This window comes from Eucyclogobius newberryi, unplaced genomic scaffold (genome assembly GCF_026437365.1).
Source record: "Eucyclogobius newberryi isolate DKJ021-1_F unplaced genomic scaffold, fEucNew1.0.hap1 SCAF_242, whole genome shotgun sequence".
In the NCBI taxonomy this organism is placed as follows: domain Eukaryota; kingdom Metazoa; phylum Chordata; class Actinopteri; order Gobiiformes; family Gobiidae; genus Eucyclogobius; species Eucyclogobius newberryi.
In genome coordinates, this window is record NW_027315882.1 from 52,564 (window position 1) to 122,363 (window position 69,800).

A 69,800-nucleotide genomic window follows, 5' to 3' on the forward strand; every position below is an offset into this window, starting at 1 on the left:
ATCTTGTGAATTTAGCCCTCAGTACAAATTATACTAAGCAATTAGGTTTTTATTTACAAACTAATAGTGAAACTTTAAGTGTACTGTATCACTTTTCTGGTTGAGGGCCCGCCATAAGCTTTCTGTCATTGATGTGCCAGGAATGTTCCACGGTAAGGCATTAAAGTTATGAATCTCCACGGAGAGGAGCGGGCGCATGATGCCACCAGGCCAAGTAACAAGTCAGATCTGTGGAGAGGTGAGAATACAGAGTGAGAATACATGTTTTTCCACATTTTTGAGCAATAAATGCGTACATAATAAAACATTCAATATCAACAAGTTTTTATTGTGAAACATTCTTGACACATTTTAGGAGACATTTAAACCTTTAACTTTCTACTTTCTATTGTATTTTGTGTTTCCCAGCATTCAAACAAGTCCCGCTACTGCACATATAATCGTTACATATAGTCTTGGCTGCAAACTTACATTCCCACAGTGGTCATTGTAACATAATATACGTCAGGATAATACCATCATTTTTCATCCGTCTTCAGACTTGTGTGGCAAGATGCAAAGTGAAGTACTCTGAGCCTATTGTCACATATGAATTATTGAATAAACTCTATGGTGTCTTTGTCCGTGCGGTTAGGTGACACGAACTCCAGGGTCTAATGGTGAGAACTGACACGGGTCCAGCAGGATTTATGGCTCATAATGAGTCTTTAAAAGCGCCGTTTCCCAGAGTGACAGCTGACAAAGGCAACTCAGGCTACAATGTCTGAAAAATAATACTGTTTTCCATTCAGGGCAGTGTCAAAGCAGGCGTAAAGTAAAAGCATACGAGACATTACTTTGTACAGAAACAGAAAAAGAAGCAACCTAAAACAGGAAAAAGAATGTACTTTACTGTATGTTCAAAATCGTCTCATCATTTAATACTAACGGGACACAGTGTATTCGCTTAGGCAATAACTTTTCAACAAATGCTGTGTCAGTGCACAATTAAACTGAGATGATCAAATATTTTAGTTCTTTCTTATAGCAGACAAGTAAGAGATGGATGTTTTAATGCATTGTCTGAAATAGCAAAAGAAACAAAACTATTCTATTAAAGAAGACAAGATGAATATTCATAATCTACGATCCAGTATTGTTTAGAAATCATTATAAAGGTTTGGTAATGTTTACTGTATCTTTTAAAATAGTATTAAAAGGACATAAAATCAACATTAAATTGTATTGCTCCCATATTGTGATTGACTGCACTATAAGATAACTTCAGACTTGCATTGAGGCAAAACTAATCAGAATCAGAAGAATCAGGAAAAAAATGTTTTGCCATTGTCAGTGAAGGTGCAAGTAACACTGAATAATGATAATAATAGCAAAATATATAAAATAAGGTACTGGTATAGATCAAATTAAGAATTGACTAATAAAATAAAAATAGACTTCTGCGTAAAAACACCCCCAATTTACATTTTGAGCTAAATAGAAATGACAAATATGGAATGACCACACATATTACATCTGTTCCTGTCAGGAGACTCTCTTGGACCAAACTCTCTTGGACCAAAGCCAATGGTTGCAACACACACCAACAAAGAAACTCAATTTGGTGTCATTATGAGATTACATTTACACTGCAGTTGTTTCTTTTTGTGTTCGCTTAATAGGAGCCCCTTTGATTGTCTTGAAACACGACCCCAAACAGTAGTAGTAGACAGTGGGCCGCCCGACCCCACACTAGCTCTGAGGTCAACGTGAAGCTGACAAGGCTGATGACTTCTTAATGCAGCCACTGGGACAGTTTGCCCGCGTGTAACTACGCCGTTACCCGGACAAGAAAAGAGGGAGCAGGAGGGGGTCATTGAGGGGTGCATTCTGGGAGGTACAGTAGAGGTCCTGTAAGTCAATCCGGACAATGTTTTGGGGGATTGGTACGGGGCTATACAGTTGTATTCATGAAGCAAGCCGGAGGAATGCAGGCGAATGCACAGCTGTCTGATTTCGTCATTGCTAAGATCGCCCCCTGCTCTGCCTGTCTGTCTGTCCCGTAACATAAAGCGGGGCAGTGTTGTGCGCTCATGTCCCAGGACCTCCCAAGGATCCGCGAGCTCCAGATGCACAGCCCAGCATGAATGAACCTACATGGGCACCATCTATTACGGTTAAAGACGGCTCTGAAAGTAACACTATCCACAGGCCACGGTCCAGTTTATTTTAGAGTTTGGCCTCCGTGCTGCATTTAAAGTTTAGGGAGATGGATTCAATTTAGGGAAGCAAATTATGATAATTAATACAAGACACACACTGTTTTATGCTTCATTTAGGACTTTTTTAGAATAAAATTTGTCAGCAACCACCATTTGTCAATATGTACCTTCGATGCTTCTGTATATTTCACCGTTACATTTTACCTTCATCACACTTTCTTCCCCAAAATTCAAATCAATTTTAAAACCTCACTTTATTTCCACTTTCTAGCTTCATTGCTGCTTAATTATTTCTTATTTTTTAATTGTATTGCATCTGATTTAGTGCCATAAATGAAAGCTCAGAATTGAAAAGAAAAATCTGATTTGGGCTTATTACACTGTCAGGAAAGGAAATGTATCAGATTTGACCTGCAGTGTAGCCTTCATTGCAACTTATCAATCATTTTAGTTGATGGAGTTTTTTTGTATGTCCTTCAAAGTATGCATCGCAAATTCAGACAGAAAAATGCTAATATATTAGTTGCTACACTGATAATATAGTTTGTAATACTGGGGTCTGTTCGTGTAGTGTCTTCTGCAGCTCAGCCGTGTCTTGCTCATGTTTATGGGGGTTAACAAAGGTTCATAGGCCATGCAGAGAGTGCAGGCTGCCCCATTACTCTCCCTCCATCACACTCCTCCCCTCTTAAACAAGCTCTGGAGAAAGTGACAAGTGCCTGAAGGGTCACAACACCGCAAGTGCCAATGACATTTCAATGAAAAACTTACACTACTGGTAATGTGACAAGAAGCAGACACGTATGAATTGCTATTTTTACTTAGAGTTTCCTTCCATAATGAAGTAGCGGTGCACTTTGTAATTTTTCTGGTAGGGGGTGTGCTACCTGCTTGTATATATGGAAATGTTATTGCTTTACTTGGAATGTTCCATGACATGACATGAAACGTATCTGTGCTGCGTTAAGTCAATCATAGGTGTTTTTGTGTTGTTACTGTGAGCAAAGTCGCCGCTCCATAGATATGACCTGTAACTTGACATGATGGTGAATTTGTTTTTTTCTTGCTTATTACACTGTTCAAAAACATAGATAATCACATTAATTAATGCCTCTTATGGCAGTGGACTTTTAGTCGATTAATTGGTCAAAGGAGTCTTGGTTGACCAACATTTTCCTTATTGTGATTATGAGGGTGGATTATAAGGCATGGAGTGAGTTAGTTTGAGATTTGGAAGTGAATTGTGTTTTAAACTTACAGATAAATACTTGGTCTTATGACGTCTGATCATAGTTTTGAGAGTTTTTGTTGGCGCAAGGCGTCTCGTCCTATTAGTTGATTAATTGATGCACATTGATATCTGCAATTAAGGCCCATAGTTGCAGGGATATGCTCCAACATCTTAAAATATAAAAACACCATCAATTCTCATTTTATGCTAATTGGCAATCAATGATTTCTTGATGGGCCATTTTGAGTGGGGTCTTTATGTTAGATTGACATGCGAGAGGGGTAAATGGTACAGCTGAGGGTCTAGTATTGCCCCTGAATGGCTGCCGGGACGTCTGACGGCACAGAAACTCACCCAGCATTGATTACCAGCTAATTATAGGCGAAAGGAAGTGGCAGCTTGTTTGTTTCTGGGGTTGCAGGGGAATACATTTGCACTTCACCAAAGGGTTCATGAGCTATCGGGTGCGAATGCCGGCAAGCTCTAAGTGCTGCGTTTTGGATCTCTTCATCTCCCCTTTTCCTCATTTAATTCAGCCTCCCTCTGCGTTCACAGCCGCGGTGGGTGGTGCCTCCTCCAGCCCTCTTTCACACGTCGAGCAGAGATTTGAATAAACATATGTTGTGTTAATTATATCTCTGACAAGAAGACTTCTTTGTGAAGAACAGGCTCCAGCTTATTCAGCCTAATCAGAGGTGGGAATAATAAGGAATAATTTACATTTGTACATTTAAAATACTTTGTTGATGGATTTTCTAAATTATACTGCTTACCCAAATACAATTTGCACATATGAGTCATTAACTTTTGACCTTAGTGGCAAACTAATGATAAGTATGGTATATTCTGCTTTTTTTGTAGTTTTAATATTAAGATGCTTTACAAAGCATTATTCATTCATTCTCCACTCTGCCCTGGGACTGACTAGTGTGTTGTGGCTGCCAATCTGAGCCAACAGCATGCTGCCCATGTAAAATCAGCTTTAATATTTTTTTCATTTATTCTGTCCCATCCTGTAAACAATAAATAAAACATTCACTCACATGGACGTACAAATCTCACAGGTTGGTTGTTGATTTAATATTGAAGGATTTATCTCATGGGGACCTGATTTTTGTCACTATAAAATGAATGTCCTCATAAAGTAACATACATATTTCAGTCCCCACAATGTGATGTATACTTTCTCATCATATTCATACTGAAGGAGAGTGGTTGAAGTGTCTTGCCCAAAGACTATTTGAGTGTGGCCCTTGAATTACTAGTTGTAATAGAAGTGGCAATAAGTACAGCAATAAAATAAATCCGGTATTAGCAGTTGAAGCAGTAACTGAAGTTGCTATTTATCAAAGATGTACAGATGGGGTAAAGGTAGTATCCATAAAGAAGTAATTGTAGTATGTTGAACTTGAATGTAAGCATGAACAATAAAAGGTTATTATTGAAATGGCAACCAAATACCTACTCCACGGTCTGTCTCAATTGTATTGAGACATCTTCACCAATTTTTTACCATCCATAACTATCCCTATAAACGTACATTTTCCTTCATTCTTTGCAAAGTGATAAATCTCATATAACTGTCTTGTGTGTTGGTGATAATGTCATCTTTTTAAATGGCCTGCTCATGTTAGGGTTCAGGGGAAATGAAAACTATAGTTCAGTCTGTACTCTGACTTTGATTTGTGAACTCTGTGACAGCCGTGCCATGCCCACCCACATAGGAGCAATGTCCAGACACTGATATTTATGATCTTAAGGGGGGTATGTGGCCTAGGGTCCCAGAAAGCCATAAAACATTAGCGAGTAGCTAAACCAGATAATATACTCTTCAGATTTTTACTGTTTGGACAAATGTTCCTAGGAATTTTTGTGAATAAATTACAAATTTGTGACTTTTTACAACAACCGTATACAACTTTGACATAGTGAACATGGCAGGCATGAATTAGGTTAGAGAAAACTGGTTTGGATTTCACTTGAAGGCTCGTAAACGGCAGAATTAGTGGGACAAGTACACCGTTCTGCAATAATATTTTGAGCACTGACAGGTGAAAGGAATACCAGATTATCTCTTCATCATGTCAAATGAGATACTATATTAGGCAAGTGGAGAATTTGTCATTAAAAGTGTAACTTTTCTGGTGGAGGGCCTGCCATCAGCTTGTCTCCATGGAGAGGGAATTGCGTCGCCTGGAATATCTCACAGTATGGCAAGCAACAACATCAGGTGGAAGACCAAGCTGGATAAACTTATGTTGAAAGAACGTGAAATGGACAAGCGCAAGGATTTGACTTTATTCAGAATGTTCCGTATCAAAAATGGTACAAAAAGAGAGTTAAATGAGGTGATGCTTAAGGAGAGACGGTTGCATTATGATCCCATTTACCGGTATTAGATTACTTACTATTTTTGGTTCTGATAGAAAGACGAAAAGTTGCATTTGTTGCATTTTGGCCTGAAATAATAATTACAGTTTACGGTATGTTTGATTATTGCAAAAGGTTAAAAGCCCATACACGTTGAAATTGGGAGTTAAGTGACACATTCAGCACATTTTTGGAGAAGAGATTGTATCTCTCGAGACTGAGGCCAGCACAAACCCGTAGACGTCCATGTAGTTTACTTCATTATCACGCCGTTACCTGTTATCTGTCAGCTCTGAAATGAAGTTCCAATGACAAGTCTGACTCTGATTAAATTAAGTGGTAGGATGCTGTTAATGAAGACAAGCGAAGACGTCCGCTGATGAACCCGTCTATCACGTCTAAATCCGTGGGCCCACAGGAGCCGGGTCTCAGACAGGCACACTCCCTTTAACTACATTCTTGTCCAACCATTAAGAGTTTACATCAGGGGCTAGTTGCAGTGTAGAGTGTTGCTGCTGTGTCTTTGATAGTGAGGGAGATTACAATCCACTATTTATAACTCTTCATACCCGGATAGGTTTACTTCCAATGCAGGAGGGCAAGGTTTGATTTGCCACCTCTCAAACGCTGTTACTTTGCATACAATTATCTGTCATTTTCAGCATTTGTATTGTTTTTGTGTTGATTGCAGCTTATAGGTCAACTGTGTGTTTGAAGTTACATCAAAGACTTACTAGTTGACTCAAGTATCTGATTTAGTACACATTTAGTCCCGGATCAGTCCTGGTTGTGCACTAGTTTAGACTTGGTTTAGTCCTGAATACGTCCATAAAGTTTAGTCTTTATTTGTCAAGGACCATGTACAAAATTTTACAGAAAATTAGTTGCTACTTTTTTCCATTTGCGGTCCCTGGGCAGGTGCACACTGCAATAAAAAGCACACATTACACATAACATTACAGTTGCAGCTTGTTATTTGAATAAAATACACAATTAAATGCCACAATTTCAAATATATGTGTCGGCTTCCTAGTAAGTAATTATTTCATTTTATTTCAAGTTTTGAGTGAAATTATTATGGTCTGCAATTTCCGACTGGATGGAAATTTAAGTCTAATAAACTAATCTTTCATTTAAACACATTTATACAGTTGGATGTCAAACTGCTCAAATGGCTCTATACTAATTGTATTTTTCAATCCAAGCACAGTTCTGGTGTAAGTATATTTAAATCCTTATTTTTTTATGATAATGTTGGCAAATTGACAATAGAATTACATTTTCAAAAAGAGTCAAACATTTTAAACCACCCACTAGTCTGTTTCTATTCCAGCCTCTTGGCACAGTTGACCCTTTTTTTTCTATCGCTGCCTTGCATGTCCAGCCTTATGTGTGACCTGCTAATGACACTAGTAGCAGTAAATGAGACTTGATTGTCCCTCTGAAGGTGATGTCCCAAAGGCTCGGGGCAGACGGGTGCAAGGGCCAGGTCTGTGGCTACTCTCTCAACTCCAGTGTCAACTCGCATGACTTCAGACTCTGCCCTTGTGAGCTCACCTTGCTACAAGAGAAACAGGAAATGAGATTAGGCCAGTGACAGTGTTGAGGGGTATAATCATGTCATACCTGCGCTGGAGGGATTTAACTTATTATCATATGTGTATGTGGCTATATTTGCAACACATGTATTTATACTAGAGGGCAATCCTTTATATCCCCTTGTCTCAGCCAAAAGTAACAAACCAAACAAGCTAAAAGGCCTTAAAGAGCTGAGATGAACCTTGACACACTCCTCAGTGGTTTCTGTTCGTCCCACAGAGACTGCACTCAACTGTAGCACACATAGACATCATTACAATGAGACACAGGCTTTGTGAAAGTGAACATACACACATTTGACTAAATATGAAACTCAACCTATTTTCTGAGGGTCTTCAGACGCATTTGTCAATTCAACACTTGTCTGGTGCCAATGGAAACCCACTGTCACCTGTCTATATAGTATTTATTTTTCCTTAGGGTTGGGATTTTAGGCCTAATAATTTAAATAATCTGTTTTGTTAGATTTTTTCAGTATCAGAAAAGCTGCACACGCTAGATCACCACGCAAGAGGATTAAAAATATGAAGATCAGAGGACGTTTATTTGGGTTTATAAACACGTGTGAAACTCAAATTATGTTTCTATTTTCCCACAGAGCTGGATCAATGCATTAGAGGAATAAAGAAAGATTTATGCACGAGTGGGTTCTTTGGAATATACCATGGACCATAAAAATCTGATTTTTACAGTGTACGGATTTTAGGCATGCGCACAAGGACCTATTTATTTATTTAGCACTGTATTGCTTGATACTTGTACCTCCTTTTAGTTTAGACTCTATTTATCAATAGTTGTTCATGTTGGGTCGCTGTACAAATGCGCAGGTGCCTTGACTGAGAGCTGCTTTTGAACCAGGGGCTGGCGCTGTCATAAGTGGAGCCTATCGCGGCGCGGCTCAGCCGCAGACACACCTCCAAAATATCACCACCACGCACAAATGTACATATCACTCAGTGGAAAATGTGTCGGACACACCACTGTATCAAAGCTCGGACAGAGTTAATAACAGCCGACATCAGGACACCGCGTGACACGGGGTCCAGTCTGAAGTGAACACTTTGAAGAGCGAGGCTGCCACAGTCGCGAGGTGTTTGTAGTGATACAAAGTGCTTCTCTGACTGTGTTTTGTTGGACGATAAACTTATGCCATTAGTGACAGAGGTAAGGCGAAGCAGCAAATGGGCGGCATAGGCGGGAACCTTTACCTCAGCATGTTGAATGGGACTGAAACACAAACTTTCGGGAAGAGTCCGGCTGAAATTCATCTGCACCGCGGCCGGAAGGACATAAGCGAATTCAAGATGGGCATCCAGGAGCCCCGCTTTTACTACACGGACGGAGTGCAAGGCGGACAGGACGCGTTGACTTTGCCCTTTCACCCAGAACAAACTGTGGGTGGCTACGGGGGGCAGCCCACCCGTTTTTACGCTCAGTCCCTCAGTAGCTGTCCATATGGAGAGGTGCGGAGAAGCGGCATAACGGGACACGCGCAGGGATACATCCCGGCTCCGACCCCGGGAGATGGGTTTTCAGCAGGGGGCAAAGATGTGTACCACCCGTCTTCTCCTGAATACTCCACGAGCTTCCAGCACGGCTTCCAACGGCCGCCGCTGTACCCGCTGCCCGGGCTGCAGGTCTGCGGGAAGACGCAGGCGCTGCTCAATAACTACCCGCTATGGGCCAAGTTCCACAAGTTTCAGACCGAAATGATCATCACCAAACAGGGCAGGTAAGAGACAAGAGCCACGGTCTGAGCTGCTAACTCCACTTTTACAAAGAGCTGTGTGTCATATTGATACTTTCCAAAAGAGCAGGTCACATGCATTATTGATAAGAGTAACGGATTCTTTAAAGTTCCGACGAATGTAAAATTTGCTTAATTAAACTAAAGTAATTAAGTAAACTGTTCTAAAAACTTCTGCAAAGTTTGCATTTGCTAGGCTATCTTCATTAACTTGATCAACAGTGAGACTTGAAATTTAAATAGACAATATTGAAAATATTTAGTTTTGAATTCCTAATTATAGCATATGATTATCACATTAATCCCTTATTTTGCTTTGCCGTGTGAATATCCGCACGAGGAAAAAACTGTTGTTTAGCACTGATGAAGTTTCTTACAATCAAATGTGAATACGGTAAAAAAAAAAAAAAGAAGGAAAAAAAAGACAGGCCTAAACAAGTATGAGTTTCTCAAAACCCTTGCTTCAGACGGAGAAACTGTTTGACGCCTCTGCTTGACCTCCACATTCACCTCTCCCCTCCAACAGCCAGGATTCAGGAACAAGATTCAGACAGATACAAAGACAAAATATGGGACCTTTGCCATTTCACGTGTCGCCAAATAATAAAAAAAATAATAACAACAATAATAATACAATCAATTTAATATTTGGAATTAACCCTGCCAAATCAAGTTGTCCCCAAAAAGTGGAGTCCGTTTTATCTTAACATTTTAAGAAGGAATAAATGGTCTTCTAAACGTTTTCAAATAATCTGGACAAAGAGGAATATCTAAATATAATCTTTGTGGTAAACAAATTGCAGCCAATTTAGTTTAGATTTATATTTATAATATACCCATAGCCCATTTTTCTGTGACAGTCATAATTTCCCCAAACACAACCGCGCTATTTCAAAACGTCACTTAACCTTTTCATCTAAAAATAGATTTTGCTCTTGTGTAAAAGACTTCGGATCTCAATGCCACATGATTAAGTATTGATAAGACCATGGGTCTCGCTGCGCACCTCCAGAGGATGAGGAGTTGAGAGGAAGAGGAAAGAGACGCCGCTGCCGGGCCCTGCGCGCGTGGGTCACTGCGCTTTACGCCCGCGCCACGTCGATGGGGATTAATTCACTAATACGACACACTTGAGTTTGACAGACGGTTTCAGGCGATAGGTTTTCTCATGTTTCGGATCTGTGCACAACATACATGCTGCTGTCACATTATAGGACACTGATATAGCCACTGACACGACTTGACTTTCAACTTGCCTAAAAACGCCAATGTTTGGATAAGAAAAGACAAAAACACTTTTTCGCGCACAGTGCGTAAATTGTTTGTATTGGACAATTGACTTTAAGAATCATATCAGACGAATTATCCGTGAGTGGCTTCAACTTTTTTAGTTTAGTGTGACTCTAGTGAAGGCTATGCTTTTGCACAAACGCGTTTTTATGAACAATAGTGTTTGTAAAAGTGTCACATGCCAAAATGTCTTCCGGTGATGTCAAAAGCGTGCAGAAGTGTCATCCTTCCACCTGCAAAAATAATCAAAACCACAAACTCGAACTTTGTTAGAAAGAGAACAACTATATAAACGGGGAAAATATGTTTCTATTTTCAGTGGTTTTACTTTAAGACTGAGGATCAGGAATCTTAATCAAAAACCTGGTCTGACAGAAATGGAGAAACTCCAGGGTCAAGCAGCAGTGAGTCCTTAGCCAGGCTGAGGTGAAACACCTTTGAAGTAAAGGCTACTCTCTTTTTTTCTTTTCTGAAGCTGCACCGACAGCAGAGGATGGTGCACTGCCTGTCAGATCTCTCAGATGTTTGCGCTTACCACACCTGAGCTTTGAACTCTAGGGCCGAGTAAACCAGACAGAGGAGAAAACCATAGCCCCATCTGCACTTCTCAGACATACACAGTGCCCTCAGACCTGCAGACAGAAAGACATTTTAAGCTAATATAAGTGTCAAGTAACAAGGTTCATGGGTGGGAAGAGTCTAGGCGGAAGTATAAACAGTAATACACATAAGAAATATATATATATATATATATATATATATATATATATATATATATATATATATATATATATATATATATATATATATATATATATATATATATATATATATATATATATATATATATATATATATACATATATATATATATGTTTTTTTTAAATTGTAAAATCAGAAACTTGCTGTTTTTAAGGATTACAATGCTCCATTTGACTGCTTCGTTGACTAATTTCACTGAGAGAAATGTGATGTTTTTTGAAATGGGCGCAATTTACATATGCATTAAGCACAGTATAATTACTACAGGAAAACAGGAACAAAGAAATTGTCTAATAACGAGGTTATTTCCAGAGATGTATCCAAGAGTCATAGAGAGATTAGAGTAGGTGGTCCATAAACCCACTACATAAAACTAAACTTGTGACATTTAGAAAGTGTAATTGAAGAAAAGATTAAATATTTTGTCTTTTGAATTTGTGTATTATGAAAGCAGAACTACGACTATTTTAAATGTTTTGACATATGACTTCCTGCTCAGCTGCTAATGAGTAGTTTTCACAGAAGTATCATCACCTTTGACCACAGTGTTTCCTCTTATCATCTAAATTATATACATTTTTACAGTTTTACCTTTCTTTAAGATTAAGTTGGAACAATGTCGAGCAAAGGTCTATCTAAAGCAAATAAATGACAAATTAGTTGTAAATAATTTTAAAGAAAAAGGCGGGGGGGAACAAGTTTTTGTACCAATGTGATATTTTGTTTACCATTTTGGGATATGAGCGCTTTGTGCTTTAATGGAAAGAGTGTTTACCCTGAAATTAGACCATATCTAGACACTATAATTATTTTATTTTGCGTTTATGTTGATCTCGTGTGGGTGCATGAAATGCCCGGGATGTCATGGAGCAGCTGTGGAGTGGCATGTCTTGTTCAGGATGTTCAGGGAGAAACTGGGGCAAAAACTGGACTTGTACTCCTGTCTGTCCCGATCACTGGTCACTCATGTTGAAGACCCCACTCCTCCCCCACGCCACGCATCTGATTTTGATATTTTAAATGTCACCACCTCTGTCTTTCTCAGAATGACAAAACCCTCCGATAATAAATTATATTTCTTCAGTATTTTGCTTGGAAAAGGTTACAATATTGGTTCACCATAGCCATACATACAAACTGTGCACTAAATATCGATTCATGGTCTTCCATTTTCATGCAAAGATATGTCAGTAAAACAACTTAATGTTAGAATTAACTCACTTCCCCACAATAAGCTGCAAAATATTGGACTAAAACTTGAAGTGTCTCAAATGTATTAAAAATTAATTAAAACAGATAATATTGCTATGAATTACAACATAAATCTAAATAATAAATACATGCTATAGGTTTTATTTTATCAGATCAAATGGGACAAGTACTTACAATTCAAAATTTCAACAATTTCAAGTTCCTTTCAGTCGTTAAATTGAGTTTCTTAATTACATGACTCCGAATACTTTACTACATTTGGCGAACGTTTATTAGTATCAAAGACTGTAGGAGTAAACCTACACTGCAGATCTTAATCTTTTTTTTTTCATATCTTGCAATCCCTGTATATCAACCTTCTTTGTTTGTTCTGTCCTGAGCTCGTTTGTTTGTGGCTGCATTTCTCACATTTATAAAGTGTCAAACAGTTTTTGCGCTACTGTACTTCTGCACTGCTCCACCACTTAAACCACTGCACTGCTTGTATCTGCACGCTATGGCGTGTTGGCTCAGACGAAATGAGCCACCCACACATGCAAATACAACCCTTGTGTTTTGTTTGATTTCAACTCAAATAAGTTATGATTTCTTCTAAAAGCTCCTACTATGATCAGTAGATCTTGGTCTGATAAACAGCGATTGGTTCAACATTTCCATCCATAAGAGTAGGTGTGTCTGCCCAACTTCGCCTGGCCCAGTTTCTGCTTTCACTTGTATTAGTGCTGGAAGAGGAGCCTTTTCACCTGTTCTTTGCGAGCCACTAAAGAGCTGCAGCCATGCTTGTGTTTCACTACGAGAACTATGATTGATTGTAAAACAGGGCTCTCCATGTAGCCAAAAGACCCAACTGGGAACACTCTGTGCGGTTTGTCTTACTGTGGGAATAGAGACGTGGAAACTCAATATAAAGCTGGATTCAAACACAAGCTGCCAACAGGACATTTGTGCGGATAAACTCATGTGTGATCATAATGTAGTACTGTATCCAAAACAAGTGTTCGCTTTTCAGTTTTTTTTGTCGTATGGCATCACCATTGCATCTGCCTCAGAGTCTTTCTCATTTTGATTTGGCATGTTATATAGGTTTGTAAGTATGTCAAGTTTATTTGGTTAATGGATAATTGTGATTATTCAGGTCACAATATAATTGTAAGAACTAAAAATAAATAATTGTGACCATTTTAGAAGCAAAATTTAAGTTTTTTTTTTCCTTTAATCTATAGTATAGTCAAAAAAATACATCGAAACAATGCTTTTTTTGTCACATCAACTATTTTGTAGTTCAGAAAGTTTGATTTTGCAAAGCTGGTCATATTGGTCACAGGGAAATTTGTATTTTCTTACATCTCTGTACATTAGTGTGTACGAATTGAAATGAAAGAACTTTATTTTGCTTACGTTTTTTTGTCCTTCCTTATTACATTGCGACCTGAATTATCACGACTATCAATTAGCCAAATAACCCTGACATCAGTAATAAGGTGTGAAAGAAAATTAAACATTTTTATAACTATCTCTGTAAAAAATTTAAAACATTAGAAGCACTGACAAACTCTTACATTCTGCGTACAAAGTTATCATTCCAGTATATTTGTATCATCATTCCGTAACTATATGAGTCACATAATGAAGTAAAAACGGACATTCCCTGCAGGTGTCGGCGTGTTAGCCTCAGCTGTAGCCTCCGACTCTTCCCTTTACACACCTCAGTAGCTTTACACCACTAAATGACCAACAAGCTTCAGGGAGAACCACTGAATATAAATTAGATTCATTTTGGTGGACACAAATGGGAGCTTTAGGCACATAGCTAAACATTTATTTAACCCTATTTTGTCCAGGGGCATCATACATTTATTGCCAAATGTCTTTGTTTTAACCCTCCTTTAATATCATAATTAATATCAACTTTGCTAAGATTTTCCAAGTTTGAGCCAACGATCTGGCAATCTTTTTGTGTGGTAGATATTTAGTGCTGTATACCATTTGCTACTAAATAAAAACAATAAAAAAAATATGTTGCTCGCTCCAGCCTTTGTTCGATAGTCAATAAGTTGCAAATATGCATTTCATAGTCTACTGTATGCATTGCTCTTGCGTGGTTTTCTCTGTATGGTTTATGTTGTGATGTAAAGTAACTATTACTGAATGAGTATTGGTTGCGCCACATGACCAAAGTTTCCAGTCAAATGCCTCGTAGCCTCAGGAGCTGTTTGGTTCAAACAGGCGGGTCAGAAGCTAAATGTGTTGGCCTTGTTCATTATTGCTCATATAGATCTAGAGTGCAAGTTCATTTGATTGTAAAAAATGTATCTGTATTTCTGTACGCTTTACAAACCCTTTGATATTGCATATTTAGTCATAATGTACTGGAAAATAATTATTCTTAAAGTGTGATACTTGTACACCAATTGCATTAAAGTAAGTAAACCAGGACTTGATCTGAACTAGACCAGGACTAGAACTGTTCCAAACCAAGACTGTTTAGTGTTTGATTCAGCATGCTATATAATAGTACACTGGATTAAAACTTTGCTTGTGGTATCTCACACGGTTAAAAAGAGACTCAAAATAGGGAATTTTAAGAAGATATTTCATGATAAAGCACATTAGAGATGCAAAGCTGCAAAATTGTAATACTAATTGAAGTTTTATTTATGGCAATTTACATAACAAAATCTCCTGAACCAACATTGCATTTGCTGATACAGCATGCCTTCCGTACACAATCAGTTTTGCATTTGTTTCTTTGTACAGATCTATGGTCTCTGTCTCTGTCTCTGTTGAACTCTGAGCCACCCAGCTTGGCTCCAGGGGGACGTCCTGAACTCTCTGTTACCCCTTCTCACTGAAGGCGTCTGTGATCAAAATAAGTCCAACATGTAACGTCCCAATCAGGACACACTGCCGGGACATCTTTTATTAAGAGCAGCATTAAATATTCACCTGCTCTCGCGCCCTGTCACCCTGCCCCCAACATCACCGCCTTAATACTCCACTGTGCATCATGAAAGGCTCAGCAGAGTCTCAGCAAATCAATAATATCTATTTGCCCTATATAATAGCATAATATATATATATATATATATATATATATATATATATATTCATTTGTATTAACTTCCTCACCCTCCGCGGGCAGTCTCTATTTATCCCCCTTCAAAGCTCGGGTCCTCGAATCCTTCCTAGCACTGCACATTTATGAACCAAGATGTCTGATGATTTTCCTCCAGTTTGGGGGTCACTGCCCCAATTGCTCCAATAACCATGGGCACCACGTCAACCACCACGGCTTTCCTCTGCTGTTTATCCACCATCACAATGTCTGGTTAGTTCGCCATTACCATTCGGTCTGTCTGTATCTGGAAGTCCCAGAGGACCTTGGCTCCGTCTTTCTCCACCACCTTTGGAGGTGTTTCCCACTTTGTCCTTGGGTCTCCAGCTCGTACTCTGCACAGATGTTTCCGTACACTATCCCAGCCACTTGGTTATGGCGCTCCATGTATGCTTTCCCTGCCAGCATCTTACACCCTGCAGTTATGTGCAGGATTGTCTCAGGGCCCCCTTTGCACAGCCTACACCTTGGGTCTGGGAGGTAGATATGTGCCTCTATTCTCTGGTGCCCAGGGCCTGTTCATGTGCAGCCATGATGAGGGCCTCTGTGCTGTCCCGCTCTAGCCATCGGTAGGATCTCTTGATATCAGCCACTTCAGTGATGCTATACTGTTATCACAAATTACTGTTTCTTCTTGTTTTGTCAAAATTTCAGCTATCTTAGTGGTGGATATATTATGTGAAAATCTGTAATATAGCATATGTGCATAAGTGTTTAGATTTTGAGCATTTCCTTCTCAAATTTTATTTACGTAAATTCCCTGATAATACCTGTACATGTTATGCAATGAAATGTTCACTCATGAATCATGAATCTATACAGTTAAATCAAATCTTAGCTTTATAAGCCCAAGTAAAAAAATACTATGATACAGTATTATTTAGAAAGTTTCTCATTTACCCCACATATGTTCAAAATGTTTATTCCATATGAATTATGTAAAAGATTGACTTGAGTGCTTGTTTCTTTTTGCAGGAGGATGTTTCCGTTCTTGAGCTTCAACATAAGCTCCCTCGACCCTTCCGCTCATTATAACGTCTATGTGGATGTGGTTCTGGCCGATCAGCACCACTGGAGGTACCAGGGAGGAAAGTGGGTCCAGTGCGGAAAGGCAGAGGGCAACATGCCAGGTACAGATCATTTAATATATAAATATATTGGTACAAATGTCCAAATATGAGGCTAATATATCTTTATGAAAGTAGAGGTAACAATTTAACAAAAAAATGTATGGGTGAAAGTAAAAAGTGTGTTATGTTATCGAGATAATAATAATAATTGAAGGGGCTAGGCTCATTTGAATATTTAGAGCAATACACAAGGAAAACACTTTTTAAATGTTTTTTTCCCCTACCCTGTAACCACAGATATCTCAATTTTAAGTTTAGAATTAAAAACACATACATTCTAAACTAACCATGTATCAGTCAAATTTTCATTTTTATTTTTTTTCTCTAAGTACGCATTTGTTCCCCTTTTCACACATTCACCATGATCTGGTTAACCAAAACACACAAATTTACTCAGATTTTTTTATCAACATTTCAGCAAATGAAATTAAAAGAGAGCGAGCGAACGAGAGTGAGGTGTCATCACGCTTTTCAGGTGTTTGAGGAAACTGTGGTAAAGCAAAATCACAATTACACCTAATGGTACAGTTATGCTCTGAAGGGATTTAAATAGGCACTGGGTTACAAGGTCACTGTCATGTCAGACACATTTTGGACTGTATAGCCTATAATAGCACTGTGTACAGAAATGTGCACATTAAGCATAAATTGTGTCAAAAATATTTTTATTTTGGTATTACTTTATCATACATTTATTTTCACCAGTTTATTGCATATAGAAAAAAACAATTATAACTATTACTAAAGTTTTGTAACAGATCTAACATACCAAGTTAAAAGTGGAGTACTAATACATCAAGATAGTGTGTTTTTGGCATCCATAGTCATTGAAAATTATTATAAATTTTACTCTTTCTTAACGTGAATGTTGCTCGTATTGTTGTTGTCACAGGAAACCGGACGTACATGCACCCGGACTCTCCCAACACTGGAGCTCACTGGATGAGACAGGAAGTGTCCTTCAGCAAACTCAAGCTCACCAACAACAAGGGCAGCACCAACAATGTGGCACAGGTAATAGAGAGAAGTAGAGATATCGATGGATAAAGAGATAGATATAGATAAAGATAGATATAGATAAAGATGTAGTTGTAGTTGTAGATATAGATATAGATATAGATATAGATATAGATATAGATAAAGATATAGATATAGATATAGATATAGCTACAGGGACAGTTTAAATCTTTGGGCCAGGCAACAACCATATCAGTACAGTAATTTTATGAAATAAAGAATAATACAGTTTATTAAAAACAAAAACAGTACATTTCTGTCAGAGGGAGGACCTTGGTATTATTTCAATATATTTAGTTGTGCTATTGATACTAGTGTGTGTGGGTCTAAATAATAATGAAATGTAGAGCTTACAATGTTTACAATAATGCTTACAATACTATGAATGACATTAAACAGTTAATCTAAGATATTGTTATAGTTGTTATTAACCTTGGTTTACTCATTCACTCATGCAGCATTGGTCATTATATAATTTTTATATCCCTTTAAAAGTGCAGTATATAACTTTTCTGCTTGTCTATGGAAATGCCATTTCCTTCACCTGAAATGTTCCACTGTATGGCATTAAACGTATCTCCATGGGGACGATCAGAATGGATGTTTATGAAGGTATTTTGCAACCTTAAAAACACCTGTAATTGAATAAATACAAATTGTGGAAGATTTAAGGCAAAGTAACATAGTGCACCTTTAACTCCACACAAATAAACCTGCACCTGTGATTTTGAATATGTTTTTAATCTGACGTCGCTCCTTGTCCTGTAGATGGTCGTGTTGCAGTCGCTCCACAAGTACCAGCCTCGTCTGCACATCGTGGAGGTGAAGGATGACGGATCTGAGGACCTGTTCCTCTCCTCCAAGGCCCAAACTTTTGTGTTTCCTGAGACGCAGTTCATCGCTGTCACTGCTTACCAAAACGCAGATGTAAGTCACTGCAGCCACTCTTGGACAATGACTCTGGTTCCAACTTTTACAGCTTATTATAAATATTGTCAATATTGAAACTTGTATAAAAGTTGGACAATATTGCAAAGAAATAATATAGATATATTCGTAAAGCCTTCACGCCCCTTTTTATAACAGTTCATATACAATTATTTGCTTTAAATTGCTTTAAAATAGAATCAATCCTGCCTCTTCTGGGTGTTCCCACTTTACCATTATTGGCTAAGACCACCTGACACTCACTCGGAACATGACGGAGTGGGTGGGGAAATAGACACCATGTGTTTAAGAATATTATCTGTACACTAGGAACACACTTTACAATAATGGCGCCTTAATTAGCCAAAATAAAGCATGAACAAAGACTTAATTAGGGATGGTCCATACTGTCCTATAAGGTCTATGCGCCACAAAATCTTTAAAAAAATAAAAAGGCAAATCTTATGCACTAAAAACTATCGGTGCCAAATATCGTCAACATTTTCAATATTTGACCGATACCAGTACAACCAATAACCGATGTACCATCCCTGGACTTAATTCATAATGAACAAACACTTTTTAAGGATGATTCCGGCTTACTACTTAATGAAGGGGTCATGGTTAATTTGGTGTTAAGGAACAATCTTTCCTAATTTAATTTAATTTTCATTTTTGTGCATGAGAACACACATCCCTTACTGACGAACACTAATTTGTTTATTTTGACCCTAAAAAAATGATTTTGTAAAATGTTTGCTCTTTTACAGTTTTACACAGGCTATGAAACTCTGTACAGTCTTTGCAACATATTTAAAAGCGTCTTAATATTTATATCTTGATAAGGCTAGAGTTCAATGATTCATGCTGTTGCTGTGTTAACATACAGAATGTGGTTAATGCATGATAGTGTCAATGATGCATAGAAACTTATTTAAATTTCTACTTTCCTTCGTCCGCTCGGCTATTAGGTCATTAGGTGTCACCTCGCCCTTAATGACCTAAGCTGTTTAAAAAATAACTTATAGATAGTGGCAAACATTGCGCCACCCATAAATCACAAATAACTGTATATATTTAAACCTAGACTCTAGTTTCAGATATGTGTGAATATAATTATAAAGTTCTGATGATAGCATAGTATGATCATTAATTATTACTTGCTGACCTCTCTTGTTTCTCTCTTTTTCCAATGCCTCCTCTGTGTCTGTGTCTGTGTCTGTCACTGCCCTCCTCCTTTTCCTACAACACAGATCACTCAGCTGAAAATAGACCATAACCCCTTTGCTAAAGGTTTCCGAGACAATTATGACACGTAAGTAAATTCAAATCATCAGTAGGTATTGTAGTTGTTGTTTTATGATAGGCTCTTGTTGCGTGCTCTTCTAATCACAGGAGAAAAGTGATTTGACATTTACAAAGAGACATTTTCTTTAGCACAATAATAGCAAATGCAGTGACCATAACAGCGCTGTAAAGCATAATCGCAGTGTCTATAATTAATTCAAACAGTAAATTATTAAAAAACTGATATATTTGAATGTTTTAATTACATATTTATTTAATGAATTGTTACTAATTAGTCATTTAGCATTACATAATTCTTCTTTGCCATTGTGTCTTGCCACCAGGCCTTACAGATAACATATTTTCAAGTACAATATATTGCTACGGTAAAACAAAACGCGGGATAATGATCCAATAATTAGTCACAGAAGTTACTATTTAACCCTCTATTGCTGAATATTAAATAAAAAATAACAAAAATCTCCCCACAGTTGCAAAGTAAATGTACACATGATAAACGTTGAGCCATAAAATATATAGTTTCAGCTGTCATTTAGTGAATGATAAGTCAGTATAGTCATTATTGTTGAATATTGTCTTGGGTGTAATTACTACTTTTCAAATCACCTGCATTGGTAGCCAGGTGTGATGAGCTACAAGATGTTTGATAGAAAGCTTTAGGTTTTCGCACAGGAAATAACACCTCCTCTCATTGCAGGTTATACGCCCCTCCCGACTCGGACCGCCTCACCCCTTCTCCCTGCGAAAACCAGCAGCTGTTGGCGGGCACCTGCTACCCTCCCCAGGGCTACCATCTCACGGATCAGTACATGAGCCCTATGCCACAGAGCCGCTTCTTCAGCCGGGACACTTTGGGTGGTATGGGTCAGCAGCCCAAAGACCCTTCCTCCTCTTCTAGCCCGGGACCTCACAGCCACTGGTACCAACCCCCAAACCGCCTTGACTTCACCTCCTCGTATGAAGGGGATTTTTCAAACAGTTTCTTCAAGCCCTTCCCATTGCAAACATCAGCGCACCACCCGCTCAGCTACTACACCGATCACACGTTTGGGGCAAGCAGCGTTTCTGTATCGAGCACCCCTACACCAGGCTGGGGTGCAAATCGACCCTCTCCACAGTTCTTAAGCCGTTCGAGTAAACCTCAAAGTTTAGGCTGGTTCAGACCAATATCATCCTCTTCCTCGTCGTCTTCTTCCTCGATATCGCCCGGAAACCCAAGACTTCACCCACCTTCCCTGATGGAGCCCCTCCCGCCGCCTTTGCAACAGGACAAGTCCAAAGACGGAGGTGTGGGGGAGGAGACGTGGCTCGAACCGGCTTCTGTCAAATCTGCAGACTCGGTGGACTCAGGTTTGTTTGAAAGCTCGGACAATAAGAAAAGAAGGGTGTCTCCGTATGCGTCCAGCACTGAAAACTCCCCACCGTCTCGCACTGGAGAGGACAACAACAGTGATGCAGACTATTATGGCTACTATGCACACTGAGGACCTATAAAATAAGTCTATTTTGGTGTCTAACTTTGACCTACATGTGCTCACTCGAGCCATACTTAAGTGCCATAGTCTTGCAGAATACAAGCCTGGCCAATCAGACTCATTCACTTTATTTGACAAGTAAAGTGATCTTTCCAAAGTTGAATCAGTTCCATGCTGATTTTATTGCAAACAATTAAATAGTTTAAATTTTGCTACTACTTTTGTGGCACGTGGTTTTGAAAATGTTGCTGTTTAATGTCTCTAAAAATAAATTTGCCATTTGTTAACCATAAATTCGTGAGACTATTTTGAATATAATTTGAGGACTGATCCAACAGCTGAGAAACCCTAATCGTTTCACATTTGTGGCTCTTAAATGGTTTTGTATGTAAAATTACGAATGTGCACTGGGTTGACTGGCTAGACCAACATATGCAACTCCACTGACTTTACCATCAAAAGTCTTTGTCAAAGTGTCAAAAGACTACATAAGTTTTCAAGATTGATGTCAGAGTCAGTTTACCAAAACAGACCAAGAAGAAGCGACTGGTCCTGCACCACTGTCCTAGAGGCACATAAACACCTCACCTGCCACTTTCCAAACGTGTACATTTAAAAAATATATATATTTATATATCTGAGCCTGACAGCCGCCCTGGGGAAATTGTCTCTTCATGCATCAACATTTCTGTCTGCGTTTTTTCCTTTTTCCTTGTCAGTTGATTTCACCCAAAACCATTCGCACTTATTCAGCACTGACAACCACAATATGTTGGCGTTCATTTCCCCTCATTATTTTGCAGCAGTAGTGATACATTTCATAAAACTCCACAGCGCTGGGCTAAAGCAAGATGACGCCCACTAGTGGCGAGACATTATGTACCTGTATTAATCTCATGAATTTATAACGTTTCCTTTTAATAGAAGAGACTATGGTGGCCCCTCATTATCTAATAACCTGGGTTAAACACTGGAATAACAAAATCACACTTGTTACGCACGTTAAAAAAGAAAGAAAAAACAACCTCCTACATATGAAATACTCCATAATATCCATAATATTCTCCACAAATTCTTTGAGGGAAATTTACTGATATAAAGCACATTTGTACCGCCATAGTCCGAATAAAAATTACAGGAAATGCTGAATTATATTGACAATATTAATAATTATGTCCCCAGTAAGAATATAGAAAAAACACCAACAATACATCAGATTTTTTAATGGCTATTGCTCACATTTGGCACTGTCAAGTTGTGCTTTTTAACACTCACTACTGAAAACTCACACTTGGCTGACTTTAATATGTTAAATAGTTGTCCTTTGCAGTAGTTTATTTGGGGGTTTTCTGGCAAATTTGTATCTCCAGTTATGTCAGAATAACAGTTTCAGTTAGGTGATCTAAGGTACACCATTGCCCCCATAAAGAAACGTGTCCTCTGCATTTGACCCATCCTTGATTAAAGTGTAGCATATGTGACAGCAGCAGGTGAGGTGTTAAAGTGGGTCATTCAAAAGGGGCTGCATTTGTAGGTAAATAAACAGGACAGTGCCGCCTTCACTGCAGAGAAACAGGAAGCTCAGAGTGACCAGGTGTCTCCCCCATTGACTCCATCATGACGTGACACAAGTCGGTCCTGATCAGAGAACTGGCCCTCACCCGCTGCAGGTGCAAAAACTGCCCCCGACATCACTGGGGGAAGATAGTCACCATAACTGTGTGAGGTAAAAGATGTTTTTATGTGTTTAGATGCCACAAACTACAACGTGCGCGCGCACACACACACACACACACATCATGATTCAAATTGTCAAATTGAATTATGTGGACAATCAGTCAAGACAATCAACCTCAAGTGTGCACTGAAAAAAATACATTATTTTTTCCTTCAATAAAGTCCAAATGTTTTTATATTGACCCCCCTCCCATTTCAAAAAACAACTACATATTGTTTGGCATTTAAATGCTGAGAATGGTGGTGTAAGTGGACCCATGTGTAAGTTATGTATTATGTATCCGAGATAACTCAGAAGAATCTGAGGGCCATGTAAATATATTGCAATTGAACAAAATGAAGAGTTAGAGGTAAAATTGCACTGATTATTGGATAATTGCGTAGGGTGGGTTGTGGATCAACACTGATGCTGATTTTTACATGATAAATGTCTGACCCCTGCTGGCTAGCTCTAGTATTACAACAAATTATACCTTCATTGTGATATAGTAGAAAAAGCTTCAGTTGTAGTCATCTGGACTCAGTTTTAAAAATTAGACGTTTCGACTCTCATCCAAGAGTCATTGTCAATAAAAGAATTTAGATCGAGAACTCCGATATTAATACTGTTCTGTGGTAAGACCCGCCCATTGGGAGGAGCCTTCCTGAAGTAGCAAGAGTTGTTTGTTAGGAAACACTTTAAGACAAAAACTGGTTCATCCTAAGGACAAGTTGCCGACTCAAAAACAGAGCAATGTAGTTTATTCGATCCAATGCAGTGAAGAAAGCTGTAAAGAACGGTACATAGGTGAGACGAAACAGCCTCTACACAAGAGGCTCTATCAGCACAGAAGAAATACAAGTTCAGGACCTTAGAGTGCCGTGCATCTCCATCTTGAAGCCTCTAATCACTCGTTTGAAGACGGTGAGGTGAAGGTTTTAAGCAGGGAGAAAAGATGGTTTGAAAGAGGAGTTAAGGAAGCAATTTTTGTTAAAAAAGAAAGACCTTCTTTAAACAGAAATGGAGGGCTCAGATTCAATCTTCCTGGTATCTATAATGGTATACTGAACCCCTGGAAAGGTAGAGGACCAGGTCCAGGACATTTAGATGCTAATCAGGTACTCAGGGTGGTTGAGCCAGGGTCTCACAAAGACAAAGAGGATTCTAATAGCCCATTAAGATTCTGAATAGGCTAGCTCGGTAGATACAAGGGGGAGTTTCTGTTGAAACAAACAACTCTTTCTACTTCAGGAAGGCTCCTCCCAATGGGCGGGTCTTACCACAGAACAGTATTAATATCGGAGTCCTCGATCTAAATTCTTTTATTGACAATGACTCTTGGATGAGAGTCGAAACGTCTAATTTTTCAAACTGAGTCCAGATGACTACAACTGAAGCTTTTTTCTACTATGGAACACTCCTGGACGAATGAGGGATTACACCGACATACCTTCATTGTGATGTGATGGTGAAGATTTAATTCATCCATGTTTGTTTTTTTTAATCCTTTTGCTCACTCAATTTAAGCGATAGCTTGCGGTCTTTAATATCAGGGAATTTAACTGTAAATAATTAAATACAAAACAGGATCAAGTCAAGTGTGATGCGCATGTTATTTTTGTGTGTGATCAATGTCCACTGTTTATGTCCAGGGAAAACTGCCAATTTTATTATCATTCACCACTGTACATACAGTAATATATGCAGTTAAGTGAAGGGGAATTGTTGTTATCACAGATAATAAAATTTGCTTAATTATAATGAAATTTTTGAAGTGAAAACTGTAATTTATTTAAGGTGGTAACTGTATATTGTACTGTTCTTTTTATTAATAAAATCAATTTATAATTTTAGCTGTTGGCAAGAGGATTTCTTGAAACAAAGAAAAACACAATCACAATTGTTGAGAACCATTCTTTTTCATTGATCATACATTACAATATAGTAACTTGAAATAACTTTTTCATCCGTCTAGCAGACACCACCCATGAACCTGTCATGGTTGTACATTATAACAATAGCCTAAAAACACAAGAGCACATTTCCCCTTCGCCTTCAGAGAGGTTCATGAATGCTTTCTGTATTTCAACATTTTATAAAGGTTTGCCTAAATATGCATGTGAATAGCAATGTCACCAAAGTTTTAGACTTTCTAAACTTGCAAAACCCGGGTCCTCCCTGAGAGCCCAGTAAGTCCCATTGGTCACCCATACGTCCCGCCCACACTGGTCCTTGGCTTTCCTGAAAAGAGATTTTTTTTGTTTTAATGTCAATTCTAGCAGCATAGAAAACAAAAACAAATACAATTGAAAGTCTTGCAGAAGTTGTGATTGTGTGGCATAGTAGGTTTGTTTGATAAAGTGAACTTACTTGAAGAATCCAGGAACATGTTCTTCCCCCTTTCTGGCGAGCTCCTTCCTCCGCAGCCTCTGAAGTTCCTCGATCTCATCTTTTTTTCTGTCTGCTTCGTCCACCAGGCCCTCTTCCAACATTCTGTTTAAAAAATGACCAAATCAACTCATGGTACATACACTTTTAAGTAACTTTTTGCCTCTTGGGTAGTGGACTCACTGTAACATGCAATAGTGTGTGCGTCTCATAATAAAAACATATTTCAAACTTTACTAAAAAAATTATATTCAACACCAGCCACAAGGATTCAAAAGAAAGTGTATGTGCTAATCACAAATCCAGATAAATGAAAAGGATTACAATACCACAAAACATAAATGCTAACTGTATAATTAATTGAATGACTTACATTTAAAAGAAAAGATGTAAAACAATATTAAGGCAACTGAAGATTTTAACTCTAAATGGTGGCGCAGCAGCGACTCGGACCAGTGCTGGTATACGACGGAGTATAAGGGCCAACCAAAAAATAAATAAATGAGGGGCACTACGAGAATAAAGTCATTAATTAATTACTTTATTCTCGTTAATGAGAACAATCTCATAATTTAAAGAGAATAAAGGCAGATACGCGGTTCACTTTCAGCACCATGTTACAGGCCCCCCCCCTCAGTGTTGCATAATGGTACAGTCCAGTAACAGCTCTGTTTTGTATGAACTGTGTATAAAGCTATGAAGCTGATCTGCACTGAGTCAGATGCATCTGTGGAGTCTTCATTACACAAACACGCCACCACCAGGATGCAAATGGCGCTTATAAAAGCCCACAATAGATGTCGATTTTTATAATGCGGGCCTTGTAGACATCACAACCAATCATTTCCCCGGTGCAGTGTCCCCATGTCAGGCCAGGCCCCAGACCTGTAAAATGACGGACTCCGGTGTTGGGTGCTCGCGTCTGTTGGAGCTCATGCCATGATGTATGGATGATGTATGGATGATTGCGTGTGATTAAAACGTATCGCTTTTTGGCTGTGCCAAACACGATCCGGGCGTCAGGAGGAGCTGAGGAGGCGCAGACGGATGTTTGTGTTCTGTGTGTTTTACTGAGTTTGTCCAAGGGATCACAAAAGGTTAGAATCCGGGTATTAAATTTAAGTGCACACAATGAAGAGTAAGAAGAGTGACTGTGTGCAAAGTGCTCACGTAGAGAAACAACACTATAGAGGAGCAGAACATGTGTGAATATAACACCGAGGCTGCTCCTCCTGTCTGCGGGCGGCTGTGGCACGGAGCACGGCTGCTGTTTGAGCCCACAGTGCACTACAGCTGCACCATGGAGAAAGTAGAAACAGTTTGAATGATGCGTAACAGGAAAGGTGCTGCTAAACGCAGTGTCTTGTCTTGTAATAAACACACGTAAGACATCGTTTTAAATGCCAGGAAACACTTTAACATCTATTTCAGGCTTTTATGTAGTTCTAAACTGTCAACTCATCCAAGCCCGTTCTTGTGCGTCCTGACCGTGGGGCTGAAAGTGAACTGCTCACGTCACTTTGAATCGGCCCCTAAACTACGACTTTTTTCTCGTTAATTAAGGAGGTTTTTTCTCATTAATTAAGGACTTTTTTCTTGTTTGTCGTTAATTTACGACTTTTTTCTGACTTTGACTTTTTTCTCATTGATTAACGTCTTTTTTCTCATTGATTAATGACTTTTCTCGTAGTGCAGCGCTTTTTTTTTTTCTAGGTTGGCCCTTATACTCCGTCATACTGGTATTACCACAATGTCATTGTTTTGTTTGTTTGTTCTCGCCTGGTTTCTTATTATTCATGGTTTTCTGCCACAACTCTGGCATTTTTGACCCCCTGAACATTGATGAAAAGTCACACATGTGGGTATGGACGCTCACTCATTCGTTTTTATGGTCTGATTGGAAATAATTAATACCCATGTAACAAATTTACTCCATAGCGGCCCCTACCCATTGTGTGAAAAACTCAACATTGTCTGATTTGTTTGAAACTCATGGGTTATATTCTCAAGACACCATGAAAAGTGCATTGCAGATATTGTGTATTTTTCACTATTGGCCAGCAGGGGCGCAATTAATGCCTTCACTTCCTTTTATTTTGATGGGACATTTCCTCTCATGCCGCGGGCTTAGCATTAGCATTAGCGTGCATTAGCGGCGGGTCTCTGTTGCTAGGTGACGGAGATACAGGGAGGAGGGGAATAAAGTATAAAGTCTTTAGACTTTATTCTTTAGGCTTTATTCTTTGGGAGTGTCTACAAAGCTGCGGCGCGTTGCCGAAACTGCCATGTTATTTTGTGCCGCGGCTCCTGAAACTGCTGCGCTATTTGACCGCGCCATTTTAGACCGCGCCGGGTTAAAGTTAGGGTTAAGGTCAGGGTCAGGGTCAGGGTTAGGGTTAGCCATGAGGCTATATGGCAGTGCCGCGGTTCCTGAAACTGCTGGGCCATTTGACCGCGCCACGGCTCTGCAGCCACGGCCTTATTCTTTAGGCTTCATTCTTTAGGCTTAATTCTTTAGACTTTATTCTTTAGACTTTATTCTTAAACCTAAATTAACACATGCTTCTAACCTTTGGTCTGGTCTCAGTCTTGAGTCGGTTAAGGGCAGGAAAGGCTCCAGTTCTGGGGGCAGTTCATTCATCTCCATCGCAAAAGAGGAGAACCCATAATACAACAGGTCATCCTTTGGCTGAGGGTCTATGGGGAAATAGATATAGAGTCATTAATCTAAATGCATTTCTCAAATACAAATACAGTGGTCAGTGAAATCCAAAGTCTAGCAATCTGATGGATATTTTCGAAGCCAATATCTATAGTTTTTGGGATTTGGAGAACTCACTTGGTTTCCAGACACATTTGGGCGAGGGCAGAGTGTCACAGAAGATGCCTTCGTGCCACAGACCCCCAAATCTGTGAATAACACTCCCACTTTCATCCAGCACAGTCCCCTGCACCTCATTCTTGGTTGTGTCCGAGCCCCAATAGCGAGACTACAAAGTCAAAACATGTTTAAGACATTTACAGCTAAGCCATATATATTACATTTAGAGCTGGGTTTCGATTCAAATTTCAAGAATCGATTCGATTCCGATTTTTACGTTTCAAAATCGTTTTTTTCCGATTTCTCAGATCCTATCCGATTCGCTCCGATTTCGATTTGATCCGGGGGTTAATGTTATTAAAAATGAAAAATGTATTTGAACCGTTTCCTTCACTTCATGACTGTGTAGAGAAGCAACATATTCAAACTAGTATTATATCAATATTAAACAGCAAATCTTACAAGTATTGGTAGTTACTGATGGCTGGAAAACTGATGAAAAGGTTAAGGGTCAATCTACCTTCAAGAAAGATAATCCAGGAGTCCTGAATTATCTTTCTTGAAGGTAGATTGAAGTTCACTGAGGGAAATGTAGAAAATAATTTTAATTTAATTTAACAAGCTTCAGCTTCCTGTTTATAGGTGTTATTTTAAGTACTTTTGACCATTCAAAAGATATATGAATTATGTTTTTATATCATTACATTCAAGGCCAGTAAAGTTTCATTGAGAAGAGTTACAATAATACTGTTAATTTTCAAATTTTAGGTGTTTTGTAGAGATCATGGACCACTAATATAAATGATGATGGTTATTTTGTGTGTGTGTTTTTGTGTTTCAACACTAAAAGCTTCGGTAATAAAAATACAAAATACCCCTGAAATTGTTTTTTTTTTTTACATCCAGCAAATACTTGAATGTAAATACAATGATGACATGATCAACTTAATAATTGGTTGAATCCCTATTTGGATACTAAACTTGAAATGTAATTGATACAGAAAAACTGCCCCATAAGAGTATGACATATCTTATCTTATCTTATCTTATTTCATTCACCTTGACAAACGTGATCTTGCAGGTGCAGACGCTGCTGTTGAGGTTTTGAATTGTGACCTCTCCATAATGCTCCAGGTATCTCTGCTGACTGAGGACGTTATGAATGCACGTCACCACCTTGTTCCACTCATAATGATCTCCATATCTGTGCAAAATCATCATAATCATAACTTAACATGTTATCTGTGTTCTGATCTACCGTGTAACAATTGCCTGGGTAATTAGTACACAAATGGGTAATAAAATCATTACTTTGGAAGTCTGACATTGACCATTCCCGTCGGCACAATTTCCAGGGACTTCCCCCAGAATTTATTCTTCCACCTTTGATCTGGTTTAATGAAATAAATAAGCATTAATTAGAAATCACTTATGAACCCCTTTTATTGACTGCAATAAACACACATAAACACACACTCGCCTTGCCAGAAGCTATAATCGTCTGACTCGGCGTGACAGGCTGAAATGGGAGGATGGTGGCAAACCTGGAAAACAAAATAATCAAATAAAATGATTGCACATTATTTCATCATCAATTACTTCATGTACACATATGTTAATTAAATAAAACATCAGCATTGAGCATTATTTAGTACAATTTAATAGGACAATACTGCCTCAATCTTATTCAGTTTTGCAGTCACAACTACACTTAAACCAGCATAATTAATCTTGTCTCAGTAATACACTAGATTATACTTCCCCCACTGTGATGTAGATTACATTTTACCTGTTCACTGATGAGCTTGAAGCCGCGATCTTCTCGAATGCACTCGAACGTCTCTCCAAGAACTGGGTTGACAGGTTTATAACGGTTTCTGAATGCGGCCGTGGAGTAACCAGAGATTGCAAAGGCAGCAATGTAAACCTTTACAGAAGAATATGGTAATTATTTACAGTGTATTTTTGCATTGCTGCATATTAACAGTAGTCTGTGTTAAATGTGCATTATATTCTTTTTAAGTTTTTGCCAGTGTCTGACTCAATTACCGGTAAACAAAAAAAAGAAACAAATATATTATTAAAAATAACAATGATATATTGAGGAAAGGTCAAGCTGCCAGCGCAGATGATGGTGCAGTTCTACACGGCCATCATTGAGTCCATCCTCACCTCCTCCATCACCGTGTGGTACTCTGGAGCCACAGCCAGGGACAAACAGAGACTACAGCGCATTGTGCGCTCTGTTGAGAAGGTGATTGGCTGCGGACTTACATCTCTGCAGGACCTGTACGTCTCCAGGGCTCTGAGACGTGCAGGTTGGATCACAGCCGACCCTTCTCACCCTGGACATAGACTATTTGAGCCACTCCCCTGAGGCAGGAGGCTACGGTCCATCCGGACCAGAACCTCCCACCACAAGAACAGTTTCTTTCCCTCGGCCCTTGGACTCCTGAACGTTTAACACCGGACACTTTAACAATTGTTCAACAAATACTATTTATGCACTGTTCACTTTCTGCACTATTTCTGGAAAGTTTTTTGAATCGAGACGTTTCGGCTGACATTTGGGAAGCCATTATCCAGGTCTGGTCGGAGAAGCTACAATTTAACTGCTCTAAGGGGAGGAGTTTTAGACTAAACTTTCACTAGTTAACTTGACCAGGACTTGCTTACTAAACTAGTTTCTGGTCGTTCAGTAGCATCTTTCACACAGCTGTTAAATACCTGATTAGCATTTGAGCAGCTGGATTTGAGGTTTTATGGCATGAGTTAAAGCAACTTTTTACTTAATTTATTACTTTTGGAGAAATCATTATAATTTTTTGAGCTTTATGTATTATATATATATTATCTTATTAATCTTACCATCCTGTGGTAAGGGTCTGGTGTGTTGACAGCAGTGTCCAGGAGTTCACTGTACTCCAGTTCCTCACAAAGTCTCTGCAGCAGATTTACCGGCTCATTCAGGGCTGCAGGCATTGACACTCGAGCCAGATCCTTACCTAAGAATCACAGAAAACAATACAAAAACATGAATAGGTACTTGCTGTTCCAGCATGTGAACTACAGTCTCAGATACATGCCTATGTTGTTGTAGAGAATAGCCATGAGTCCCACGTGGCTGTTGTCAGGACAATAAGCAGGTAGTTTAGTCCGTCGTCCAGTGCTTTTAGGAAAGACACTGTGAGGAGCTTTGGAAATGCTGGCGCGATATTTACGAGTGGCCAATGCTGCAATCAGAATAAAACTATGAATTCTAATTATGTAAAAAATATAATTTAAATGGTTTTAATGAGAATGAGTTTAATTCAAAGCGCACCATGCCCTTCCTCCGGCTCAGAGTTTGTGGTGCTCCCTTCACTGAGTCCTGATTCATCCGTGACCTCAGATGAACTTGCACACAGAAGATCGTCACTGGCATCGAAATATTCAGCAGTTGAATCTGCCACAGACGGAGCGCCATGGGACCTCACGGCCTCTGACTGCAGAGAGCAGGAGAGTGTAAAATATGAAGGGTATAAAGGGTCTTAAGAACAGGGATGAAGACTTCAATCTGACTTACTGCAGGTAAAGTAAGATGATTAAAATAGTTTGTTTCCCAAACTTCTTGAAGTTTTTGGCGCTCCTGCGAGAGCGTCTCGTGTACTGACTTCAGGGAAGAAAGCACTAATATGGCGAGGTTAAAAAGAAGACATTTATTTAACTTAAATATAGGCTTTGTTGATTAAAGTTGGCAGGGTAATATAAAACACATGAACTTATTTCTGACCTCGCAGTGATGTGGTGCAGATGTCCTGCTGCAGTTTCTTGCTCTCCGGTGATAAAGCTGTGGGCGGGGCTAACTGTGAGTAAACATAGTCCGGTATAGAGGAGACCGATGCCCCGAGGTGAAAAGAGCTACTCAAGTGGCTGGAGGACAGCTAAAAACAAAAAACATAACAATTAAATACAGAGACTGACATTTAACAGGTTTAACATTTATTATAGCCCAAGATTATAGGTGCAATTATTCATAATTATAGTATGTTATGACTTTTGAGGAAACCCTGTCACTAACCGTCTAGGCCTACTACACTTTTAATATTAATGTCAGATTCAATTAAACACAAGCATCATAAATTAAACTAATCAATGTTGTTATTATACCAGAATATATAATGGTATATAAAAAGGTTGCTAAAATGTATTCATCTTTACTATACGATTACTCACTGATTTGGGAATCCCGCGAGCAGGCTTTGAATAAGAGAAAGGATGTTGATGAATGAGTAAATAAAACTCATCATTATAGAGACATTATTTTTTAAGAAGTACTACACTTAATAATAACTGTACTGTATTTACTGTAGCCATTGCTTACCATTCCCAGGGATTCAACTCTGGACAGCGTGCGAGAATGACTCCACATTTTGGACGACTTGGGTCTTTTGGGCTTTTCCAGTGACAAATTCTGTGCATAAAACAGTGACCGAGTAGGTAAAGCTATGCCAAAAAAATACTTATTTGTAATTACTTCATTTTGACCTAACCATATGATTACCTGTATGCTAATAATACGCTGCAGATCTCCATTACTGACAATCTGGCCCGTTTCCAGAGCCTGCAGCCTCTGGATTAAACGGTTTAATTCCGACAGGTCCAAATGACACCGGTTCAACTCTGGACAAAAATAGCGCGTGCGTAAAATAAGATAATTTACTTTTAAATAACTTGACTCAAAAATGATCTGTACCTTGTGCACAAGTCTCTGGGGCGTGTGTCTGCTGGAGCCAGGCTGACACTTTGCTGTTCACTGCTGCGAATGGCGACGGGGACTTTGAAGCATTAGGGACAGTCAGGTTTACAGAGCTCTGCGATACAAAGCAAGAACACTCGGAATCAAAGTGGAAAAAAATGAGTATGTTTAGATCATTATTCTCACAGTAATTCCATTGGTGCTGTTGTTTGTCAGAGGCTGGAGAAACCCACTGTGAACTTGCGAATAAGCCGTCTCATTTTTCTTGAACGTACGATGGGCTTGGAGCTTTGTCACCCAAATGTAAAAGAGTTCATTGTTTCTGGCCTTGGGGGAAAAAAAACAACAAAAAAACATTAGAAATTACAAATGAAAAGCAAATTCATTCCACTATTGCGAGTTACCTTAACATGATAAAGAATGTCCCCTGCATCTAAATCAATACGATTGGATTTTTTATTTATTGACATGGCAGCATGGCTAACATCTAGCGACCCCTGGACTCGTCCTCTTGACACCTGAAGTCAAAGTATACTTTTTAAATAAATGAACCGCCAAGTTACAACATTTGATGCATGATTCGATATGCTTACATCCTGTTGACTTTTGGAGTATCTCAGAATCCCAGCTTCTAAGATAAAATACCTCTGAAAAAGAAAAATGAAATGCGTCTTGTACATTTCATTGTTCAAAGATGGAGTCTATGAAGAGGTGGGTTTCTGACCTTGTGCCAGCCTTTGAGGGGCCACTTCCTCCTCTTGAGCAGGTATCCCTCACAGATGCCTGGCATGGTCCTGTCCAGAGGATTGTCACCCGCCGTTTGTGTTTCAACAGGGAAGTCGTCAATTATCTCCCAGTCTTTGATGTTCTGTGCAGAATATGGGTAAAAAGAGCATATTGAGAATTTACAATGATGTGGGACACTTTCATTTCACTTGTGGACATTATTTCACTACAATTAAAAAATGTATATAGAAGCCAGGCCAGTAAATTAGACGGTACTTCCTATTTACATCACAAACTTGATGGTTTCTGCAGCTCATGAATGTAACCTGGTTATAATTTACATCCACTGTCTTACATTAGCACCATCAAACATATGTTGTTTCCTTCTTAATGTACATAAACTGGAGGCGATGTAAAGCTCAAGAATGAAAGTAAATACTGAACAGACAATCTTCTGCCATTGAGCCATGGCAGCTTTTCTATTTCTGTGGAACAATACATCAACTCTGACATATACAGGACTGACACTTGAGGTGGAACGGGTGAAGTGGCTTGCTCAAGGGCACAACGACTGCATAAACCTTCACACTCGTGGAGGAATGTCTCCGTTAGCCTACTGCCACCTCAGAATAAAGCAGTACGAATGTGTGTAGTCTTAACACCACTGACCAGTCTGGAGTGAGGGGAGGACACCGTGCTGCTGCTGCGAGAGTGCGGGGGCTTGTTCCATGTGGGGGACGTTTTCTCCAAACCGCTGGCCAAAGAGTGGCTCCGGTTCAGTGCGGAGCCGTACGGGTCCATCTTAAAACACTTTGGATTTGTTGTTTATTTGGATAAACAACGGAGTTTACTGCATTGACTGCCACAAGCGATCTGTAATCAACATCAATGTATTAATATATCAACAAAACACTGCATGGACTGATATGTTTATAGTGATGAGAGAACCATTATTTGACTTAAACCGTATGTGTGCTGTAAAGTGCAAATGTTTAAGCAGCTTAAATTTGTATGATCTGCCATGAGAGACTATTATAGGACAGAGTGTTTGATGGGACACAGATTGTAACAACTACGTTTAATGCAATAGAGCAGAGAGAAAGGATGAAAGCACTGAAGACAGGGTAATCCATTTACTGAGCACAGGTGAGACCTGGAGGCAATGTTCAAGGCCCTGAATAGATGAGCTCTGATACTTAAACTCACAAGTGTTAAAACAGCATATCATTTCAAAAATTCTAAATAACACTTTTGATTACATGATGCCAATATGAGTGCAGTGCATTGTAATGCCAATGCACATGTTGGTATGTGAGGTATTTGTGTTTGTTATAAAAATTAGAAGATAGAATAGGAAATTTGCACAGACTAAAACATGTGCATTTATTGAGTTTTATATGATTTATGTTTGGTTCATTTCATAGCTATAGTGGCCATGCAACCCGTGAAAGGAGGATTACTTACCACTCCTTAATTGGTTTTCAGATGGGAGCTTTTTAGCACAGCCTATCACCTCTTGAACAGCGGTACAAGCCACATTTATCCTCAGTCACACTTAATTCGATATAGTAAAAACAAAAACAAAAAGCAAAATGACACCTACAGTGATGGGTAGAGCCATTGTGATTGCGTTGAAGAATTGTCTGGACAACGTCAAAAGAAAACACTTCACGAGAGTCGATTTTGTCTCTTATAAATTAAAAGGTGTCTGTACTAAGAAGAGCCACGTGCATTAGTTCTCACGTCGAGCAGCGTCATTACGTAAGGATCGGGGATGACCTCAGCTCATCAAAGCGCACGGTGGAAACAGGATGAAAGGATTTGTGCGTTTCCGAGCTTGCTTCACACAAACACGAGCATAAAAGATATTACTTTTTTTTTTTAAAGAAAGAATATTTGACTTATTTTCTGTGCATGAAATTTTAAATGTTTTCGTTTTCAAGGGAGTGTTGGAAAGAAATGTGCATTGCCTGTCAGTTAAAATATCGACTTAAATATGCATTACGTTTAGTTCATTTATATTTCAGTGGAATATGTGTACACTTAAAACAGTCTACATGAACTTCAAAATAAAACATACCTCAAAATCTCCCATCGTCCGGCGAACTTCTCACTAACTCGTGATTCCTGTGATCGTACATAACGCAAAAAATGGCTCAAAAAAAAAAAAAGTCAGGGTGCAGTCGAAATTCTTAAAATATTACAAGCTACATGTTGGATCCATAAATGGTTTGCTGTGGCAGAGCAGTGTATGTGTCCTTCTTTTGGTGGGCGACACGAGCACCCTCCAAATCCTCCAAGGAGAGCTGTGCGTCCCGAGGCAGCGCGCAATGTGTCCTGGGCATTATCCGCATTAACGGGAATTACTTGCGTGTCTAGCTGCAGCAGGGATATAGAGCAGGGTAAATCCAACCACTGACTCTCCATACGTTGTCTACAGACGGTATGGGCTGTGTCGTACCTGTACTTGTACTTGTATGAAGGTTTCCATGCCTTATTTGCAAAGTATTCATTCTCCTCTTTAAAATCACATGCCCAATGACAATAAGCTTACAGAAAGAAATATATATGGAGATAATAGACGTTTTTGAACTAGTAAACTACAATGCAACAGCACATCATCTCACAAAGTAGAAATGGTCTCAAATAATGCAGATTCTTTATGAATTTGTTCAAAGTTCCACACGATATACTTTGAGAAGACTGTTAAATTAATACACACTGTCTTAGTTTGAAATAGTATTGAAAAATTGATGACATGTGAGTGCAGCAGCATCTAGTGGTTGAATAAAGTCATTGTATTGAGAGCCAAAGTAATGAAGCAGGCTGTGATATACAGACAGATTAGCATGCTGTAATCTGGAGATTAAAGTGTCAGGATCTGTGACCGCTTGGGTTTATTTTGATTGGCACGGTTCTTCTGCATGATGCCACTTAATTATGTCTTTATAAAGATCACTGTCCAACTGGCACCGTGGAGATGGCAACAGTAACTAGATAATATTGTGAAATGCTCATAATCATTTTATGCTTTCCAATAAGGCTGCCCTGCTAATCACGAGAGAATTATGAGTTTAATGGGCATAAATACCTATAATCTATGCAATCTATCATTTGCATTCTCCGCTAAAATGCACTTATTCTGCCCCAAAAACCAACCAATGTGTTACAGGTTTCTTAAGTCTGAAACAGACTAATTCATCTAAAACATCCCAAACAGGTTATATGACAATAGTTGTTTCAAATACTAGTGAATCAATTATGACCCAAATATATATTTTCTTCTTTAACTGAGCAGCCCCATGAGTGAGATAAGCAAAAAGAGTGTCATATGTTTTAATTGTAACTTGCAAATTAATTTAAATAACACGGTTTTGTAAATCTGCAGCTGAAATGTCCACAATCAAGTCCAAGGGATTGCAATCGGTCCAGTGATTCCAAAAGGACACACCCTTACTGACCACGCAGCTAAAACTGTTCTTGTTTTCTTCAGTTCATAGATTATTCATTAAACAGTCTTCACTACGATTGTCCAGATGAAGTAGCTGCCTCTGGGTCTCCACTCTGCTGTTTGACGTACTGTGTGAGGAGCGCAGACAGGTGGGAGGGGTGTCGCTGGAGCAGGGCGGCGGTCTGGGACGTCAACATGGTCAAACCGCTCACCAGCTCCCCCTGAACCACAGTCAGTGACGGGAGCTTGGAGTAGCTCAAGAGACCCTGTGTGCTCAGTATGGAGTTCTCCACACAGCCTCCTGTAAAGAACACACATGACAGAAGAATGAGATTTTAAATTGTATATATATAAAATTGTCTAATAAGCAGGACATGAAGCATTCCTCAAAGTAACTTCAAGCATTATTCAGCTTCTTATGCCCTGGAGAGTAGGGGAAGGGGAGTCCAACCACCGCCAATCATACACTCTCACATAACAACATGCACTGGTCAAAATTGAGATTGAACAGCCAACAGCCTAATAAAATAGTAGGCCTCGAATTTCCCTTTTTATTCCATTTCATACACAATACATTAAGCAAAGAGGAATGATTGCATACTTCCCAAACCAACTAACCATCATGTGTTTCTCCGTTTCATGGGAGGATATGGTGTTTAATCATATACTAATACGAGTTAAACCCTCATTTTCTTTATACTACAGAACAAAATATATATAATACATAAAATGTTTCTTACCTAATAGTGTGATTTGTGGACTGCCCCTAACTGTCTTTAAAAGTTCCTTCACTTTAGGCTCGTTACTCACAAGCAGCACAGTTTGACCAATGAACAATGGAGCCAAGTTACAATAAGCACTGTCACTTAGAAATGATTGCAAAATCTGAAAGAAAAGAACAGAAATTAAGATACGTTTAGTTTACAGTAAAAGTAAAAAGCGCTCAGTTTCTTTCAGATTTCAGTGCATGACATAAACAATGATTTACCTCGTTGGGGAAGAATTTAACGCTGATGTTGTGTTTATGAAGCTTGTATTTGAGAATCATCATGTCCTCAACACTGCTGGCACTGTTCTGAGCCACCACAATCATCTTATTGGCCCCGAATACCTCTTTCAACTGTTTCTTCTTCAGCAATGTTAAACCACTTTCCTGCAAAATAAAGGAAAGAAAAAAAACACAGATTTTGATAAATGTTTCCTAACTTATTCATGCATAATCGTAAATCAATTGTTTATTTTTAATAGCTGCTTGATACCCATTTAGTTACAGAGCTTGAAAATTTCTTTTTGTTATATATTCAACTTTTCCTTGTTAGGCCATGCATTATTCACTCTAAATAGAACATGCTTTCTTAAAAGAGCTTTCATTAGCAAAAGGTGCAAAAGAAAAACACTTTAGTCCATGCATGTGAATGCTTTAATTTATTCCCATTGTAAACTCATTGTCAATCTTTTCTTCACGCACAACTCAGTTTTTCATTCCTCCTAAATATCAGAATGATGCACAAGAGGTTTTCCGGCGTGTGCACTGACAGACACAGACTGATCAAAGCGGCGTCTTCCTCCATGCTTGTTGTTCTAACTAAACAGTGCTGTTTATTCCCAGCTTCTGGAAAGATTCACATAATCTGTGTGCGCTCCGGTCCCTGGTTCACTACACCTGCAGACACTCTCGGAGTGTGGCCTGTCAGTGACCACGGGTTCATGCTCAACGAAAATTGACAAAATCAGTGGTGTGGTGAAAGCTGCAGGAGCAATATTTTCATACTGGCCATGGGTGGGGCATGATGTGCTGCTACATTACTGGAATCAAAATATACCCTACATATCTGATCTTTTGATGTAGACATTAATTTTGGTTTGGAAAAACTTTTCTAGGGCCTGGATATTGTTTTTTCATTTTCCATTACTTTTCCAGATTTTCCATATATGAAACCTTTCAAAGGGTACATTAGTATGCAGTTGAACTCCATTATTTATATATGAAAGCCCAGGGGCCAGGCCGTCTCACCTCTTTCACTACTATGGTCTCGGGTGGATAAGCGCCTCGGGCTGCAGCAGGTTTGGGAGGAATGTATTCTGTCACAGCCATCAGTTTCTTTTTGAGAAAGTGCATGGGTCTTCTGTGGCGAGTCACAGCTTTGGAGCCGTGTCGGACACTTTGCATCAAGGGAAGCCATCCTGAAAAATTACACACACAAAAAATATTAGGAAACCCTCCAAAAAAAGTATATTTTGGTAAACCGTTTGCTTCTAGAAGCAAAAAATATTTTAATTCCAAATTTCATTCACAAACAGCTCCTGAAATCTCAGTGCCTCTTCTATCCCTTCAAAGCAGAGGTCTCCTCTATAAATTGAAATGTATCCCAACAATAAGAAAAATGTATTATATTGTATGAGCATGTATTTGATTAATTATGACTGTAGGCGTGTTAATTATTTAAAGCAAAATAGTGATTTACAGTGTTAAACGTCAACAGCGCTCATTGAACAATTTCTTCGCATTATGTTTTTGTAACACGTGCAACTTTCAACATAATTCTAGTTACACCAAGTGTCTTAAACTCCCTTTACTTTCATTTAGCATAGACACCCACTCAAATAGCTGCAGGACAGCCGTATTAAATCCCATATTTAAGCAGAAATCAGATATTATCTTTATAAACAAGGCAAAAGTAAATAGCGGAAAGATGTATGTGTAATACAGTCACCATATAAAAATAACATATAAAGAGATAGGACTGTGTTTTAAGGTAAATTACCTTGTTTCGGTATTATTTTTGAACACAAGGTCGCCGCCATCTTTGAAAGAAAAAAACAAACCAGGAAGTTGTTGTCACGTGCTTCCTCTTTCAAACATAGATCGTATTTTTGTTTTATATTTGCTGCCCACACACATACTTTACATGATTAAAACATGCAAATATGTACATAGAATTGCCAAATGAAAAATAATCAATTCATAATCATTGCAAAACTTTCTTTGCATAATATATTTTACGTAAGGCATGCGCCTTACGTAAGTTTTTATATTTTTACAGACATGAAACGCACGCTCAGTAGATATTCCTTGAGAACGCTCAGCTTTTTCGCTAAAAATCCGTGTCTTTATAACTCGGTTACTTTGCCTAATCCTCGCGTTTATTTACAGACTTTTTGCACGAAATCCACGCTTCACTCTGCCGACATGGACCTGAGTAACATGAGGAAAAAATACAAAGGAGATGAAGAAGTGAGTCTCATTTATAACACGACCTTCTAACCTTGCTCTCTGTGTTCACCTCCTTGATAGTGTTTGTAAATGCTGAAAAGGGCTCCGTTATAGCCTATCCCCAACTGACAACACATCATTCATGAGAATTTAAATCAATTTAATAACACAATTTATTGTTTATGCATCGGTACTGTTTATACAAAATATGCAAACAAACCACTTCGTCACAAATTTTGGCATGATCTGCAATAAGGTTTTTGTTGTTGTGGCTGAATTGTTCCTCAACAGGGATCTAAATGTTTACATCTCTGTTAATAATGTCTGTTTTTTGTTTTTTCTATAGTGTTTTGAGGAGAGTCAGCTTGCATCCCTGGATCCTATCAAACAATTTGGAAACTGGTTTGATGAAGCCACAAAGTGCCCTGAAATTGGAGAAGCTAATGCTATGTGTATAGCCACTGCCTCTAAGTAAGAAGAATAAGGGGCAAGTGCTGAACAAATATTGACTCAACCCATTGTTAAATACTACTTTTGTCTACTGTCTCTACAGTGATGGCCGTCCATCTGCTCGAATGGTACTTCTAAAAGGTTACAACAATGAAGGCTTCCGCTTCTTTTCAAACTATGAGAGCAGAAAGGGTATTGAATTGGTGAGCATACGGTCTCTAGCATAAGCACACATCATTGTATTGTCATTCTTATTGTTTGGTTTCTTGCAGGAGAGCAATCCATATGCATGCCTGGTGTTTTACTGGGAACCTCTAAACAGACAGGTAACGGCAGCGTTCCTAATCTAGACTTATTTAAATTTTCAAACTGTATTGCATATTACACTGCGTCACAATGACAATAGAGATTTCTGAGTCTGCTCTGAAAATTTATTTTAGAATCCAATTGAACTAACCCGAAATGGTTACATGTACATTGCCAGAAAATTAGCAAATTAGAATAATCAGATAAGTCAATAATAAGAACTGATTTTGGTGTGTGCTAACATGCACAAGAGAAATCTGCCAATCAAATAAACCTGGTGACATGTGTCAGTTTATTCTAACTGTTGATACAATAAATTAGATCACAAAAATCTAAAAAATGAATGAATAAAAAAATATTTCCATCGTTGACATTTTCCGTCAAAACCTGCAATCTGCAAAGGTCTAGTCCCATCAACCATAACTGTTTATATGATATTTCAATCATCTGGTAACTCCAGAAATGATCAGATTGTTGGTGTGAATATAAATATAGGCATTGTCTTTAGGCCAACAAGACGATACAGTTTTTTAAATTTTAAATTTTGTTCTCAAATTTACCTTTTACAAAAATATATGCACATGCATCTAAATCCTGCAAAGGGTGATGGCGCAATATTATTCTTGTCACTTCAGCCACCTCTAAATGAAGTTATGGAATTATTTTTTCTTGTTTTTTGTCATGAACATTACAGATGTGTTGCGAAACTATTTAAATACTATTCAAACCCCAAATAATACCCTTTGCAGATTCGTATTGAGGGAAACGTGGAGAAGATCCCATACCAGGCCTCTTGTGACTACTTCCATTCTCGACCAAAAAGCAGTCAGATCGGAGCCGTGGTGAGCCGCCAGAGCACGCCAGTCCCAAATAGAGATGTAAGTGACAATAGTTCAACAAAATATCTCTCCAAAGGATCTATGCCAAACGGTCTTATTCAATGTGGTCTTCCAGTATCTGAGGCAGAAAAATGCTGAATTATTGGAGAAATACAAGGACTGTGAAGTTCCGATGCCTGACTATTGGTAAGCATCAGTGTTTATGGTTTCATTTCTAGCCTGGGAATTTCTGTATCCATGCTCATGCACTTTGCTTTTTACGTTAAGTACGATACAATCACGATGATAGTAATTGAACGAAGATAAACAAAAAATATACAAATCTCTTCTTTCCTGTAATTTCAGAGGGACGATTAATTTCAATTATTAAATCTTATACAATTTGTGGAGTATCAATGTAGTATATTGCCTTTATTTAATTTTTAAGTAGTCCCTTTGACCAGTATAGTTACTTTTAAAAGTTAATTATAATACAATGTGTATTGGGGAGAATTTTTGACCACATAATCTCTTTATTAATGAGAAACTCTGGTATTATTTGAACCACGTAGTTTTTGTTTTGATATTCCCTGTTTGTTTCTCTGAGTAAGCAGAGAGGGAGAAAGTTGTTTGAAGTATGATATCAGTTTCATGTTTTTATATCGTTGCAGGCGTGTCACAAAAATATATTAAAATATTAGCACACTTATTATCCCATAAATGTTTGTGGGGATCCGTGTGGCAGGCGGATACTGTATTTACTCTTCACCTGGGTTTGGACCTTGGACTAACATATTGTTGACATCTTCTGCCAACAGGGGGGGCTATATTGTCAAGCCTTACCTGATCGAGTTTTGGCAGGGTCAGACCAACAGACTTCATGACCGGATTGTGTTTACCAAACTGGAGCCTGGAGAGGAGCAGGAGCAGGAGGAGTTTCAACACATGGCCGAGGGAGGGTGGGTTTATCAAAGACAGTCTCCTTAAAATATAGTATAATTTTTTCTTGGAATGAGAAAAATTGCAAGCTATAAAAAATGAATATTAACAACGACTATGGGAAATACTGGATGTTAATCGAAGCTGCTATGAGTGCAATTTTACGTTGTTAATGTCTCGTAGATATCATCTTTCTGTTTAATGAATATAGTGGGGAAATGTCCAAGGCTAGATCAAACTCCATTTGATGTTAAATAATCATCAACAATTAGTTACACAATGACAAGGAGGAGCAGTTTAAAAGCACACAAAATGTCAAATGAAACTAATATAAAAATAGTGTAATTGTTGTAGTTGCGTTTTAACATTGATTAAAAGCGCTGGGTGTACACATCATCACCTTAAATGTAAATAATTTCTTGTGTAAGTTGTGTACAGTAAGACATAATAAATTAAGTTTAATTTTTACATGGCGGGTGTTTTATGACTCAAAGATGGCAATAAAATTGTCTTGGATCTCAAGTGAGATTTGTAAATGGTTCATTAGTAGAGGAAATAGATTTGCTTTTAACTTGAAAATAAAATCAAGTTTTGTATTAATAAGAAGTGACACACCCTTTCCTTTAGAGGTGAGAGCTGAGAGCACTTTAATTTAGTGGTGCAATATCCCTACAAATGTTATCTTATCTTAGCTTCATTGTCTTTTTATGTAACTCATAACAGTTTTGTATCCAGGAAATAATATATTAGATTACTTGACCAGTGGACCTTATTTGAATCATATACTTGAACATAAACTGGCCAATATAAAAAACGAATTATTATACCATGTTATCTAACTGAAAATATGTTAAAAATGCCAGTGAATGTGACAAGTAACTTTTGAATTGCACTTAAGCCAATATAGTTTCAGTCCAGCCTGTGGTTTATGAAGCGTGGAGGGAGATAGAATCCAGTTTCAGTGTCGACTTACTGTAGCTATGACGACCAGAGGAGGTAATAAAATAAACGTGACTGGGTTAGCTCGGGCATAATGTCACTCAGGTAACAAGATGCAATTAAGTCGATAATAAACCTAACACTTGGCATATTCAAACAGTAAATCAAACTTTTACATATAACAATTGAAAGATAGATCATGAAGAAAAATAGAAATCCCCATGGAATAAAAATGTATATAGGAAGTAAGTTTAAGTGTCCATTGTTAGGGCAAAGAGAGAAAAAAATTGCTTTACAGTAAATAGAATTGCATAATTGTTATCAGAGTTGATATTCAAACATTTTGGTATTGCTCCATAACAAAATAACAATACAATCTACTATAATCAATAATCTTTTATTACAATAAATGTCCATAATTTCCATTTTATACTGTATATCATTTACAAAATCTTAATATCTACAGTCTTTTTTTAATAAAGTAATTTATGTAAATTCTTAATTTTTCTTTTCCTGTAATAAAAACATTGCATAAGCTGATTGTAAAATGCATACAAAAAGCTATTTTAAAAGATTGTCTGCATTCTGCATACAAAAAACTCTAATTGCTAAATTTAGGCATTTACCTTCATTTCACCAAAATAATTCAAGTTACAGAACAGACAGCACAAAAAGGTTTTAAAAATAAAACCTATACAAACTTGATAAGACACAGTGATTGCTGGCTTAGGACTTTCCTGAATGCTGTGAGCTCGTGTCAGTTGCAGGTGAGTCTGTTAGAGTCGGGGCGTGGCGCATAGAAATAAGCAGGCTATTTACCCACTGTGCACCTTGCAGCCACTTCGGATGTGCTTGTACCTTCTCCGTCAGACATTTTCATTGTTATTTATCGGCATGTTTGTTGTTTTTATGGTTTTCGTCTTTTGTGTTGTGCTCGGCGAAAAGCGTCGGGTTTTCGGCCAGAGTGGCGCGCACCCTCTTCTTCTCCTTAAACCGGCCGGAGTGGGACACCTTGACATGGCGCCCCTTTGTGGCAGATTTGTCTACAATCTTCTCCAGTCTGGCATTTAACTGGCTGTCCATATGTTCTTGAGGGGGACTAACGCTCGAATGCTCTTTGTTCCCATTGTTGCTGCCATGCTCTGCCGGGATCTCATATAAGACTTTGGGTTCAGATTTCTTTTTGCGAGAGAAGGTCAGTTTCCACCAGCTTGGGTCAGCCATGGCACCAACACAGACCGATAAAGCTGAGGGACAAAGATCATAGTTGTTATGGTTAAGTTATGGCATGGGAGAGGCTGTTCTGTGCAAATAAATGTCACTTTTATAACTTGATATCAACCCATAAAAACTGGGCCCACAAAAATTACACGGATCAAGATTAGATATTAAATAAGGCTGTAAGGAACTTGCTATACGCTCGGAAATTCCAAAACTGAGGCCTGAGGGGGAAAATGCAGGTCATCTTTATTAGCCCTTTGACTCCCTGCTTTAAAATGGCTCAAATTTCCACATTGCTTACGACATAAAGCTACAGACGATCGGTGTTTGTAGAATAGAGTAAAATCTATTTCCAGGTAAAGTACACATGACTACGGTGTTGGACTTTATTGTTACTGATGGGAAAGCTGCTGTCTATTGTATGTTTCCCTTATATACACATTTAGGTTTTAATATTGACTATAAGTATTAATTTATCATGGATTCCCTGCTAAATAATGGTGAGTTATTCTAAAGATATGTTACATTTTGTATCTGGCTCTATTTTGTGCACTATTCTTCCACTATCTACAATCCACTATCCACTATCCACTATCCACTATCCTTAGAAAGCAACAGTAACAGTGAGCGACTCTGTTGTGGCTTTAGTGCACTTGTCCATAATTACCAGGTGAATCCTTACGGGCAGTGACACCTGACACTGCGGTGTTCAGCTGATAAATTAATAAGGGCCCTATCCGCTGTCCCTCACATGAGATCTGATATTTGAACTCACATCTTACACTGATGAGCAATCTACCCGCAGTTCGTCAGGACCCAGACAATGTTATAGTTGTTTTTTTAACATACAAAGTATCAACTTAAGTGAGTGTTTGGTCAATAAAATCAAATAACGAATGAACAAAATGATAATGTACCAATTAAATGATAAAATGAATGGTCGGTGGGTGGCTTCATGCGCCCCCTAGTGTTGATGTGACTTTGGGCAAGACAATTCACTCAGCTGACTCAATAAATGTGTGTTTAGAGCTATAATTGTGACACATGTAGCTGATTGTGAAGGGCATCAGATGTAAATAACTTAATCACCCTTTTTCTTAATACTTTTATGTAACCAGAAGGTTATTGAGATTCAGAATCGGCCACACAATCATCACAAAATATTACGTAATAAAAACATCTCTACAGTTTTCTTGAACTTTTCACGTGACACTACAGCTTCCAATTTGAGGTCTTTTGTAAATGATTCCAAGACAAAGGTGTAAATTGAAATCCATCGGCTCAATTGAAAGTTTGTCACGAGTTACTAACATGTAAAACAACTTCCTTATGACTCATATTAAATCTAGTTTGAAAACACTTGCCTAAGCTCAATACAGCAGGATATGAAAGGCAGACAGACATCAAACATTGATTTGAAGCTGACAAGCAAGAATCAACATGGCTCCTTTTGTGTGGTCATTTTATCATGTAGCACCTATGCAAATACACATGCCCTTTGCAAGGAACACGCTTATCTGCTCTACCCGATGTTGACGGCCTCTGAGGCACACAAGTCACGCAAGATTTAAATTGTGTGTAAATCCTTCGAACAAAAGCGCCTGAGCTTTACAGTACAATACAGTGAAAACCACAGTCCAAATACTAGGAGGTAAAGGAGAAATATCACTTGATTGTGCTGCACATGAAGATTAATTATTGTTCATTTTATGGAGTGCCAGAAACATCCCCAACATTACTTCCTGGTCTAAATTGCCACGTTGTATAGTTTTAAGACCTTGATATGAAATGGTTTACTGTTTTATTTTGGGGCCGAGCCTTTTCTTTTTGTCCTCCAGAAATCTCTGCTGCTCAACAAACATTTACAAATCATTTGCATAGTATTCTTGCCCTGTCGCCATTAAGCAGTTTCTACAAGCCACAACTAAGGATGATTATGGCACTTTCACAGCCTGAAGCTAAGAAGATAAAAAATGAAACAATACAACTCCATTTTTCCTTTGGTGAGCCATGTTTGACTTAGATGTGACCTTTGAAACAAAAAGTGGTGTTGACTTAAAGGAGGCCCTCCATAGTTCTCTTTAATAAGTTACTATGTATTTTGTTATGAGAGGGTGAGTCTGCTAAGCTTCACAGATCATGAGGGACAGAATAACACTTTGGGCACATTTGAAAATCACTAACTAGATTTGAGGACATGTATGGGCACACTATGTTGTGGAGGAGAACACAAGGACATCAAAGCCACTGATAAAAAACACCGTCAGATTCTCAGGTTTCAAAGGGTTTCCCAATAGTTCTTCATGGCTCATAAATTTGTTTTGTTTTTTAGAGTAACGTTAGGAGTAGTTTATTGTCCAAAGCTAAAACACAGGCTGTTTATTATAATATGTAAATCTAAAGTTTAGTTTTATTTTCAGTTAATTATCAAGGCTCTGCAATTTAATGCTATGTATATATATTTATTTATTTATTTTTCAATAACAATAAGGCCGTGATGGGGTGCATGGTGGCAGACCTACATCACATGATCTCTCTGGGTGGAGTCTGCATGTCCCCCCCATGTTACCGTGGGTTCTCTCTGGGTTCTCCGGCTTCCTCCCACCGTCCCAAAGACATGCATGTGTTAGGCTAAATTGGCAACTCTAAATTGGCCCTTGTGAATGAATGTGAGAGTGAATGTTCCTGTCTATCTCTGCGTTAACCCTGGGACGAGCTGGCCCCTGTCCAGCGTGTACCCCGCCTAAGGCCCAAAGTCAGGTCAAGACCCATGACCACTAACGGAAACAAGCAGTAGAAAATGAATGAATGAAAAAGGCCGTGCTTTTCTACATTTATGTTAAAAGAGTAGCATGAGAAATGTACTGAGTGGAAGCGTGTTTTGGAAAATGTGTCGTAGCTACTTACAAATGTCTAAGCTTAGGCTGACAAGTGCTACTGTTTAAATTACTTTTCATATTTTTGTAAACAAATGTTAAGAAGTCAAATCAAGACAGTTACGTTTTTGAGTTTTTGCAGCACAAAGCTCAAAGTAACACAGGTTTTTAATGGCAAAAATGTGTCTTACCTTGACAAAAAAGAGCTGATTTCAGTGGACTCAAACACCAAACAGGGCAGGCATGTTCCCTGGTCCTTCACTTTTCCCCTCACTGAAGTTGTTTTATCGTCTCAAGTGAAAGAGCAGCAGCAGCATCCCTTCCCCTGGCGCCTCTGTCTCACCTTGTCCCGGTCTGTCCTCCACTAGAACAGCCCACACCCTCCTCAAACACACACACACACCTCAAAGCCCGCCCATATGTGCCTGGGACTAAATGTTGCAACCACCATGTGATTTACTGAGACATTTCTTTGGTCCTGCCCAGTCCCCTCCAAGATTACTCTACTCCAGACAATACAGTTCAAAAATGACAAATTCCTTTTATCAGTTTCACTCTAAAACCAGTCACGTGTGAACAGGGAATTTGGCCAAAGAAGAAAAGCATATGCAGTATTTCAGTTTGAGTCTTATTACATAACCCTCCCAGCTTTCACATCCAAGCTACAAGTACAAAGACCAGACACAGACAAAAGGGAGTTTGAACAAGGAAAAGTGCCTGTGATGTTTTGCATGGGTTCCGTGAATCACACACAGTAAATGGACACTTAGTTTGCAAGTTTGGTTGTCATTCAAATTTCTACAAAATAGGTCAGACACTAAAGATTTAATGCCACACCAAAAAAGCTGGTCTTAGCTGAACAAAGCAGCTAGCCAACCTGAAAGGACAAAACAGCTTGTGATACAATGGTTACTATATAATACAAAAAGTACATCGTAACCTCAGGTGGCAGATGTCCAAAATGTCTTTTTTTCTGATTACATTTGGTCCAGTGAATCTTATGTGCTATTCATTTACATCTAAACTATATTTCAACTTGACCTAAAGGCCCAATTTATAGATTTATTTCAGGAAAGGGAAAATTAAGGGATGTGTGAACCGTTGGAAGCACCAACTGGTCACCTAATCTGTACCTAATCTGTGTTGCAACACTGGAATTTCCCCATTGTGGGACAAATTTTTTTATCTAATCTTATCAGTGTTGTTTATTCTATGATTCAGACACTTTTAAATATATACTTTAATTTTTGGCAAAGCCGCAAATTAATATTGACACTGCCGTCCAAAAAATGAAAGAAAATATCTCACCAATACTATTTGCAGAAAACTAATCAGAGATAAAAATAACAAGATAGTTTTGGACATCTGCCACCTGTGGTTACTATAATATTAGTTTTAAATTTGGAAGTTGCAGTTCCTTGCATTTGCACTGTACAAGTATTAGTGTGTGTTTCTGTTTAATTTTTAGAAATGGTAAAAAGATAATCTTAATCTTTTAATCTTTTATTCTAATTCTGATTATTTGAGGGTGGCGCCGATATTTTAATAGATCCATGTGTAGCATGAGGGTTAAGTTTCTCTTGTTCCTAAAGTTATCCTGACAGCTTTGGTAAGGGCGACCTCTGGTGGCAAAATAAATGAACTTGCAATCACAAACAGGAAAGGCTATGAGCCACTCACCAAACGTTACAGCCTCCAGTAAAAACACGCGCCATTGGTCCTTTTCCAACAACACCCTCTCTGAATGACTCTCAGTCCCGTAACGTGTCTTAAACATCGGGAAACAGATGGTGTGAATGATCCTGCAAAGAAAACAGTCATACAGAGATATAATGTATCTACGGAGACTTTGAACGCAGTCGATTTTATAGTTATAAAGAAATAATGGAGGTAGGTCATTAACTTTTATTTATTCCTCACAATTTAACCATTGCTAACAAGTTAAGCTAGCGTTGACTGTCAAAGTCCAGTTGGCAGATTGTTTTTCTCTAACAGAATTACATTTGTGCTTAAGAATGTATAGTCTTTGTTTTTCAAGTTAAACCACCTGTTTTCTAATTTTAGCAGAATATACAAAACCTCCCCATTGATGTACAAACCAGTAAGCTTCTAGGTAAGACACAGGCATTGGGCACTTACTAATGTCTTTCTTGACAATTTAATTTAACCTATGTAGAGATTATATCCACTCTGTTTTGTTGTGTTGTCTACAGACTGGCTGGTGGACAGACGCCACTGCAATTTAAAATGGCAAAGTGCAGTAAAAGTAATAAGAGAGAAGATCAATGCTGCCATCCAGGACATGCCAGAGAATGAGGAGATCAAGGCTCTTCTCTCTGGGTCTTGTATGTGTTCTTTCATTTAACAATACACTTTTTAAAAATGTATTAACAATATTGTGTACTTTTAATAGAAATGTAATAAAACATGTCAACAAAGTTTTTCTTAATTTATTTTATTTTGGTAGACATTCACTATTTTCACTGCATACGAATTGTGGAAATTCTGAGAAAGACTGAAGCTTCATCTAAAAACATCTTTGGCAGGTATTCATCACAGCGAATGAAGGTAAATTATATTAACAGTATTATGGTGCTTATTGACAAACTTTCAAGTTAAAATAAAGCTGTAAAGGCCAGATTTACTAACTTTGTTTTCTTTCTGTTAGGATTGGCAAGAAATTGTGACTCTTTATGAAGTGGACAGTGTATATTTGGGTATGTCTTTATTAAAAAATAACATACATTTAAATTCAAAATCACATTATTTTTACCACAACCCAGCATATCTCCTATTTCAATGTTTAATACCATACATAATTAGTATATTATTATTAATATGCATACAATTATATTGCTATTACATGCTGTGTTTTACATTGTAGCTGAGCTGGCCAGTTTGCTTAGTCGTAATGTCAGTTATGAAGGTCCAGCCCTGAGAAAGCAGATCACCAAAGCTCAGCAGTTGCAGCAGGAGCTGAGCCGACGGGAAGTGGAGTGTCAGAGTTCCGCTGCAGACCTCAGGGAACGATATTACACTGCATGCAAGCAGTATGGCATCACGGTAAGGCCAAAAGCAGAGCCAAAAGCAGCAATGCATTACGGTTTACTTTTAGAATGAGCCTAACTTTTTTTTACTAGGGAGAATATGTGTCTCGGGAGTTACAAGCCCTTGTCAAAGATCTACCAGCAGTACTTGATGAAGTTGGACGAGATGCTGCAAAGTTAGAAGAACACATTCAACTGTACACTGCATTTACCACATTTGTGTGTGAGTGGTAAGTATAATGTAATTACACATCATTTTTGCATAAGGTCTTGACGTTTGTTTTCACAAAATACAAAGCATGTTTTGTTCTAAGGGGATCTTACATATATAATATTTTTTAATGTTTTAATTTATTTATTTTATCATTGCCGATGCCAATACGGATTGTTTAGAATCCAGAGAAACCGATAGCCAACCACTTTTATTTTACTACAAACACATCCACAACCCTGTTTTACTACAGCAGTGTAGTCACTTTGTTGCAGTGCCATGTTCAGATAAAGCTTAATGCATATTCTTTATTGGCCTCTGTTGGAGATTTAAGGACCGTGACCCGATACGCCAAAAAGTGCAAATATGCACTTAACTTAACTTAGACATTACCTGTAGTAATATTTTTTTATACCATATTTTTTTTTCTTTTTAATAGGTCTGAACAAGTATCCCCTATACTGACATTTGTCCTGAAGAGAGGAAATGCTACATTTTATGAATGGAGAACGGGTAAAGTTCCCACAGTCGTCGAAAGACAAGTTGTAGAAGAAGCCGCTCTTGAGACTGTAGCAGATGGAGTAGTTAGTGTCCTTTTATGTAACTTATATATTTACACATCGTATTTCCCATGTTGTGACAGATTTTCCTCTGTAGATTGACTGGGGAGACTTTGGTTCAAGCTCAGACATTCAAGGTCTAAATCATGGCATTCAACTTGAAGAGGGAGTTGACTGGGGCATTAGTCTTGAGTCTGGGGTAAGAAGCCATACTTGTATATTGCATTAAATACATTACCACATTGAACCTCATTGAGTAATGTAATTATTTCTAATCAGGATGCAGATGCTGGTGGCATTGACTGGGGCACCAGTGAACCAGCTCCCATTGAAATTGAAGTTATGGATGCCGGCACAGACTGTAAGAAGCTTTACTACCTTGGCCTACTATTCATTTAATAACATTTGTAGTTGCTATTTACCTTCTATGTCATGTTGCAGGCCCAGATGGTGTGGCAAGGGGTGAGGATGCCTTGTCAATTCTGGAAACCCCACTGTCACGCAACCAGTTTATTGATGAATTAATGGAGGTAAAGATCTTTCCCATTTTCACGATGACTAAACTATTTAGAATTTGATTCATTAAACTTCACACACAAAATATATAGATGCAAGTTATGTTTTGTTTTTGTTTTTCTTGTGTAGCTTGAGGTATTCCTTATGCAGCGCCTTACTGAGATGAATGAAGAGGGGGACGTTGTGGCCATGAGTCAGTTTCAGATGGCACCTTCTGTGATCCAAAACCAAACCTCTGAACATGTCCAGGAAATGTTATCAGAGGTGCGCAGTATTCTTGGACGGCTCACCACTCTCCGAATGCAACATCTCTTCATGATTCTGGCCTCACCAAGGTATCACCTGTTTGGAGTAATGTATCTGTAGTTAATAACAAGTTTATAAGAAATGTATATTACCTTTTTAGATATGTGGAACGTGTAACGGAGATGCTTCGACAGAAGCTCAAACAGGCAGAAATTTTAGTGCTGAAAAGTGCTGCAATGGCTGAAAAGAGACAAGAAACACTAGATGAGCAGTCCAGGTTGGAGCCTCGTGTAGACATCTTGACTGGATGCACAAAGGAACTACAGAAACTAGTACGATTCATTTAATGTACCTGTTTCCCTTTTATCATTGCTGGAATTCATAAATTTCACGGCTAATTTTCTATTGCAGATTGAAGCAGATCTTTCAAAGCGGTACCACAACAGACCTGTCAACTTAATGGGTGTTAACATTTAGAATTGTATACGATTGTTTTACCTTCTGTTAACCACAGAAATAAAATAAATAATATAGGATAATCCATGCATGTTTTCATTTGTATTGAATCTAAATCCAAAGCTACATAAACTGCATAATTTTGGTATGCTCCCCAGGTTGTACAAGTAATGCATAATAGTTGTAAAGTCTAGTTGTTCAAATCTAGTTATACAAGCCCGCATGCATAAAGTCTATTATTATCATCGTGGGGATTTTCAGCGGCTGATGAAAGCTTGGCACTAGAATGTTCTGCGCATGCGCTTTGTGGAAGCGTGTTTTGGTGTTAAGCGTTGCTGCTATGCTAGCAGCCGGGCCAGCTAGCAATTCTGCAAGTCATGGTGGGCCATTGAATGAAGCTAGGATTAAAAGTGATTTTTCTATGGGAACCGTATGATGTTGATTGATGCGGGACTTTACAGTGGTTCTTGGGTGATGTCGAAGGCTGTCATGAAGACACTGCTGCAAATTCTTGATGCGTATGCGTAAGTAAAAAAAAATAAACTTATCAGTTATAGTTAGTGCGTGAGTTGTTAAACGCTTTCGATTTATAAGATTATGACTGCAGTCACAGACTCAAAGTCTACACTTTTTGCAGCCTTGACATATAATTATATTGTGATTTGTGTCATTTTAATAATCTGGGGCCGTGTCAGAGTTGCAATTAGCTGTGGGTAGCTTCCGTGGATGGTTTACGTTCTACCATGTTTAGCATGACGACCAGGCCCCGCCTATTTCGGGTTTTGATTGGCTGACAGACGCTGGGGTTATTTGTCGTCACGTTAAATGCAGCTTGTGACTGGATCACGTGCCTGCCACTCATTTTTGCTCCACTTGTTGCTAGGGAGATTGCTTTGATGTTAGCAACAACGGGAAGTAGAAACCCAAGAAGAAAATATAGTTTATTGTGGAAAAGCCATAATAAATAGCCATAGATGGATGTCCACAAGCTCTGACCACCACACTTAGTGCAGAGATGACATTAGTGTTATTGTAGTGGTGTTATAGCATAGCAATAGCGATAGCAGACACGGGCTAGGTCATCCGGGCGATGATAGGTGCAGCTTGGAAGAGGGAGGGACCGTGCTGTCACCAAACGCCGCTGTCAGTGAGATGCTAGGCTGCGAGCTTTCCAGTCTCCCTCTTTCACCTTCACCAGCTCCCATACGAGGTAGTTGTCCTGACAAGGGTGGGGTGATGCCTGTGCTTTGTGTTAATCTGTAGCCTGCTGAACTCCCAAGATTGTGCTGTGAGTAATGAACCATTATCACTTATTTCGAGGATGGACTGGTGGGAGGTCCAGCAAGTGTATCTTTAACATGGGCGTAATGTAGAGGCAAGTAGGTTTGTTCATCGAGGTTTCAAAGCTTTGTTATTCCTATGTCCAGTTTAGACTTGCAATATTAACCATAGAATGATGCTGTTTTGTTTTTTACTTTTGTCAGGTGTTGGACCAGGAACACTTTATGAAGAACAAAGTTTTCCCACAAAGAGGATATTTGAACTATTCATATGACATTTTAAAAATTGCCTTATTAATTCCCCGTTCCCTTGATATCTTTACGTTTTTCACATTCATGTGTCCACCTCATCCCTCTAATGGTATTGCAAAAGTAGTGATCCAGAGTAGCTGGCCCCATTTTTATTTTTGTTTTATACTTTCACTTTTTGTTCCGTTGTAAAGAAATGCTTTACCTGAAAAAGTACTTCACAGAGGGCCTGATTCAGTTCACCATCCTTCTGAGTCTTATTGGGGTGCGGGTGGACGTAGACAGCTATCTAAACAATCAGCTCCCTCCACTGAGAGAGATCATCCTAGGCCCTAGCTCAGCCTACACCCAAACCCAGTTCCATAACATTCGCAACACACTGGACGGCTATGGCATACATCCCAAAAGTGTGGACCTGGATCACTTCTTCACCACACGGCGACTTCTAAACCAGGTGCGGCAGCTGGATCGCCTCTCTGTGCCCACACCTGAGCTCAACACCTGGTTGGTGCACCGCGACTCTGAGACTGTGGTGTCCGCCGGCAGCCACTCGAGCCCCACGATCGCCCTGGACAATGGGGCCGGACTAGACAGCGCCAACAGCCCTGACGCGACCCCGGCCATGAGGGGAGGAAGTGGAGCAACTGAATCCACCTACAACCTGAATGCAGCGGAGAGCGCCCTGGGAGCTGTGGCCTCGGAGGAGAACCAGGAGCAGGGCAGGAATGGCGGCGATGATCTCACCAAAGAGGTAAAGTTAACATGCAGATTTTAACCAATAAAGGAGTACTGTTTTTTGATCATGGGATAATAAACACCCACAACGGTATTATTTAGTTAAATACAACTTACCGACACCTTTACTTTACCACTGTTTGAACATGCCGTTTCCATCATAAACACTTGAGGAAAATACAGCTATGTATATCTGGGATTTTAATTAAACCTTTAATTTAGGTCATAAGACTCTGGATAAGCCTAAAGTTTAGTTGTTGCATCAGAATAAGTTAAGTGATTAAAATTGTGCTTTTGTATTTTCTTTCGTAACATTAATTTTGTGTCAGGACTTGGGACTTCTGAAGTTTTTTTTTTTTTTTGCACAATGGATTTCGTTTTGTTTGATCACATGATGACCACCGTGTCTAAGTGTGTAGGTCCTGGTTTCATCATGTGGCCTCCTTTCATAAACTTCTATTTTATAGTTAAGTAACAAACAAATATGTATCATTTGGAATTTTGTAGAAATTACAACATGTACATTTACCAAACGCAATTAAATAGTGATTATAATGGAAAAACTATCACCATTGTTTATTGTTTTATTTTATCTAGGACATTGATTTGATAGACATCCTTTGGCGACAGGACATTGACCTTGGTGCCGGACGTGAAGTGTTCAACTACAGTAACCGTCAGAAGGAGACGGAGGAGGTGAAGCCTAGGCCACAGGAGACCAAGAATGGGACAGAGCAGGAGCACTGGAGGAATGGCGTGAAGTCACAGGGGGCTCAGCCTGTCGACGGCGAGACAGGAGAGAGCATCCCAGAGCAGGTTAGGGACCTTAGGGGCTTTCAACATTGTGCTATGGGCGGGTGGAGTTAAATACACAATACACATGGGAAGAGTGTGTATTATCAGATTATACCGGTACTCTCATTAGAGTTTGGCGTTTTTGAATTGTAAGATTTCTAATTACAGATCTACCCTCTACTTCAACTCTTTCACTGCACCCTCCAGAGTCTTTGCTTATTTTCAGCAACTTTGCAGTCCTTTCTGAAAAAGTGCTACATTAAAATGTACATTTGTAAGCCAAAATAAAGATCCTAGTCTCTACTCTCATTACAATTACGTAATTATTTGGTTCTACGTTTATCCTGTTCAACAGTAGTTTTCATCATAAATGGCAGTTTTGAGACAAAAAGCTGAGATAAATGCCATCCATGAAACGGTTTTAGTAAAAGTAATTTTGACCCAAAGCCATTTATTAGAAAGAGCAGCTGTTGCATGAAATGGGGAGAGAGTGGGTGGAGACATTTGGAAAATGTCGTGACCAGGAATCAAATCCATGAAATGTGCACATGTGCCATGCCTTAAACCACCGCAACACCAACAAGCACAGTAAAAGTGAAGTACTTCAGAACATTATGGCCAGATGTTCTGGTGAATACAATCTTATATTTTGTATTATGTATGTCAGCTAGGATGTTCAAGAAAATACATTTTGTATCCACAGGGAACATTTGTCTGACACAGATAACATTGAGTAAAGATGCTCTGCACCAGATTTAGCCACACGCAGGTTTAGATCATTTATCAAACATTTCTGCAATATACACAAGGTAAATAAAAAAAATCATCAACAGCAATTCTCCTTAAATACATTCAATTTATAGTTTATCATTGGCAATACCTTCTAAAATGTTTATTTATGTTATCAAATTCATAATTCGTAATTATTAAATGCAATATCCAATTAATCAATACATTACCACATAAAAAACTGAACATACAAAATACATATTTAACATGAAGTTCTAAAATGCACCAATTTAAATTCATATATTAATCTCTTAATATAAGATTAAGTTAATCACAATCCTCATGTCCTCCAAGTTAATTGTAAATCTTAACTCAAATACAAATTTCCTGGTGAAACCCCAGTTCATCCTCTAAACGCAGTCAGAATGCTTCCATGAGAGCTTAAGGTTGACACGCCTCAGCCCGTGGGAGGAAGGTTGGGAAGTTTTCAGCTCAACTGGAAGTGTGTTTGATGCTGTATGGGAGAAATCAGCTTGTCCTATCACAGTGCGTTTGAAGGGAATAATCAAATCGTACAGAACGTAATGTCCTGCTCTGGTTATCGCCGAAAAACAGCCTCTTAAGGGAGACGGAGCAGCATTGTTTAGAAATATAAAGGGCAAACGCATTTCAGAATGAAGAATCATATATTCAAAAAAGGTTGTGATTGTTCAATATATTGCAATGATAATTTAATGATTTTAAAAACGTTGAGGGCTCGTCTAAATGGTGTGCTCAGTGATTTCTTTAGTCATTTTCCTGCCTGTTATGTAATCGTGTTCAGGGGAAAACATCATGGCAGGAAGGAAGGCTTTAGAGAGTTCAACGAGTTCCAAATATGTCTAAAGTTTACAATACTAGATTTGGTAACATTCTTTCAATGTTTAATAATGTTTATCAAAGGTCAAATTTGTGTCCAAATACACACCTAAATATTTGAATTCTTGGACATTATTGATAACTTGCCCTTGAACACTAAGTTGCCACAGACTTTCTTCTTGTTAAAATATATTGTTGCAATTACAATAGTATGAAGACTGAACCTTGTACCCGTTTTTTTATTATCAAGTGCCAACGCAAGCAGATCATCCACCTCTGAACAATCAACTTCATATTTTTGCATTTGACCTCATCTCAGCTTATACACGCATTACACATTCATCAAATACAGTGTCAGATACGTATGTATTTTGTCGATAAAGAAATCCATGCAGTATTTTATTACTATAATTGGATTCATATTAAACACGTCATTTTTAATGGGTCGTTTTCAGCAATTGGCGCAGACGTGTCAAATCAAACTGACTTATGTATTACTGACCTGCTGTTTAATATCACTTCTGTTCAATGAGGTTTCCTGACAATAACGGCAAGATTCCTTACAATTTGCACGTTCTTTAAATGGATCGTTATTAATGATGGCAAAGTAGAAAGAATATGACCATATTACCATTCTCCACTTGAAAGCACATGTTTGTAAGTAAAGGGATTTATTTGCTGTGCCATTTAGAAGTAAATGGGCCTTTCCCAACATGACATGGCTTTCGCTTTTGCACGTTCAGTACAGTTATCTAACCAAACCAGAGGAAGTATTAGCAAAAACCTACAATAACAACATAAACAAATGATATCAATGACACGCTGTCTTGTTTTCTTAGCTCCCAGCTCTTGGTTCTCAGACTTCACTTTCTCTTCAGGAGTGTCTAAGGCTATTGGAGGCCACGTTTCCTTTTGGACAAGAATCAGAGGTAAACATAACCCAACGGTGTGTTAAACAGCATACAATGTTCACATTTTTTATTTTTAATATATGTTTTATGTCATTAGTTTCCAGCACCGGTCGTTGCAACAGAAACCGCTGTTTCCAGTGAAGATGTTCCCTCCACCTCTCAAGGGCTGCTCACACAACTGTCCCAGGCAGAGCCACAGTTGGACCTGGAGCAGCAGTGGCAGGACATTATGGCTATCATGGAGCTTCAGGTAGGAACATTCTGTATTTGATCAACCATTTTAGTAAATCATATGTGTTTAAGAGATTAACATCAAAAGTTCTTGTTCTCAGACAATGGAAGCTAACTCGACTTTGGCCCAGAACAACTCCTCTGGCGTTAGTGTGTCCAGTGGCTCACCTGAGTCAAATAACAGTGACTTTGTGCATGCCGTTCGCTCTACACCAATCAACCAAGATGTCAGCCTTCACCAGGCCACTCTCCCGAGCTGCAGCCAGGACTTTCCCCAAATGTTTACTCCACAGTTTGACTCTGACGGCATCACACCCCGTCCCACCATGCTCAGACTGGCCCCCGGCAACAACTCCAACATCAACTCCACATTTGGAGCTACTAACCTGACTGGTGTCTTTCTGCCACACGTGAACAGCTCCAGTAACATCACGACCACACCCATCCTCCCAGACCCCTTCAGCGCCTTGCTGGAGGAGTCCATGCTGGACGAGATCAGCCTTTTGGACCTGGCGATGGAAGAGGGCTTCAGCCAGGCTCAGGCCTCTCAGCTGGAGGATGAGCTGGACTCAGACTCTGGTCTTTCCCTTGACTCTGGTCACAGTCCGGCCTCTCCCAGCAGCTCGGAGACCTCATGTTCCTCCGCCGCCTCGTCCTCCTCCACCTCCGCCACGTTTTCAGAGGAGGGCGCTGTGGGATACAGCACTGACTCTGAGGTGGCAGCGGCCGAGACTGAGGACGGGGCTTCTGGAGGGTACCAGCCCGGCTTTAGTAAACTCTGTCGCATGAGCTACCAGGACCCGTCCCAGTTCCACAACCTGCCGCAGCTCGATAATATCAGCCATAATCACACTTACAATCTGCCGCTGTCCTCTGCCTTCTCCGACCGCCCGGAGCTCCCCATTTCCACCGCCAAGAAATCTATCAGAGACAAACAGAGCTCCAAGCTGCAGCCGCACCAGGACTTGATGGACAAGCACGCGAGCCGCGATGAACGGCGAGCTCGATCGATGAAAATCCCCTTCACCAATGAAAAGATCATAAACCTGCCTGTGGAGGAGTTCAATGAGCTTTTAGCCAAACATCACTTGAGTGAACCCCAGCTCGCCCTCATCCGGGACATTAGGAGGCGTGGCAAGAACAAAATGGCGGCACAGAACTGCCGCAAGCGCAAACTGGACACCATCATAAACCTGGAGCAGAACGTGCAAGAGCTGAGGCGCGACAAATCCCGTCTGCTGAAGGAGAAGATGGAGTTCATTCGCTCCCTTCGTCAGATGAAGCAGAAGATGCACGGCCTGTACCAGGAGGTCTTCACTCAGCTCCGGGACGAGGAGGGCCGGCCTTACCCGCCCAACGAGTACTCTCTCCAGTACGGCAGCGACGGCAGCGTGCTCATCATGCCCCGCAGCATGGCCAACGCTGAGCAGAATCGAAAACCAGAGAAAAAACAAAAAGACAAAAAGAAATGAGGTACTTTGCTGCTCTTTATTTATCTCTCTGCAAAGTCATTGAGAATTTCTGCAGATGCAAGAGTTGTCCTTTTTCCTTTGAGAAGATCCTGGTGAGTAGAAAATGGCAATGTTGACTGCTCTTCCTGCCTTAGTTTTTCCCTTTTCAGTCTTTCCTGCATTTATTTCTTGGAAACAACGTAAAAGCAGAGGTGGCTCCATGTTTAAATAAGGATACGTTTTCTTTAGACGAGGAAAAACAATATGCGAGGAATGTCAAAGGACATAAAATGAGCTATAAGTAAGTTCTAGCTTCTCTCGATCTGTTTGCACCGAATCACTAATGAAGAATATTTATTGTGATTTCAACAACAAAAAAATGGGAGAGTGCTCACAATGAAGGTTGGATTACTATGCACTGGATGAACAGATTTACAGGACTTTGTGCTGGCCGAAGACAAGTCCCCCAAGATTCAGGCATTTGTGGTTTAGATACCAAAGGCAAAAGGAAGTCCATGATATGAGGATGCTGTTTATTTGCTCGCTCAAACGTCGTCAAACATCTCACTCTAGAAATGGGAAGAGAAATGCCATTGACGGTCCTTTATAGCACTTGCGATTGGCGGGAGAGAGCCCCAAGTTGTACATGGGCTGGCCACAGTTTCGAAAGTCTTGTCCGTTTCGGTTTTGGTTCACGTGGTGCAGATGGATGCTTTTTCGGGATGCTTTAGAGAGGAGGCACATGCAAAATGTATCAACTTCCTATTTACACATAGCACTGTAATTTGTCCCTAAAAGGCTTGGCTATTATGCATTCTGCTGTTTGTCGCTACTATTTTGCTGCTGTTTTAAACACAGGAGAGCTGCGATTAGGAAAGCTCCTATTAAATGTCCATAATCTGTAGTATTGAGCAAGGTTTTAGAACTAGACACATCCGCTTTATGCAACTGACACCTATTTTTGTTTTTTGTTTTAAAAGAACTGAGCCACGATCACGTGAGGTATTTAAGTGACAGGCTCCAATGTACCGTACTGTTAGAGGATTTGCCATATTTTATTGCCATTTTTAAATTGGGTGTTGTCCTGCCCCGTTAAAAGCGTTACAGGCTCTGCTGGGATATACAGGTGTGGTCCAAAGTTTACATATACTTGTAAAGAACACAAGGTCATGGTTCTCTTGAGTGTCCAATTATTTCTACAACTCTGGTTTGGAACAGATACAAAAAACAATTCATGAAGTTTGACTTTATTGATGACTTTATTATGGGATCAAAAATATTCATACAGCAATGCTAATATTTGGTTACATGTCCTTTTGGTGGCCATCCACTAGCTTCTTTGACCAAGTCTCTTGACAGAATTGGTGCAATTCAGTTAAATTTGTCGGCTCTCTGATGTGGACTTGTTTCTTCAGCATTGTCCACATGTTCTCAATGGGGTTTAAGTCAGGACTTTGGGAAGGCCATTCTAAAACCTTAATTCTAGCCTGATTTAGCCATTTCATTACCACTTTTGATGTGTGTTTGGGGTCATTGTCCAGTTGGAACACCCAACTGCGCCCAAAACCCAACCTTCCGGTTGATGATTTTAGGTTTTCTTGAAGGATTTGAAGGTAATCCTCCTCCTTCTTCATGATTCCATTTACTCTCTGTAACGCACCAGTTCCATTGCCAGCAAAACAGCCCCACAGCATAATACCACCACCACCACCACCACCACCACCGTGTTTGACGGTCGGCATGGTGTTCTTGGGGTTAAAGGCTTCACCTTTTCTCCTCCAAAGTTGGGCATTGTGGCCAAACAGATCTTTCCTCCAGAAGGTCTTTTCTTTGTCAATGTGATCAGCAAACTTAAGTCAAGCCTTAAGGTGGCGCTTTTGGAGCAAGTGCAGCTTCTCCATGGCAATGCAAAACACGCTTGACTGTGGACACTGACACCTGTGTTCCAGCAGCTTCTAATTTTTGGCAGATGTGCTTTTTGGTGGTTCTCGGTTGACTCTTTACCCTCCAGACCAATTTTCTCTCAGCAGCAGGTGAACTTGCATTTTCGTTCTGATCGTGGCAGTGACAGAACAGTGCCATGAACTTTATACTTAACAAGTGTTTGCACTGTTGGGACCTGCAGCTGCTTTGAAATGGCTCCAAGTGACGTGGATTCCCTTTTGCAGATCCGTGCTGAGCTCCTTTGACTTTCCCTTTGTAGCGTTTGTGGGCGTTTGTATCCAAGTGTATCACTCATAATCTCTCACAAGAAGATCAGAGGCCATGCTATGATTCTCATTTCATTGACACAACTTTCTCTCTCACCTAAATAACTAATTCATGTTACTGTATGTATATTTTTGACAGCAGATTTGGTCACTTGTTAACCCAGAATAAAGTCCTAATGAATGTTTTTTGTGACAAAGAAGTATCTGTTCCATCTATCGGATAAAAATCTGAGTTGTCGAAATAACTGGAAACTCAACAGAGCCATGACATTATGTTCTTTACAGGTTTATGTCAACTTTGGACCACAACTGTATATAACTTATTTGCCATCGTAACCCAGCTGAAAGCCACTTGAGGTACTTTAACATTTTTAACTGCTGTAAAGCCGGACGTTGGCTTAAATATTATGCCTATTTATGTTGTTTGTGTGTGTTTCGATGAAGTGAGCCTATGAGCCGATGTTTTGAATGTGTGAATCGAAAAGTTAGCAGAATGTGTTTGTGGCCACTTTGGTTTTGAATGCCTTGATTTCACTATCTCATCAAACGTTAAAAGGTTTTGGGAAACTTGTTCTCAAAAGTAGAAGTGCTATTACTTGTCCCGAGTGAAGTTTGTCTATTGGTATGTGTATCTCATCATCACCCTTTAAAAATAGGTCAGTCATTGAGGCTGAAATAGCAGTTAGACTACAATATTTACATAAGGCTGAAAAGACTCTGCAACATTACGATGTCTTGTTTTGAAAGAGGATTCGCCTTCATCATATGTGATATTCTGGCATGAAAACTCTGGTTAACATCACTTCTGTGTAACACTATCAGTACTGCTACTACTTGGTGCACCTTTGTCTTGTCTCATGTAAATATGTTCATGTTTGTCTTCATTTATGTAGTTTGTCATTAAAGTCTCAACCTTCTGCTTTCTGTTTGGATGTAGTTCCCTGTTTTGAGGTTTGCTGGCAATCAGAAATTGTTTTTATTGATTAATAAAGTGTTTTTATTTTCACCTGTGACTCTTGTTCTCTAGTCGTGACTTTTGATTGGTTCAAGTGGACAGCCTCAAACGCTTAATTTGCCTGTTGTTGACGGTGTTTCCCACGGATCTTTGCAAACTGTTGGCAGTGGCACATAGTTTGGAATCATATTTGAATATCGGAGAGGGCCTGTTATGGATGGTGCATATAGCCACTTGTAGCCTTATATTCATAATCTATTTGCACCGTGTTGTTAGATTTTATTGCATATCTCTATTCTCCTGCTCTTCAACTTTGCAACACTGACATTTTCACATTATGGAACAAATAAAGGTTTTTATTTGCATTGTATAAGTAAAGGATTAGGCCGCTTGTTTTTTTACCCTATGGGGCCATTGTAGCGTTCTCTAATAAAGAGAAAAGAAATACAAATGGATTTTAGTCTCAAGTGGCATTTTGATTGATACATAAGGTGCCTTTTCTATCGTCATGGTTACTATTTAACAGTAACTGGAAAAGTGGGCAACTGTTGGCATCACTCTTACCTAGTGTGATTTGTGGTGTGTGTGTTTGGTGTTGGTGCAGATTGGCAGCCTTGCTTCTGTCAGTCTACCCCAGGGCAGCTGTGGCGACACTTACCACTGAGTATGGAGTGAATGAATAATGCGACTGAGTAATGCATTATTTAACTATAAAGTGTTGCATGAGGCATCGCTGTGTTAGCTTAATGGCTAATCCCACTGTCTTTTGGCATGGCATCTTGGAATTCATCAATTATTTTTATATAGTCCTAGATAATGATTAAATACAACATCGGGAACCAAAAGAGTATTGGGCTAATACAAAAAACACAAAAAATAGTCAAGATTATTACAATTACTTAAGTTTGACTCCAAGTTGAAGCATGTTGGAGGAATAAAATAAAGCGTAATCAGTAACCAATTAGCAAAGCAACAATTATAACAAAGTCTTTTTTTATTTTTCTGAACAGACAAGCAAGACATGGCTGTTACTGAAAACACTAATGATTACAAAGAAAGCACAGTTTAACCATACATCAAACAAGTTCTACGGATAAGGCAAACATGGACACAATTTTGCCAGCCAATCACATGACCAATAAAATAGTAAAAAGAAACGTTGATATAAAAAAAAAAAAAAAAAAAAAAATGAAATGTCACCACACTTAAAACAACGTCCTGGCAAGATGAGAAGCACCGGCCCAAAGGGAACAAGATACTGCAGAGGCCACGCAACGCTCTGTGTGCTGGAAACTCAAAACTGAACACTGCAGCGTTTCTTTTTTTTGGTGTCAATTAAATCTGAATCATATACAGGTTTTGAGTAACTCCAGGTAAAAGCGGAATCAAATGACATCGAAAGACAAATGGCGTCTTGCTCGCCCCCACCCCGATCCAACCTGACTCTCGGAAAAGTACGACGAAGTTCAAAACTACAGTTTCTCTTTTTTTTTTTTTTGTCCTCCTCCCCTGCCCCCGACGCCCTGGGTTAGTTCTTATCGTCCTTTTTCTCGTCTTCGGTGGGGTATGAATGCCAGGTCAGCCGCTCTTCGTAGAATGAAATGACGATCTGCGGACACTTCACGTTCGCTTCTTTTGCCGGGACAAGATCTGCTTCGTCTGAGTTTTTCCTAAATAAGACGGGATACAAAGAAAGGGTGAAGTGAGACAAAGTGTTATTGTCAGGAAATGTTAGTAAAGGAACAGGATCAGATGACGTTTTAAGAGATTTTGTGCCATTTTGTGTTATTATCCAAGCACAGCACTCATTTTACAGGACGTTTACAATTAACAAATACAGTAGAGGCAAGAGAATCAACCCCTGAATTAGAGGATTATTAAAGTTAGGTATAGCTATAGAAAAATAATTTAGCTATAGAAAAATATTGATTTGACACACAGAAGCTGCATGTTTTATTTCACACATATGCAAGTACGTCTCACCATTTCATGAGGAACATAAGTTCTCCTGTTGAATCTGTCGCACCAATTATTCGTTCTGGATCCAGACCTCGAGCAAAACCCCTCAACTTCTCTGTCTAAAAAAAGAAAAAAGGACAATCAAGGACAAGTGGTTTTATATTATGTTCAAAATTACACATCGTTAGGGAGGAACACATTCAGAAACGAGATGAATTTAATTAAAAGACAAAGATTTGGGCCTCATATTTTTAAATAGGCAAAGAACATACGTGATTTTATTTATTTGAGTTGATTTGCATTATACTGCTCATTGTATATTTGTATAGCTGTTGCTGAGCTGTTAAAATAAACCAAATACAACCATCATCAGCCAGATGTTTACAGAAAAGGCGTTTGAAAATACACTTACGTCATCTTTTTTCTTCTTGGATTTGCTGTCGTCGCCTTCTCCATCTGCCTTTCGTTTTCCTTCCTGTGCCGTCTTTTGTGACTGAAGGAACTCTGCGATGAGATCTGGGCAGTCCAGGTTGTCTTCTGGTTCCCAAGTGTTATCTTCGCTGTAAAAATACAAATATGGGAAAGATTAATAAATACTTCATCAAATTCAATCAATTGGCGTGCATTTACTTTCCTGGACAAAACAAAATGCATGTGACTGTTGATGGTAATTTTAAATAAGCATTGAGGCTGTGACGCACTATTGCTGTGGTTGAGGGTGTGAAGGGGTCACCTGTCCCACGACTATATCACATGACTCACTTTGAGAAGCCTTTCCATTTGAGGAGGTACTCCACTCTTCCTTTCACCACTCGCCGGTTCAGGACCTTCTCCACGACGTACTCCTCCTCCTCCTCTTCCTCCTCTGCTGCTGCTGGCGCTCCCGGAGCCGCTGAAGCTGCTGGCGCCGCTGGAGTTCCTGAGGTCGCTGGAGCTGCTGGTGCTGCTGGAGTCGCTGGTGCCGCCGGTGCCGCTACCTCCTCCAGGTTCTTCTCCGTCTTCTCAGCCGTTGCCATTTTGTTTTCTAATGGGGGGGAAAAGTAAATTATTAACCATTTACATCTGTTTAGCATCAAAATGTTCTTTGTTGCCAATCTTCAGGTAAAGACCCTGTTTGGGACGCACAGGTTTAAGTGACTTACAGCTACTTCTAGGACAAAATGACATATATCTGCCCCCACAAGTACATAAGATCGACATTTATGTTGGAAAATAATAATATTTTAAAACCTTCAGTAACAGTGGGAGCATCGTTAGTGGGTTCTGCAGTCGTGCTCATACTCATCAGGGACCAGCAGCTTCCTGGTCAACGTCAAGATTGAAGCATGAAGGAAGCGATGTAGTAGAAAGGAGAGAACAGCATTGGATGAAGATGATGGAGTTTATAAGGACATACATGGGCAACAATACAGGGCAATGCAGATCCACAGTTTGATTTAACTAGCACTTTAATTAGGCCAAAGTGACACTTTAATACTGGGAGTTTGAAAGATTGAGTCAAATTCAAGGTCTAAGGTCAATGTCTATATTTATTTTTTCAAACAGAACCATTTTACAACTCCATAGTTACTCGATTTACATATCAAATGTTTTCAGATCAACCCCATGTCTTTTTAACCATGCAAATGATATGTAAATAGTAAGTGATTGTACTCCTTTATCTAATAGGGCACTTGACAGACCAGATTTTGACTCCATGTAAACACTGCTGACTCCACCTTGCCTAGTTGCCCATGTGCTGCACGGTGTAAATGTGGGCGTGGGCTGTAGATAATCAGCCTTGTGCTTGGAGAGGCGCAAACGATCAGGATCAATTAAACAAAATCAAGCACAACAGGCTAAACTGCCACAAATGAAGCGGTCTGTGGAGCGGAGACGCTGCGTGCCACCATCTCCAACGAGATCCAGCGGTTTGCAACACACGTGTACTTTCAATTAGGATTTTGAAAAAGGATCAATTCAACATTAAAAAAAAATAATATAAAATAAATTCCCTGTGGATAATACAGCTAACCCAGGGGTGACATATTTCAAGCACAATGCCTCTAAGCGACAGACCCTCATTGAGTGTTTGGCATCTCCTCCATGTTGCCCCAGCTCGTGCAACCAACACCACACTGAGCGTTCACCGATCAAATGTGCAATTTGTCTATCAACGAGAGGCTAATTCTGCTAAAAGATATCGGCACCGTGTAGTAGTGTCGTGTAATCAAACCATGCATGATAGAAAAGCTACAAAGTGGCATCTGCACGATCAATGAATGATCTTTGAAACAACACGTTTGGAGGGAGCAGGTAAATCAAACTCACCGATGGGTTAAAATTAAACACGTTTACGGACCCGATCCGATATAAGAGTTTTAATGCAGTGTTGATTTTACGTCGCGGTTTGTGTGGAGGTGATTTCTACAGACAAAGCCAATTGTAATACAAAAATGTGTCGTTTCTTTTCCTTCGTCTGCTGCTGGGGGAAGAAAAAGTGCCCTGTCTCGATGGCCGCGCAGACTCGCAGACGCTTAAGTCACGTGGATGGTGGACCACAATGGGACGACATGGAGCAGGGCGCGGACGTGTGATTTATACATCTACAGAAGCGCACATAGAAAAAAACCCGGACTGGCGCAGGGAACTGGCGCAATATTTTCATGTTCATAATACAGCGATCGTCAATATATTTTGCCTGAGATTTATTTTACATTTATATTCTAGTTTTCTGTTCTTTTATTTGTATTGTGTTGTATTTTATCACCTTTAAACCTTTTTTATCAACTATTTTAGACGTATTTCGAATATTCTAGTTGGAGTGATTAGATTTGCCTCTTTCAATAGTTTTATCTTGATTTTTAATCCTCCTTTTGTTGTTGACGAATGACATTTCCCTATTGTGGGAAAGATAAAGCGTCTTATACTTTTATCTTATCTTATATTGTTTTTAAAAAGCAGCTACCAAGTATTACTGATATTTTTTATGAATACATGAAGAGCAGTGTTTCTGTGTGTCTACAAACTGAATAATATATGTTATCTATGTTATATTATGTTATCCTCCGTCATACAACTCACAATACAAGGTTTACAATAATGTCCCTATTTCCCCCCTTTTATGACTTGAGTTAATAAATAAAGTAAAATAATAAATGAATAATAGCTACAGTAAAACGTAATGTGTTGTTTAAATAAGGTTCATAAATAAGCTACACTTTTACACAATATATAGACCCTTTAATAGTTTGAAAACAAATTATTTACTAATGCTGTAATGGAGGAAAAAGTGAAGTGGAACATACTGCGCTTTCAAGGGAAATATTTTCTTAACCTCAGAATATCACATGAATATGAAAATTCCAGGCAAATGAAAACCACTCAGACACATCAAAACCTGGTTCAAAAATAGTTACACATGTATTTTACACTATTTGTTTAAAAATAAATTATGATAGACACTATTCTTTATGAAGGCAAAATCATGACTTTCCGGATGTTTGATGACATAGGGACAATATTCTAACGGTATCACCAAATAAAGAAATATGAATATTGTCACATCCCATTTTTAGACTATAGAAACATACCAGTACCAAAAGCATTGAATGTGTGAATCCAAAAGAACAGATAACGCCGGAATAGCCCGTGTATTTCAGAATGATGAGAAATTAGGACCGTTACCTAGCGATGAACAATTATTAACAATTTAAAACTATTACAAAATCATGTATTTTGACTGGGCAAAAGTCCTCAAATATCAAACAGGAATCTGAAAATGAATAACGTCCTCAAATATATGGCCAAACGGTTCATCAGTTGCCATGGTGATTCCACGCCTCATTTTCCATTCCGCCCATCACCGGAAGTGTCGTCTGATATGCGGTCACGTGATGCCTTTGCCGGTGACGTAGCGCGTGCGCTTGTGAAATGGGGACGATAGCAGCCGAGATAAACAACTCTTAGGAATTTGGGGCTTTTTTACCCAGGTCCTTGTGAAAATCGAAAAAGAAAGTGGCAACAACAACCGGGCTCTGGATGGCATAACGTTAGGAAACACGCGCGGACATTAAAGTAAGTAATTGTCAAGCGGGACGTGTCTTCGGCAGGTTTGTCTTTAGCTGTTTAGTGTTCTGCGGCTGTGAAATGGAAGCGCAGATAAAACCAAGTTAGTGCAAATACAAGCCAATTATTTTAGTAGTTTAGACTGTGGTGTGCATTTAGGGCAACGGGAATTATTTGCACAACTGGTTTTATTTAATTATGTTCCCGTACATAGTTTCGTTATCATGTACTCACTTTGTTGTTACAGTTGGATACTAGTTATTTTAGGGGGAAATCGCTCTCAAAACATCAGTAGTCAATAACTGGATGTTTATTGAACATGATTTAATTTCACGTAACATTGGCAACATTTAGATGAGTCAGATG

At 39.1% G+C, this 69,800-nt stretch overlaps 7 protein-coding genes and 1 pseudogene across 14 annotated transcripts; 4 read left to right on the plus strand and 4 right to left on the minus strand.

Moving 5' to 3' along the window:
* Positions 1-8,415: 8,415 nt before the first annotated feature.
* LOC140372529 (T-box transcription factor TBX21-like) lies at positions 8,416-22,222 on the plus strand. The gene is made up of 6 exons (XM_072459658.1): positions 8,416-9,133; positions 16,503-16,657; positions 17,550-17,671; positions 18,443-18,601; positions 19,855-19,916; positions 20,607-22,222. The coding sequence occupies exons 1-6, from the start codon at positions 8,583-8,585 to the stop codon at positions 21,391-21,393; spliced, it is 1,836 nt and encodes a 611-aa protein (XP_072315759.1). The 5' UTR covers positions 8,416-8,582; the 3' UTR covers positions 21,394-22,222.
* Positions 22,223-25,001: 2,779 nt separating this feature from the next.
* Positions 25,002-35,297, minus strand: LOC140372524 (oxysterol-binding protein-related protein 6-like; annotated as a pseudogene).
* A 1,799-nt stretch (positions 35,298-37,096) lies between these two features.
* LOC140372522 (large ribosomal subunit protein uL10m-like) lies at positions 37,097-40,064 on the minus strand. Its single transcript, XM_072459645.1, has 5 exons — positions 39,991-40,064; positions 39,240-39,409; positions 38,214-38,378; positions 37,966-38,110; positions 37,097-37,526 (listed from the first exon to the last, which is right to left on the minus strand). Exons 1-5 carry the CDS (start codon positions 40,028-40,030, stop codon positions 37,297-37,299), a joined length of 750 nt encoding a protein of 249 aa, XP_072315746.1. The 5' UTR covers positions 40,031-40,064; the 3' UTR covers positions 37,097-37,296.
* A 194-nt stretch (positions 40,065-40,258) lies between these two features.
* LOC140372521 (pyridoxine-5'-phosphate oxidase-like) lies at positions 40,259-43,420 on the plus strand. The gene is made up of 7 exons (XM_072459644.1): positions 40,259-40,460; positions 40,786-40,910; positions 40,993-41,092; positions 41,162-41,215; positions 41,945-42,073; positions 42,150-42,220; positions 42,832-43,420. Exons 1-7 carry the CDS (start codon positions 40,272-40,274, stop codon positions 42,998-43,000), a joined length of 837 nt encoding a protein of 278 aa, XP_072315745.1. The 5' UTR covers positions 40,259-40,271; the 3' UTR covers positions 43,001-43,420.
* An 854-nt stretch (positions 43,421-44,274) lies between these two features.
* Positions 44,275-45,115, minus strand: LOC140372523 (proline-rich protein 15-like protein A). The gene has a single exon (XM_072459647.1). The coding sequence runs from the start codon at positions 45,113-45,115 to the stop codon at positions 44,774-44,776; it is 342 nt and encodes a 113-aa protein (XP_072315748.1). The 3' UTR covers positions 44,275-44,773.
* Positions 45,116-49,723: 4,608 nt separating this feature from the next.
* On the plus strand, positions 49,724-53,107 carry LOC140372526 (CDK5 regulatory subunit-associated protein 3-like). 2 transcript variants are annotated; one of them, XM_072459653.1, is made up of 14 exons: positions 49,724-49,878; positions 50,053-50,101; positions 50,202-50,333; positions 50,456-50,556; positions 50,657-50,705; positions 50,873-51,051; positions 51,129-51,265; positions 51,686-51,830; positions 51,904-52,005; positions 52,086-52,167; positions 52,248-52,336; positions 52,452-52,657; positions 52,729-52,900; positions 52,980-53,107. In XM_072459653.1, exons 1-14 carry the CDS (start codon positions 49,873-49,875, stop codon positions 53,043-53,045), a joined length of 1,515 nt encoding a protein of 504 aa, XP_072315754.1. In that variant the 5' UTR covers positions 49,724-49,872; the 3' UTR covers positions 53,046-53,107. The 2 variants fall into 2 exon arrangements, with proteins under 2 accessions (XP_072315754.1, XP_072315755.1); XM_072459654.1 differs by having other exon boundaries at positions 50,056-50,101.
* Positions 53,108-53,302: 195 nt separating this feature from the next.
* Positions 53,303-60,388, plus strand: LOC140372525 (endoplasmic reticulum membrane sensor NFE2L1-like). 5 transcript variants are annotated; one of them, XM_072459648.1, is made up of 7 exons: positions 53,329-53,404; positions 53,486-53,548; positions 54,509-55,304; positions 55,886-56,104; positions 58,510-58,599; positions 58,679-58,831; positions 58,914-60,388. In XM_072459648.1, exons 3-7 carry the CDS (start codon positions 54,750-54,752, stop codon positions 60,282-60,284), a joined length of 2,388 nt encoding a protein of 795 aa, XP_072315749.1. In that variant the 5' UTR covers positions 53,329-53,404; positions 53,486-53,548; positions 54,509-54,749; the 3' UTR covers positions 60,285-60,388. The 5 variants fall into 5 exon arrangements, with proteins under 5 accessions (XP_072315750.1, XP_072315752.1, XP_072315751.1 ...); XM_072459649.1 differs by lacking the exon at positions 53,486-53,548 and having other exon boundaries at positions 53,303-53,434; XM_072459651.1 differs by having other exon boundaries at positions 53,319-53,548; positions 58,549-58,599.
* Positions 60,389-64,932: 4,544 nt separating this feature from the next.
* On the minus strand, positions 64,933-67,910 carry LOC140372528 (chromobox protein homolog 1-like). 3 transcript variants are annotated; one of them, XM_072459656.1, is made up of 6 exons: positions 67,698-67,910; positions 66,618-66,689; positions 66,150-66,411; positions 65,800-65,947; positions 65,412-65,506; positions 64,933-65,098 (listed from the first exon to the last, which is right to left on the minus strand). In XM_072459656.1, the coding sequence occupies exons 2-6, from the start codon at positions 66,670-66,672 to the stop codon at positions 64,957-64,959; spliced, it is 702 nt and encodes a 233-aa protein (XP_072315757.1). In that variant the 5' UTR covers positions 66,673-66,689; positions 67,698-67,910; the 3' UTR covers positions 64,933-64,956. The 3 variants fall into 3 exon arrangements, with proteins under 3 accessions (XP_072315757.1, XP_072315756.1, XP_072315758.1); XM_072459655.1 differs by lacking the exon at positions 67,698-67,910 and adding an exon at positions 67,070-67,192; XM_072459657.1 differs by lacking the exon at positions 66,618-66,689 and having other exon boundaries at positions 67,698-67,908.
* Positions 67,911-69,800: the final 1,890 nt, after the last annotated feature.

What these genes read in the sequence shown, in the direction of transcription:
- LOC140372529 (XM_072459658.1), top strand. Translation starts at nt 8,583, where the DNA reads ATGGGCGGCATAGGCGGGAACCTTTACCTCAGCATGTTGAATGGGACT. An exon ending in ATCATCACCAAACAGGGCAG is followed by an intron (nt 9,134 to 16,502) that starts GTAAGAGACAAG and finishes TTCTTTTTGCAG; the next exon opens with GAGGATGTTTCCGTTCTTGA. An exon ending in CTGCTTACCAAAACGCAGAT is followed by an intron (nt 18,602 to 19,854) that starts GTAAGTCACTGC and finishes CCTACAACACAG; the next exon opens with ATCACTCAGCTGAAAATAGA.
- LOC140372523 (XM_072459647.1), bottom strand. Translation starts at nt 45,115, where the DNA reads ATGGCTGACCCAAGCTGGTGGAAACTGACCTTCTCTCGCAAAAAGAAA.
- LOC140372528 (XM_072459655.1), bottom strand. An exon ending in CCAAGAAGAAAAAAGATGAC is followed by an intron (nt 65,507 to 65,799) that starts GTAAGTGTATTT and finishes TTCTTTTTTTAG; the next exon opens with ACAGAGAAGTTGAGGGGTTT. An exon ending in CTTATGTTCCTCATGAAATG is followed by an intron (nt 65,099 to 65,411) that starts GTGAGACGTACT and finishes CGTCTTATTTAG; the next exon opens with GAAAAACTCAGACGAAGCAG.
- LOC140372526 (XM_072459653.1), top strand. An exon ending in GGCTCTTCTCTCTGGGTCTT is followed by an intron (nt 50,334 to 50,455) that starts GTATGTGTTCTT and finishes TTATTTTGGTAG; the next exon opens with ACATTCACTATTTTCACTGC. An exon ending in TATGGATGCCGGCACAGACT is followed by an intron (nt 52,168 to 52,247) that starts GTAAGAAGCTTT and finishes GTCATGTTGCAG; the next exon opens with GCCCAGATGGTGTGGCAAGG.
- LOC140372522 (XM_072459645.1), bottom strand. Translation starts at nt 40,030, where the DNA reads ATGGCGGCGACCTTGTGTTCAAAAATAATACCGAAACAAG. An exon ending in AAAAATAATACCGAAACAAG is followed by an intron (nt 39,410 to 39,990) that starts GTAATTTACCTT and finishes GTAATTTTTCAG; the next exon opens with GATGGCTTCCCTTGATGCAA. An exon ending in AGACCATAGTAGTGAAAGAG is followed by an intron (nt 38,379 to 39,239) that starts GTGAGACGGCCT and finishes TTTATTTTGCAG; the next exon opens with GAAAGTGGTTTAACATTGCT.
- LOC140372521 (XM_072459644.1), top strand. Translation starts at nt 40,272, where the DNA reads ATGAAACGCACGCTCAGTAGATATTCCTTGAGAACGCTCAGCTTTTTC. An exon ending in GCAGAAAGGGTATTGAATTG is followed by an intron (nt 41,093 to 41,161) that starts GTGAGCATACGG and finishes GGTTTCTTGCAG; the next exon opens with GAGAGCAATCCATATGCATG. An exon ending in GTTCCGATGCCTGACTATTG is followed by an intron (nt 42,221 to 42,831) that starts GTAAGCATCAGT and finishes TTCTGCCAACAG; the next exon opens with GGGGGGCTATATTGTCAAGC.
- LOC140372525 (XM_072459649.1), top strand. Translation starts at nt 54,750, where the DNA reads ATGCTTTACCTGAAAAAGTACTTCACAGAGGGCCTGATTCAGTTCACC. An exon ending in GCGATGATCTCACCAAAGAG is followed by an intron (nt 55,305 to 55,885) that starts GTAAAGTTAACA and finishes TATTTTATCTAG; the next exon opens with GACATTGATTTGATAGACAT. An exon ending in CTTTTGGACAAGAATCAGAG is followed by an intron (nt 58,600 to 58,678) that starts GTAAACATAACC and finishes TTATGTCATTAG; the next exon opens with TTTCCAGCACCGGTCGTTGC.